Source organism: Apium graveolens, chromosome 8 (genome assembly GCF_009905375.1).
Source record: "Apium graveolens cultivar Ventura chromosome 8, ASM990537v1, whole genome shotgun sequence".
Classification (NCBI taxonomy): domain Eukaryota; kingdom Viridiplantae; phylum Streptophyta; class Magnoliopsida; order Apiales; family Apiaceae; genus Apium; species Apium graveolens.
The window spans coordinates 73,963,316-74,035,404 of record NC_133654.1 but is presented as its reverse complement, the minus strand read 5'-3'; the positions used below and the strand labels follow the sequence as shown (position 1 = coordinate 74,035,404).

Here is a 72,089-nt window from a genome sequence, read left to right as displayed (position 1 = left end):
CTGAGGCATATAATCTTATCGAGACGATGGCTGCAAATGAGCATCAAAACCCAACTCAGAGGATGACGTCAGGCAAGGTAGCAAGTATTCTGGAAGTTGATGCAGCCACCGCTATTGCAGCCCAGCTCCAAGCGCTATCAATGAAGGTTGATTCTTTGGCTACGTATGGAGTTAATCAAATAGCTATGGTTTGTGAGCTTTGTGCAGGTTCTCATGCTACGGATCAGTGTTCTCTTGTCAATGAATCTGTTCAGTATGTGAATAATTATCAGCGACAATAGCAGCCTGTGCCAGCAACCTATCATCCTAACAACAGAAATCATCCAAATTTCAGCTGGGGGAATAATCAGAATGCTATTCAGCCACCATATCAGCAAGGAGTGAGTAAATAGTTTAACCCACCTGGATTCCAGCAACCACAGCAGTATGCTACAAGGCAATCATATCCTCAACAGGGAAGTGCAGCTGCACCTACTAGTGCTGATTTTGAGGAACTTAAGCTGTTGTGCAAGAGTCAAGCGGTTTCTATCAAGACCTTGGAAAATCAAATCGGTCAATTAGCCAATGCAGTGCTCAATCGTCAACCTGGCACTCTTCCCAGTGACACGGAAGTACCAGGTAGGAAGGAAGCTAAAGAGCAAGTCAAGGCTATTACTTTAAGGTCTGGAAAAGTAGCTGATGCTGAAAAGGCAAAAGAAGTCGAAGCTGAAGTTAGAGATGAAGAATCTAAGCAAAGGGAGAAAGCGGCAGAACCAAGGAAGACTACTGTTAAACACACTCTGCCTGAGGCTAATACAGGGGAGAAACAGCTCTATCATCCACCACATTTTCCTAAGAGATTGCAGCAACAAAAGCTGGATAGACAGTTCGGGAAGTTTCTGGAGGTGTTCAAGAAACTTCACATCAATATACCTTTCGCTGAGGCTCTGGAACAAATGCCTAGTTATGCGAAGTTTATGAAGACTATTCTTTCAAGGAAGGTGAAACTGGATGACCTTGAAACCGTTGCTCTCACGGAAGAATGCAGCGCGGTTCTGCAATAAAAGTTACCACCAAAACTGAAAGATCCAGGAAGCTTCACCATTCCTTGCACCATTGGCAATCTAACTTTTGACAAGTGCCTTTGTGATTTGGGAGCAAGCATTAATCTGATGCCCTTGTCGATCTTTAAAAAACTGGATCTGCCTGATCCAAAACCCACATACATGTCGCTACAATTGGCGGACCGTTCCATTACTTACCCAAGGGGCATAGTTGAGGATGTGCTCGTCAAGGTGGATAAGCTCTTCTTTCCTGCAGATTTTGTTATTCTGGATTTTGAGGAAGATAAGAAGATTCCCATAATCTTGGGGAGGCCTTTCTTGGCTACTGGCTGTACCTTGATAGATGTGCAAAAAGGGGAACTTACTATGCGGGTTCAAGATCAGGATGTGACCTTCAACGTATTCAAGGCAATAAAATTCCCTACAGAAGATGAGGAGTGTTTAAAAGTGGATGTGATTGACTCCGCAGTTACGTCGGAACTCGATCTCATGCTAATGTCTGATGCATTGGAAAAGGCCTTAGTGGGGGAATTTGACAGTGATGATGAAGATAGCAACGAGCAATTACAATATCTGAACGCTTCTCCATGAAAGCGAAAGCTCGACATACCATTTGAATCTCTTGGTACTTCTGACCTTAAGAATGCTGAAGGGAAGCTCAAACCATCAATAGAGGAAGCACCTACCTTGGAGCTCAAACCATTACCTGAACACTTGAGGTATGCTTTTTTAGGTGATTCATCTACGCTACCTGTTATTATTTCAGCTGACCTTTCAGGTAGTGAGGAAGACAAGCTCTTAAGGATTTTGAGAGAATTCAAATCGGCTATAGGATGGACCATAGCAGACATCAAGGGGATAAGTCATTCATATTGTATGCATAAAATTCTGTTAGAGGAAGGTAGTAAGCCAATTGTGGAACAGCAGCGAAGACTGAACCCGATCATGAAGGAGGTGGTGAAGAAAGAAATTCTGAAATGGCTAGATGCAGGCATCATTTATCCTATTTCTGACAGCTCGTGGGTGAGCCCCGTGCAATGTGTACCTAAGAAAGGAGGTATCACTGTGGTCGCAAATGAAAAGAATGAGCTCATCCCTACTCGAACAGTTACAGGATGGAGAGTATGCATGGATTATAGAAAATTGAACAAAGCCACAAGGAAGGATCACTTCCCTCTCCCATTCATTGATCAAATGCTTGACAGATTGGCGGGACATGAGTATTTTTGTCTTCTGGATGGGTATTCCGGGTATAATCAGATTTGTATTACACCAGAGGATCAGGAAAAGACTACCTTCACTTGTCCATTTGGTACATTTGCTTTTCGAAGAGTTTCGTTTGGGTTATGTGGCGCCCCGGCCACCTTTCAGAGATGTATGATGGCTATATTCTCTGACATGATTGGAAATAACGTAGAAGTGTTCATGGATGACTTCTCCGTCTTTGGACACTCATATGATGAATGTTTGAATAATCTGCGCGCCGTACTCAAAAGATGCGTGGAAACTAATTTGGTGCTTAATTGGGAGAAATGTCATTTTATGGTGTGTGAAGGCATTATCCTTGGGCATAAGGTCTCTAGCAAGGGTCTGGAGGTGGACAAGGCCAAGGTGGGAGTCATTGAAAATCTTCCCCCACCTAATTCGGTGAAAGGAATCCGTAGTTTTCTCGGTCATGCGGGTTTTTATCGGCGATTCATCAAGGACTTTTCAAAGATATCTAAGCCGTTGTGCAATTTACTTGAGAAAGATGTGCCTTTCAAATTTGATGATGAATGTTTGGCAGCATTCGAGACTCTCAAGGAGAGTTTGATCACGGCACCAGTTATTACAGCACCAGATTGGACAGAACCGTTTGAGATGATGTGTGATGCGAGTGACTATACGGTAGGTGCAGTTCTCGGACAGCGCAAGAAAAATCTCTTCCATGTGGTCTACTATGCGAGTAAGACTTTAAATGGGGCCCAATTGAACTACACCACTACTGAGAAGGAGCTGTTGGCTATAGTCTTTGGCTTTGAGAAATTTCGATCTTATCTGCTTGGTACGAAAGTGACAGTATTCACTGATCATGCAGCTATTCGCTATCTGGTTTCTAAGAAGGATTCGAAGCCGAGACTCATTCGTTGGGTGCTTTTGCTTCAAGAATTTGAGTTAGAGATCAAAGATAGAAAAGGTACCGAGAATCAAGTAGCTGACCATCTCTCTAGGTTGGAGAATCCCGATTCTACTTCACAAGATAGGACGTTAATCAATGAATCTTTTCCGGATGAGCAGTTATTTGCAATTCAGGAGGAAGAACCATGCTTTGTAGATATTGTAAACTATCTTGTCAGCAATATAATGCCTCCTAATTTGACATCCGCGCAAAAGAAGAAGTTTCTGCATGAGGTGAAGTGGTATATGTGGGATGAACGATATTTGTTTAGACAGGGAGCTGACCAGATCATCAGGAGATGTATCCCGTTCTGTGAGACGGAAGGGATATTACGAGACTGCCATTCCACGGTTTATGGTGGACACTATGGAGGTGAGAAGACGGCAGCTCGTATTCTGCAAGCATGTTTTTTCTGGCCCACCTTGTTCAAGGATGCTCATCAGTTTGTTTTAAGGTGTGATCGTTGCCAAAGAGTGGAAAATTTGTCAAGGAAGGATGAGATGCCATTAAATGTGATGCTTGAAGTCGAGGTCTTTGATGTATGGGGAATCGATTTCATGGGGCCTTTTATCTCGTCTTGCAATAATCAGTACATCTTGCTGGCAGTCGATTATGTCTCAAAATGGGTCGAAGTTAAAGCTTTACCGACAAATGATGCAAAGGCAGTGCTAAATTTTCTTCATAAACAAATTTTCACAAGGTTTGGAACACCTCGGGTAATCATAAGTGATAAAGGATCGCATTTTTGCAACCGTAAGTTCACTTCTATGATGCAGCGTTATAATGTGAATCATCGAGTAGCTACTGCCCATCACCCGCAAACAAATGGTCAAGCGGAAGTGTCTAAAAAGTGCATTCTAGAGAAGGTTGTTTGTCCGTCAAGGAAGGATTGGTCTTTAAAGCTCGATGAAGCTGTTTGGGCTTACAGAACAGCATACAAAACTCCACTTGGGATGTCACCGTTTCAGTTGGTGTACGGTAAGGGATGTCATCTACCGGCGGAGCTTGAGCATAAGGCCTACTGGGCATTGAAGAAATTGAACCTGGATTTAGATGCAGCTGGTAAGAAAAGAATGCTTCAGCTTAATGAACTTGATGAATTTCGACTTCAAGCGTACGAGAATAACAAAATGTATAAGGAAAAGGTGAAGAGGTGGCACGATAGGAAGCTACATCCTAAGTTATTTATGCCAGGGCAACAAGTTCTGTTATTCAACTCTCGGCTCCGACTTTTTCCTGGGAAGTTGAAATCAAGGTGGTCTGGACCTTTTATTGTCAAAACTGTGTTTCCACATGGAGCGGTGGAAATTTTTGAGAATGATTCGGACCAAGCATTCAAGGTTAACGGTCAGCGGTTGAAGCACTACTATGGGGACATGGCAAACCGAGAGGTGGTTAGTGCCATTTTGTTGACTACGTGAGAAAGGTACGGAACGTCAAGCTAATGACGAAAAAGAAGCACTGCGTGGGAGGCAACCCATGAATTGTTGTTACAGGAACCCTTAGAAGTTAATAACCTATCCAAAAACACAAAAAAAATCAGAAAACAGGGGCTGAAAAAAAAAATTCCAGAGACCCTCTGCGCGCCCGCGCAGCTATGCTGAGCGGCCGCGCAGCTTTCTGCGCGCCCGCGCAGAAATGCTGAGCGGCCGCGCAGGGGTCGAGTTCCAGAAATTTTTTTACAGTTCAGGAAAAAAAAACAAAAACAAAAAACAAAAAAAAACAAAAACACAAAAACCCATTACAGCCCATAAACCCACGAATTCTTTTCCCATTACCCCATGATTTTATCCCTCAACCCCACTCCTAATCTAATTTAACCTACTCCACACCCTATATATACATACACCTATCCTACATATCTCCCACAACTTCATACACTTGAACCCTCTCATAAACATCAAAAAAATCAGTTCTTACACACTTTTATTCACAAATCAATGGCACCCAAGAGAGCACGCACTATTGACAGTAGCAGCACAGTTCCTACTGCTGATTCATCAAGGGGTACTGCTGCAAGGCCTCGGTTAACTGACAGAGCCGCGGAGGAGGAGTACACTAGGCTGTTGGGGAAGCCGATTCTGAAGGAGAGGGGGTTTTTACCATCAGGGAGGGATGGTGAGTTGTTGCCCATGATTGCAGAGAAGGGGTGGATAGCTTTTTGTGAGTCACCCGAAGCAGTACCGATGAGTGTTGTTCGCGAGTTCTACGCGAACGCGAAGGCTGAAAAGAATGGGTTTTCTGTAGTTCGTGGGCTGACGGTTGATTATCATCCTACGGCGATTCGCCGTGTGATTGGACAGCGAGAGAGGAAGCCCGAGGAGGAGAACTGGAATGAAAAGACTGCTGAGGACTTTGACTTGGATTTGATTTGTGCGACTCTCTGTCGACCGGGCACAGTTTGGAACCGCAGTCCAGCCAATAATGAGTATCGTCACTTTCCGGCGATCGCCATGAACAGGTATGCCCGTGCATGGAATGCATTTATATGTGCTAATATTTTGCCTTCTTCACATACACACGAGGTCACAGTTGAGAGAGCACAGTTGTTGTGGGGAATTCTGAATGAAGAATACTATGTGGACCTTGGTGAGTTTATCTACCAAGGAATTCTGAAGTTTTTGAGGGGAGCAAAGCATATGAACATCCCTTATGCATCCACGGTTACAAAGCTATGCCGTACAGTAGGAGTGAACTGGCCGACTCATGAGCAGTTGCAGTTGCCAGCAGCTCCTATAGATTCTGGCACTCTGAATGGGATGCAAGAGTGGACCGGTGGTGAGCCTGAGGAGCATGGGCTGGGTTATCGTCTTCCAGGAGGGCGTCCAGCACGAGGTGCTACTATGGCCAGGCCAGGGCGTGGTGAGGCTAGTTCTTCGAGAGCTCAGGAGGGTGCTGGGATGGGTGATGCCCAGTATAGGAGGCTTTCACGGCGGATGGATGCCATGTATGAGACACAGAGCAGGTTTGCTCAGGAGCTCACCCTTGCGTTAGGGACTGCTTTTCGAGGCCTTGGAGCTGATATCCAGTGGCCAGTTTTTGGTGAGGACTCTGCATACCTGCCGCCTGATACTCCACCCACTGAGGGTGCTGATGATGATGACTCCGAGTAGGTATACCCTGTGTTCCTTTCTACTACCTTCACTGGGGACAGTGAAGATTTTAAGTTTGGGGGTGGTAGTTAAGGAATATTTTGTGTGTGTCATATAGTTGCATATTCATGATAGTTAGTTCATATAGTTGCATAATTTTTGCCATATAGTTTTTTTTTATATATAGCTTTATTTGTTTGTCATATCATATAGCTCATGCATATACCATGATCCCTTTTGCAATGATTTATCGACTGAATTGTGATATTGAGGCGAGTGTAGTGATAGCATTAAAGTGATATTAAGTTGTGTAGGTTGATATGCATGCTAGAAGCACTTGTATTTTCACTAAGTCTTAGAGAATGCTTAAGGACTAGATTGTTGTTATGATCTGATTATTTTCGAGGATAATCTATTTATTATGCTTAGAATTTGATAATAGGTTCTTAGTGGTAAAGGCATGAAAAAGAAAAAAAAATGGAGTAAAAATGGAATTTGTTGCTAGTTGTGGCTAGGCGTCAAATGGCTAGTAGCCGGCTCGCATGTTATGCGAGTAGTCTAGGGTTGAGCAAGATGGAGCGAAATGCACTTGCTCAGAGTTATTAAAAAAAAATAATAATAATATAAAAAAATTTTTTTGCATAATTGATCAAGAGTGGGCTTTTTGGTATTCGAGTTATTAAGTTCTTAGGGGACTTTGTGCCTAGTGACCTAAGGCTTTTAGAGTCTGGGATCCGCTAACCTAACGCTCGTTACATGGATACCATTGTATAAGTCTTTTGTGGACCTCACTCATTGCACGGTCAAATAAGCATTTGAGTTGTAAATAAAAAGCACGATTCCGTAGTAAGCTCCAAAGTTCTTGTAGTGTTGTATATCACTTTGTGCCTAGAATTTTTATTCTTTGTATAATCGTAGGATTGTCTTGAGGATAGTCTAGTCATAGTAATTGGTCTAGTTCCAAAGCATATCTGTTAAGCATTTGCACACACCACGTTTCTGGCGGTATGTCCGTTTGCATGAGTTTATTGATCTTTAGTGTCTAACTGCATTCGTTGAGACGTGGCAATTTGGTTGGTTAATTGTAGTAAGGGGGATCGTTGCATTGTCATATAGATTGCATTCATGCATATTTTTATTTGTTTTTGAGTCTGTGACGCTTGAGGACAAGCATCGATTTAAGTTTGGGGGTGTGATAAGTGGCATTTTATACCACTTAGAACGTCTTAAAATGGCTTAAATTGGTGTCTTGAAATCAAGTATTTTGTGTATTTGATGCGTTTTTCTAGTGTTTATGCATTTCAGGGTATTAGTTGCATTTCGGAGGAGGAATCATCAAGAATAAGCCTTGGCATGTGTTCACCATTGCGAGAGGAAAAGAACGGGCAGATTACGGCGAAGGAACGGAGCAAACCTGGAAATTTTCCAGTAGAGTCCTGCGCGCCCGCGCAGCAATGCTGAGCGGCCGCGCAGCAGCCTTGCGCGCCCGCCCAGAAATGCTGAGCGGCCGCGCAGGGTCGGGGAAAAAGATATATTATTTTAGACTTCTACTTCTGTTTGGCTTCCAACTTCTATGTAATCTGAGTTTTATGGGACTATTATATAAGTAGATTTGAGACGTTTTTCACAGAGTATTAAGAGGAGATTATGTTTTAGATTGTGTTTTGCAAGAAGCGAAGGAGATAAGGAAGAAGACCGATTTAGCACACCGCAACGAAGAGGAAGCATATATTCTTGTGATCCTTGTTTCGTTGTAACGTTGGATGCTAGTTTTCTTGCTTTGACTTATTTACTCTTGTGACGTACTCTGTTTTAATATAATTAGTTTAGTTATTATTTTCTTGTGTCGTTTATCATGATTTCATATGAACCCATAATGGCGATAAGTTCTATTATGGGCTAATCGTGATCATGGGGTTGCAGCGAATTTATTATAGAATTCTTTAGTTAATTGTTTAAGACTTTAGTATGTGATGATTGCATGATATCTAGTATTGGTTGTGCGTATTCGTCTTATGTGCGTCACGAACATATAAGATAGGGTGTTAATCTCTTGTGAAGCGACGGTGGATCTTGAGATTTAGAACTTGCCATGCTAGCATAGGTTCATGTACGTTGTGCATGATTAGTGGGTAACTCTAACAGTTTTATTTGCCCTATGTAATCAAAAGGAATAACTTGTGCTTAAATCGTTGTGTTGTCAATTTCTGTAGACATATAGGAACTCAACATAATTGATGACTATTCAACTTCTATCTTAATTGTGGATGTTTGGTAGAATGGTATTAGTACAACGAAAGTTGGCTTTTATCAGTTTCGTGTTATTCGATTAATATCATCACTGTCACATGCTAAAGGTAATAACAATGGCTATAGAAGGAAGTAATAATGAAGTTGTGATCTCATGAATGTTTTATTATTGATAAATTGAAGTGTTAGTTAAGTGGTTAACTAAGTATAGTTAATATTTAATCAACAATTTTAAGTATTATCTTAATATTGAGAAGTAATCATACATTGGTGAGTGAGTTTAATTAGACAATAACTTAGTCTGAGTCTCTGAGGGAACGAACTAGAAAGTATTCTATATTACTTGCGAACGCGTATACTTGCGTGAATATTAGTGCGTGATTTCGCCCTAACAGTGGACCAACTCACATACACCTGACTTAATTATTGGAGATCCTGGAGCAGGTGTCAGAACTAGAACTGTAACATCAAATAAATGTCTCTATCATTCTTTTCTATCTCAGACTGAATCAAAGAAAGTGAAAGAAGCTCTTCAAGATGTTGATTGGGTGCAAGAAATGCAGGAAGAGTTAAATGAATTTGAAAGAAATAAAGTCTGGACCCTAGTGCCAAGACCAAAGAACAGATCAGTTGGTGGCACAAAGTGGGTGTTCAGAAACAAAAATGACAGTGATGGAATAATTACAAGAAACAAAGCAAGGTTGGTTGCTAAGGGCTACTCTCAACAGGAGGTTATTGATTATGATGAAACATTTGCACCAGTTGCTAGATTGGAAGCCATAAGAATCTTTTTGGCTTATTCTACTCATAAAAAGTTTAAAGTCTTTCAAATGGATGTGAAAAGTGTTTTACTCAATGGAGAATTGGAAGAAGAGGTTTATGTGGAACAACCTCCAGGCTTTGTAGATTCAAAATTTCCAAATCATGTCTATAGGCTTGACAAAGCACTTTAACCATGGAAAGGACTTACTTTTGGTACAGATATATGTTGATGATATCATATTTGGTTCAACAAATGTCAGGCTCTATGAGAGGTTTACAAAGCTAGTACAACCAAGATATCAAATGAGTATGATGGGAGAACTCAGCTATTTTTCTGGGCCTTCAAGTCAAACAGAATGAAGAAGGTACTTTTATCTATCAATCCAAGTACACCAGAAACTTACTGAAGAAGTTTGGAATGCAAGATTGTTCAACTGCATCCACTCTCATGTCCATTGCAACCAAGTTAGATAAAGATACTGGTTCAACAGTAGATATTACTAACTACAGAGGTATGATTGGTTCATTACTCTATTTAACTGCAAGTAGACCTGATATCATGTATGCTACCTGTCTTTGTACAAGATTTCAGGCTGATCCAAGAGAACCTCATTTAATAGCTGTGAAAAGAATTTTCAAGTACCTTAAGGGTACAACTGATCTGGGATTGTGGTATCCTAGAGAATCAGATTTTAAGCTAATAGGTTACTCAGATTCAGATTTTGCAGGATGCAAAATAGACAGGAAAAGCACTAGTAGAAGCTGCCAATTTCTTGGAGGCAGATTGGTTTCTTGGTTTAGCAAGAAATAGAAGCCAATTTCCACATCAACTGCAGAAGGAGAATATACTGATGTAGGAAGTTGTTGTGCATAGATTCTTTGGATGATGAATCAGTTACTGGATTATGGGTTAGAATTTTCTAAGATCCCTATTTACTGTGATAATCAAAGTGCTATTGCTATGACAGGTAATCTAGTTCAACACTCAATGACAAAGCACATCAGTATTAGGTACCATTTCATAAGGGAACATGTGATGGAAGGTACAGTGGAATTGTATTTTGTTCCAACCGATCAACAACTAGCAGATATTTTCACAAAACCACTATGTGAAGCTACTTTTACAAGACTAGTAAATGAACTTGGAATGGTTTCAGGTTCTTTCTCTAAATCTGCTTAGTTTTTTGTTCTCATGCATCAGACTTTATGATCAGTGTTTACAGATTGTCTTATTTTCATGAAATCTGTTCTTTAATTAAAATCATTAAATACTGATTGTTATCTGATGTGGGTCTTTAAACTCTGATAGTGTTTTGAATGTTCTGTGACTATTCAATCCAATGAGGATAACTGTGCTAGATGCTGACCTAGTAGTCTTTAACATACTAGAAATCCCATGTTTGAAGTAGTTGTTTATGTGGAAACTCATTAACACAAGCAAATTCTGATTTTGAGCTTAGTCAAGTTTGCTTTGTGTATCTTAAACTAGATTCTTGCTTCTTATCTGTTATATTCTGATGTCAGTAAATCTTAAGAATGGACTAAATGCTGATAAGCCTCACTTATCAAAAGAAAAGAAAAGAAAAGAAAAGAAAAGTCAGGTACTCCTTCGAGATCTAGAGTACATATGTGGAAGGGAAGATCCAAGTGCATTGCTGGTATTAAGTAATATACATTAGAAAAGCAAATAAATTTTCTTGGTGACTTTTCACATTCTCTGATTACTGGAGGAATACTATGACAACAGCATAAATTCTGATAAGCAGTCGTGACTCACTTACACTAAGAAGCCACTGTAAAAAGGAATTTCAAAAGATGCATAAAATGAGCACAAACAGTTGAGGTGGACTCTTGCATAAATTTGTTTTATAGTAGACTTCATGATTGATGACAAATTTTAAGCACTTTTCTGAGTTATGCCTTATTTCTAAGATGTACTGAAGTTTATCAGACTTTAATCTTTATCTGATATTCTGCTGAATGCACACACTTTCACTCCATATGAATGATGAAAATTACTGTGGTGATTAAGTTGTTTTTTGACAAACAGTTAAGTGTCATTTGCATAATTTCTGAGGACAAGTTCTGATGGAAGTTCTGATGATTAAACTCTGAAGAAAACAAGTCAGTATTTGTATGAAGAATCACAGAAAAAATATTCACTTTTTGAGTTCAGAAGCCATATTCTGATGACTGCTAAAATCTGATATAAGTTAAGTTCTGATATTAAATCCTGATGGAATCCTTGATGTTTACGTGGCATTATTCTTTATGTGACTTATTTGTGGTGAAAACTGAAACAGTCGTATTTAAATCAGAATATATTTGGGTAAGATAAAAATAGTCATAATCATTATGGGTTAGTGGTAAACGTGTTTATCCTGAAAAACTGCATGTGCACGGTAATTATTGCTTATTTTACGTGCCCATTAACTCCTGCTTTACTTGTTTACTGACTGATTCACACGTTGCCAGGTGTAAAGTGTATCCCATATTTCAAAATTATAATTGTTGAGTGGAGAGAGTATATATAGGGGTTAAAAGATTTTCTAATCTTGTACTTACTTTTCTATTCTTAATCTCTTTTATTCTCTCTCTCTAATATTCTCTGAAGAGTTCTCTTATAGGCATTTTCATAAACACCTTTCGCGCAACATATTTTCTTACTTAATTTCTTACAGAGATGGCACCAAAAGACGTGATTTTAAATGGAGCTAAGTTTGTTCCCAACAACTACTCGTCTATTCTTAGCAAGGCTGAAGCTCCATCGGAACTTCACTTTATTCAGGACTTTCTTGCTAATTCTGATATTGGGTACGCTCTGACTCAACCTGACGCAGTCTCTGAAATCCAAGTTCTGGAGTTTTGGAGAAGTGGAATATATGATGATGGAGGTGCTCAAGGGTCCCCAAGTATAATCTTTACAACAGGGGAGGATGAGCATGTAGTGACTCTGGCTATAGTTCGTCAAGCACTGCAGCTGCCTGAGAACTGTGTTTATATAACTGTTGAGGAGCCAGTTCTTCAAAATATGATGGCCAGTCTGGGGTATGAAAAGACATTGGCAAAGCTGGGTCAAATGAAGAGATCCAACATAAGGAGGGAATGGAGTTTCTTCTTTGACTGCATTACAAAGACCTTCGCCAACAAATGTTCTAATTTTGATGCAATCCCCATACTCAGTCAACAAATCGGGTATGCTCTCATTAATCAAACTGATTTTGATTATGCAAGTGATGTTTTAGGCTTTATTGGGGACAGTATGACAGAAGATAGGAATACTGTTTATTTTTCTAGATTCTGTCAGCTTATTTATAGTTTTTGTTGTGATGATAAGCCCCAATCCGTTAGTGAATTAATTCCATTATTTAGACTAGTAAAAAGAGCTTTTAATGACTCATTATCTACTGATAATAAGAAGGCTGTGTTAAGACCCCTCTGAATTCCTTTATCTGTCAAACAGGCCTTAATAACCTATGATCCAGTTACATACACTGCACTATATCCTGATGTCCAACCATCTGAACCTCAGTCATCAGTACCTACCACCACTACCCAAAAACCTCAAACTTCTCAACCACAACCAAAATATACCATTAGGCCATCTATCAAACCATCAACTCAATCATCTCATCCTGAATCATCAGCACATACCATCAGATCTTCATCTTCCAGGCCAAAGAGGACAAAGTCTGTTCCTCAACCTCCAAAAAAGAGAAGGAAGATGATTCTCAGAGATGAATCTGATAGTGATGACGAAATAATTGAAGCACGGGTTCATGCATCAGAACATGTGACAGTTGGAGCTGAGAATGTTACTGCTCAGAAAGAAACTGCAGCTCAAAGTTCTGATACTTTGAAGAAGAAATTTGTAAGTTCTGAAGCTGTTAAAGCAACTCCTTCATTGGCAAGGAGATTGAAGAAAATGAAGGCTAGGAGGTATTTGGATAAGGATCCATCAGAAGATACTGAAGAAGCTGAGGAAGGGGATCAGGAATCTCTGATCTCACAAGAACCAATTGTTATTGAAGCCCTTCCATCTCAAGCCTAAGAAACTGCTACTGATAGAGTAGTAACCCATCATGTCTCACCTATCAAAGCTACAGATGATGCTAAAGAACAAGCTGAAAATTCTGAAATAGATATTCATAATTTGAATAATACCAAATGTTCTTTATTTGGAAGCTCCATCTACAGAAGCTCGGTAATTTTCAACTCATTTTCCAATTTTAAATGTTGAGATACCATCTACATCAACCACACCAGCTCTGGAGATAAATTCTGATGTTCAGAATTTAAATGAAGTTGTTCCTGAATCTCTAGTTACTTCACACACTGTTGTGTTGTCAGAACATAATGAGTCTTCCTCAAGTTCTAAAGATAGTGATTCTGCTGAGACTCCAGTTCCTATACTAGGAAAGGAAGAATTGGTAAAGAAATTTGTTGAAAAGGAAGCACCTATTCCTTGGGAGGATACTCACAGAGGTTTGGAGTGGACCAAGAAGTGGAATGACACTGATTTTATTCCAAGTTCTAACATTCTGACAGAGCATATTGCTAAAGCTAATGAGTTGCTCACAAATGCTGATTTAAAGACACAACTCAAGATCACTGCTCTATCTACCAAACATCTTCAAGGTCTACATTCTTCTACTCTTGAGAAGGTTGATACACTAAAGGAACATGTTGATAAGCTAGAACTACAGTTAAGCTTGACAAGAATAGAAATATCAGACCTACTCTTGAGAAAATTGAAGCCATTGAGAAGATTCAAGAGAAGCAACAGGCCCAAATTGATGAGGTCCTGGCTAACCAAGTTTCTCAGAAAGCTCAATTGGAAGAAATCCAATTTTTAGTTGAACTTCTTCTTTCTCTCTTACTTCCTGATGATGCCAAAAAGGAGGAGAAGGTAGTTAAGTCCAAATGCTCACCTACTGAAATATTGAAGAAAAAAGGATGATAAAGGTGATGACCAGGGAAACTCTGATAAGAGTAGAGGTCAAGGAAAAGTTCAAGGAAAATCTTCTATACAGAACAAGTCAAGTTTTGATAAACAAAGTCTGATGTCAAGTTCTGATATTCTGATTCAGTCAGGATCTAAAGACTCTCAGAAGTTTTTACAAACTCTAAAGCTAAAGGGGAAGCATACTACTGTTTATTACAAAAATCCTAAAATCCAGACACTTGATGAGGAGATAGCTAGAAGATTATTTCTGAAACAAAATCCAGGAATGGATTTGGAAACTATTAAGGAGGAAGAAGCTAGATTTGCTGCTAAGAAGACAAATATTAAGTCTAAATCTTCGGATACAAAGAAACCTTCAAGGACTAAGGAAAAAGGTATTGTGATCAGGGAAAAGTCAAATTCTGAGACTTCAAAGTCCAAGTCTAGATCACAAACTGAGATTGATCCTAAGTCAAAAAGGGAAAGAAAAGGTTGGTGAACCTTTAAAGATTGAGAAAAAGATAAGTTCTTCCATTCCGGTCTATCAAACTACAGTGCATGATGATGATTTGATAGAAGATGAAACTGTTCAAATTCTGAAGAAAAGAAAGATAATTGAAGAATCTAAAACAACTTCTGACACTGCTCAAGTTGTTCAGAATGAAGAACAACAAGCTACAGAAGAAACAACAAATTCTGATCAAGTTAATTTGGAAAAGATGACAATTGCTGATAAGAAGAAGCTGTTATGGAAGAAAGCTACTCCAGTTGAACCAAAATCCAATCTCTTGATGAATCAACTCATAACATTTAGATTGAGATCCAAGCAACCTAGAGATAAAGCTGGATTAGGTTCTGATGAAGAGAAAATACAAACAGGAGTAGAAGTTACTCTAAGAGATCCTTTCATGTTGACAGACAAACCATATGAACAAATCAAATAAAAGCACATTGACAAGGTGTTGTCTGCTCAAATCGTGATAGATGCTCATGATAAGGAAAATCTAAAGAAGAAATTGATTTTATTTCTCTATTATGGATTAACTTACAGACTAGCTGATACTGATGTGCTAAAGAAGTTTGTCAGAGAACTTCAACATATTGACTATCTTCTGGAAGTAAAATCTGATGTTACAAGAAGATGGTCAGAATACATTTTGAAGGCTACAAGAGATCTATTTAGAATCTCTGGTACAAAGACTTCTTAGTATATACCAATGATTACTGAAGATGATGGAAGAAAAATTCCTATGCTGAATAATTCTGCTAAGGTGGAAGTTATTCTGAAAGGAAGATGCTTATGTTATAATGAAAACTCTTCACATCCTAGAGTTATCAGACTTGGTGATGGACTTGAAAGAACATCAATTCAAGCTCTCAGAACTGCCATTTATTAGATTGGTGATAGTAAAGATGAAGAACTGATGCAGATCAAAGCACAGTTAGTTGAGATTCTGAGGAAAGCTGAAGACAAGCTGGTAAGAGATTTTGTTAAGAATCATTATGGATTCAGATTGATCCAGTGAAGTTGGTAAAGCTAAAAGGACTGTAAGTTGTAGTTAATAGTCTTACTAAAATTTTATTGCATTTGAACTTAAATGTTTTTGACATCATCAAATCTATTAACTTGTATATTTTGCATAATTTACAAGTTGGGGGAGATTGTTAGATATATTTGAGATGTCATGTCTAATATATTTCATGTTTAGTTTTCAGATCTTAACAAATAGGAAATATCAGTACTTACTGGAATCAGTACTTACTGGAAGTCAGAACTTAAGGATATCAGGACTTAGATTATCAGAAGATAATATCAGAAGATGGATATCAGAACTTTAGTACTGAAGGACTAACAGTTAAGAAAGGAAGCTGATTTACAGGAAAGAAGATCGAGACTAATACAAAAAGAAGATATGCATGGAAAGAGTTAGAGGACTTAAAAACTTGTATAAGATATCTGATTGATATATTTTAGGAGACAGAATTATATTCCATATCAATTAGAAGTTATCTTGTAACTGTGTACTATATAAACACAGACATAGGTTTACACTATATGTGTTATCATTATCGAGAAGATCAAACATTGTAACCTAGCAGCTCTCGTGATATTTGTTCATCACTGAGAGAGAACAGTTCCATTGTAACAGAGTTTATTATATCAAATATATATGTTTACTATTACTTGTGTTCGAAATCGATTTGATTGTATTCTACACTGTATTCAACCCCCTTCTACAGTGTTGTGTGACCTAACAAGTTGATCGAATAGGAAGAAAATAACATCTTGACTTGTTTATCGTCGACTTCCTACTAAAATGATAGTAATTTTCATAATCTTCATGCCCGTCTTCTTCAAAACTAAATTGTACCATAACTTTGGCTTTTATATTGTTCATTGTCATCATTCACTTTCTGTACTCCCATATTTTTATAAATTTGGACTCTCAGTGTCGATGATAAGAGTTTTCTCATTATGGCTCTGTTTTTCATCATCGTAGACGTCATCCATGTTTATTCGTCGTACCATATTACATATGGTCTTTATATCCATTTCTGATGATCTAATAGAGCCTAACTTCGTCTTGAGTGTCTTATTTATGAAAGTAGAGCATCCATGTCATATTGAAGCTTCTTAATAGTTGAACCCGTGTACTCATTTATATCCACATTAACGCCTTGATTTATCGCATTTTTCTGTTAAAAATTGTCACCAATGTTAAAAATCGTATCGAGTGATTAAAATCAATAAAATAATAATAAAACATGGCATAAAGCTTTTTCTTCGAGTATGCATTCTGGACGTGCCGAATGTGTGGTTTGGATGTGTCGAGTGTGTAGTTTGTACTCGTTGGCTGTGCAGACCTACTCATCGGCTAAGAAAAAATATGATATATATGGTGTTGTAAGTGATTAGGAAAAGTAGTGTAAAACTTCTCATTTGAGTGTGCAAATTGGATGTGAATAGAGAAAATTTTCTGGAGGTAGTAATATATAGTCTGGGGGTATTATTGTGTTATACATATAAGTTGAGTAGTTGTAGTATTATAGTTTGTATAGATGATATTGGATTGTGTGTTGTTGCGGATAATGTATGAATTATACTAATAATATATATAATGCAATGGATATGTGAGTAATGAAGTGAATGAGTATAGATGATGAACTGTGTATTCTTGAGTGCGAATGTACATTGGCAGAGGGATGATGATCGAGAGATATGAAATTATACTTAATATGAGTTAATAAGTCGAAGTTAGGAAGTCACGAGAGTAGTAGAGTTTTCGTTTAAGTAGAATTGTGTAAGTTATGTGTATATGTAGATAATGATTATGTACGTATTTTATCTTGTTTAAACTCCTTCATATAGCTCTCACAGTTTCTATAATTCAGCCACATCCTTGCTGCATGTTGCTAGTGTAAAACCCGGGTCAGAAGTTTGGGGTTCACAACACACATAAAATATATAAACCTGTATATAAAATATTATAAGCAATGACCCTTCTTTACACAACCACGGATCGCAACAGGTTAAAGTATGAAAAGAAGCCACAACCTTAACTTTTATTACATCGTACCAAATCCCAAATAGTTTAACTTACAACTGATAGTGAAATTATTCTTATAATCTTGCATAACTTAACTAGAATATAAAGATCATGCTAGCTCGATCCAATTCAACCTGGAATCCTAGCTCACACACTGGACTGAGAATCCTCGCTACCAACAACTTTATTTTTAAGTGTAAAATCATATAAAAGATTCGCAAGAGCGAGCTAACTAGCTCAGCAAGTCATAATAGCAATAACTGAGGTTAAACAATGATCAATTGAAATGATTCAGAGCAATCAAGTTTCTTGTCAAATAATAATTAGAATTGGATATTAATTTTAAATTTTAAAACCAAGATTAGGCTGCTGATCAGTCACGCACTAACCCGAGCAAGGCACATAGCTCTGCATTTTTAATCTTGTCAAATACACTAAACTTTTTATTACTAACGTGCAGTGTACAATTATTTTAAATCTTGTTTTAAATTTAAATAATTGTCAAATACACTGCACTTTCGAACACATATTTAACTACATATGAAGTACCTGACACTTTTAATTACCTATTTTATCCATTCCCCCTTTACTTTTGGATGATTGGTAATTGTAACTCCATCTATAGTTTATGTTAAATATAACACAAATTATTGTATAGCATCGTGTAATTTTAGCACAAAGTTTTTTGTACTGTAATATCTGTAGCACAAGATATAGCACACCAATGAACATGCTCTAATATAGTACCTAATCTACATTATACTAAGAGTATCTCCAACCGAGCATAACTGTTAGCTAAAAAACAGAGTTGGCATATTAACGGTAGCTATTATAGCCAAATTCTCCAAATTACCTCTCCAATCGTAAGTGCCCTTTAACTATAATAATAGCCATTAGCATTTGCTTGGCCATATTTGTTGAAGGCCTACAGATCTGTAAGGACTTCCATCTCATTCCCGCCATTTTTTCCTCCTTTCTATATTGCTCGTCTCCTATCATTTTGATGCATTTTCTATATACTTTGTCCTAATTATTTTGTGTTGGTGCATATAAACATGAAGAAAGAATGGGTATAAACATGTGTTCAGAAGTGACGCAAAAACCATTCATTTAAAATTAGTTTTAATATTAATATATTCAAATTTAATATATTCAATTTAAAATTCTTTTAATATAGGACAACTTTTTAATATCGATTGGTGTTGTTTTATTTTTTCGGAAGTTAATGGTTATTGAAAAAGTATTGTTTAAAATAATGAAATATTATTTTCAAAAAGTAGTCAACCAATATATCCAATACCATTGAAGAAAAATATCTTATAAATTTAACAAAATTTAGCCAACCATTATTTTATATTATTATAGCCAATCATTTTAACTATCCACTTGGAGATGCTTTTAAAAAGAGTACAAACTTGACATGTGTCACTCTCTCATTAAATCGGGAACTTGTCATTTTCTCATTAATATAGTTTCTTAGAGCATCTCCAACATACTCCCCGTTCACTCTCTATAAATACTATAAAGTATTGGCTCTTAGTGATTTAATATGTCCCCATCTCCAACAATACTCTTTAAATTGACTCCTTAATTTATTTTTTATTAGAAAAAACATCTTGAATTCATAAAGAAACAAAAGTAAGTGGAAAGAGAAAGATATTATTGTTAAAAAATATATAATAAAATAATAGTTAAGTGTGAAATATGACTCTTAAAATTGAGGAGATGAGACTCTTAAAGTTAAGGACGAGTTTAAAGAGTCTCTTGCAGCAATATTTTAATACTCCCTCCTCAATTTTTGAGTTAAGAGCTTGAATAGAGAGTGTGTTAGAGCATCTCCAAGAGGCTCTCTAAAAAAAATCTTAAATCTAAATATAAAGGTGTGACAAAAAATAGAGTTCCAACAAGGATTCTAGTGGCTCTTAAATTCTAATAGCCACATTATTTATATTATGGAGTTCGACATGAAAATTATGCACTAACTTTCTAATAGCCACATTATTTATATTATATTAAGAGCGAACTAGGAGACTATTGTAGATGCTCTTATGTGGCAAGCACCACTGACTCTTTAAGAAAAAAATTAAATTCATTCTCCACTAAATTTCTCTCCTTCTTAATTATCTTTTATTTAATCATTAATTCTCTCCCTTCTTCATTTCCATACCTCCTTACAGCATCTCCAATGGTGTTGGCTTTAATTGGTTGGCTAAATTGGACCTCTAGAACAATATATAAAATTTGTTGAACCTGTAAGACATTATAGTTCGATGGTATTGGCTATATTGGTTAGTTATATTTTAAAAATAGTATGCTATTAAAATTTTATATTGTTATAAATAGAATATATTACTTAAATATGATAATAAAATATTAGATTTTTTTTACAGAATTTTTACAGGTCTGTAGTGGTTCAATAAATATAGCCAACATCAAGAGGCTGGCTATATTTATAAATAAGGGGAATGTACCATTAGAGATGGATTTGTTTTACATAATCTCTATATTTTTTTATTTATAGTATGTATTAATGATTTTTAGCTAAGGGTTTTATATGGTTGGAGATGCTCTTAATTTCTTTATTTATCTCATTTTTTCTTCGTTATCATTGCAAATCTACTTTTTATTTACAAATATATATTATAGGTATATGTTCTAAAAAATTCTTGGAGTCAGTCAGAGTCAAACCCAAGATTTGGGATCCCGCGAATGACACATGATAAACTGATAAGTACTTAAGTTATTCAATTGTGTTCATCGTTGTAAATATTCGCTTAACATATTTAAATAAAATTTATTAATATTTATATTAAGACATATAAATTCCTTATTTCAAATTAAAAATTATATAATTTAGCACATAATATATATTTTGTTTCGTAAATATATAATATACCATCATTAATATATTATTAAAACTATATTAACTTTTAGACATTAATTTAATTAAAATAAATATTATATAACGAGGCACAAGAGGTGTAACAATTAATTTTGGGTCTCTAAAAGTTTGATCTTGCATATCTACATCTAGATTTATATGGGCCAGGGATATCAAAGTTACAAATATAGCCTTGAAAGGCTGTCTGAACATGCCAGACCTGATAACTAGCAGAGGCCTTTAAGAGTTTTTTAGGTCAAGCCTAATAAAAGTGATGTATGAGGATTTTCAAAGCTTAATGAAGGTGTAATGAGACTTGAGAAGAGCACCTACACGATCAGACTGAGAACTACATGATCATGCTACTAAGGTTGTATGATGACATGATCACGCTGCTGGCTTGCATGATCATGCCAAAACACAATACTAGTTTCACGTGGGGAACTAGAGATTTTTGTATGAGCATGCTAAATATTGTATGATCATGCCGCTTTATAAGTAATATTTTATTTTTAATTAGGATTTGTTTTTATTTCATTTTAAGATTTTCTCTTCCAATATAAACAATCTTATGATGTAACATATGAATAATCTTTTACTGAAATAAAAACTCTAAGAGTTTTTCTCTTATTCTTTTCTTGTGGATTTAATAAAACCCTTTTGGATTCAAGGATAGACTTGTGAATTGAAGGTTTTAAAGGATTTCTCGTGTAAGAGTCCTTGTTAGGATTAGCGTTTGGTTCTCCTATGCTTCCATGATTCATCACTTGACATTAGAGCAGGCTTTTTCCTGTCCTTTACGTTGATTAATTCATTATGGGAAAACTGGTAAAAAAGAAAGATCTTACAGAGGTCATGTCGGCTCTTACCGTGACTCTTAAGATTTTGATAGACAAGAAGACTACGTTGGCGACAACATGAATAACCTTAACCAACAAAGTAGTGGGGAAACAGAAGATCAAAATCGAGTCCCTCGAGGCAGAAAATACCATATTGGTGAGAATTCTGCCTTGACATTAAATAATACCATTATTTTATGGGTCTCTTGGAATTGATGAGTTTCTTAATTGGTATATTTATGTTGATAATTTTTTATGTCATGGGTGTTCTGGGAGTAAGCGGGTGAAGATGATGGCTATCAGGTTAAAGAGTGTTGCTACGATTTGGTGGGATTAGCTGGTTATGCAGAAAAAAAGGCAAAGAAATGAACTGATAAAAACATGGTGACGAACGAAATATTTGATGATAGAGAAGTTTTTACCATAGAATTATGAGTATATGATTCATAAAGAGCATCAACAGATGAATGATATAGTTCAACATTATGAATCCAATAATCCTTATAATGTGTTTGATATTTGTACTCAACTAACACAAGATAGCATGTTGGATTACAAACAAGAAGAGGATATGGTAGAATATTATAGACTTGAAGATAATATGTTTGATGAATGTCCTCAACCAAAAGAGGATAATCTATTGAATACAGAGGAGGTTGAAGAAGGAGGTGACATAACAAGTGGAAAAATTTTGTATCTTCTCAAGTGGGCGTAGATGATACAATGATAAAAGAAGATAAGAAGGAAGATGTAGAAGAACACATTAAAGAAGGCCTTGAGATTGCTTATGAATAAAATAAGCAGGGTGATGATAAACGTCTTGCTAAAGGTGTGCAAATATTATCCTTGGACACTTATAAATTGGTGGATGATTTGCGACATCAAAACTCAATTTGGTCATTATGTAAGGTGAGTCCCCAAACTTTTGAGATTGTGGTAGATTGTCAGTGATAACTCCGGTGAGTGGGCGGCTCCGTTTGACGGCGTCCCTGGACCTTCTGTGCGTGGGAGAGGTGTAGCTGCAGGTTGGGCGCCTGCAAAACAACACCGGAAGGGGGTTTTGCTCCCGCGGCGCCTCCGGTGTAAGAATAAGAACAGGCTTTGGAGAAGATGAAGGTATATATATATTTATATCATTTAGAGGCTGTTGTGCGTTTGTGCGTGGATGTGTATATGTGGTGGCTGCTGTGTATTTTTAGTGTATGAGAGTGTGTGAGTGCAAGAGAAATTATTTTCCGACCCCTAAACCCTTCAGTCTTGGGGGTATATATAGCCCCAAGGTAGGGTTTAGGGGTAGTTACCTCTAAATCTGGGCCGTTGGATCTTGGGAGCGGAGGACACCTGGCTTGGGCAGATTGCTTACACGCGTCCAGGGGAGGACCACCTCCAGAGTGTCCTAACGGCCTCTGACACGCGCCGTGCTTGTCTGGGGTGTTGGTTGTTGATAGCTGTCATAGTCATATGCCCACGTACCCCTCCTTGGCGGGTTGTGGGATGTGATGTATCTGCTGAGACCTCCCTCACTGTGGTTTTGGCCCCGATCTGGATCCAGGTATGCAGGCGGATCCGGATCCGGGAAGTAGGATAGACCCGGGCCTGGGCTCCTATGTTTGATTGGCCTGGGAGAGGGGGGTCTTAGCGGGTCGGTTGAGCCTGACCCCTTTAGTCCAGGTTGACTCCTGCCCGGGTCTCTTATGCCCTATCATTTGCCCCTCACTCCCTTATGCAGATTTTCTGGATGTGGGAGTAGAGTAGGGTTGCGTATTTGGCTTAGTAAAGAAAAATTCCTGCTCCTGTTTGCCCCCCAATCCGGATCTGGTGTAATGGATGCCAATCCGGATTAAGGTAGAATAGTTTCTTCGGAAAAATTCCTGCTCCTGTTTGCCCCCCAATCCGGATCTGGTGTAATGGATGCCAATCCGGATTAACGTAGAATAGTTTCTTCGGAAAAATTCATGCTCCTGTTTGCCCCCCAATCCGGATCTGCTGTAATGGATGCCAATCCGGATTAAGGTAGAATAGTGTCTTCGGAAAAATTCCTGCTCCTGGTTGCCCCCCAATCCGGATCTGCTGTAATGGATGCCAATCCGGATTAAGGTAGAATAGTGTCTTCAGAAAAATTTCTGCTCCTGGTTGCCCCCCAATCCGGATCTGGTGTAATGGATGCCAATCCGGATTAAGGTAGAATGGTTGATGCCTTAGAAAAATTCCTGCTCCTGGTTGCCCCCCAATCGGGATCTGGTTTGGTAGATGCCAATCCAGATTGAGGTAGAATAGTTGCTTCAGAAAAATTGGTGCTCCTGGTTGCCCCCCAATCCGGATCTGGTGTAATGGATGCCAATCCGGATTAAGGTAGAATAGTAGAATAATCCTGGTTGGCAATGATCCGGATTTTTGCTATTGATCCGGGTATTGGGCTGTGGAATTCGAAAAGTTTGGGATTTGTAACGTCTTTCAGTTTATTCCCTCCCACGAATTTGAATTTTTGGGCAGTTATTTCCTAAAAACTCGGCCCATAATCATTATGGGTTTAATTTGCATTTATATGTGTGTAATTACATGTATATATGTATAAAAAAAAATTTGTAACTGCTTTTGGAACCAGTAGGATCCTGTCACGTGGCAGGGGTAGTTTTCCTCATTTATGCCTATAAAAGGCCGACCCCCTTTCTTCCTCTTTTCTTTTTTATTCACCATCAAAAGGAATATCAACAGTCATTTAGTTCTCTCTTCATTTTTCTCATTTTTCTACGAAGTGTCGTGCTCTTGGTTGATTCTTGCCGCCGCGTGTCGCTGGTTTCTCCGTCCATTTTCAATCGACTTGTAAGATCTCTTCTTTCTTGTTTTTTCCATTTGTTCTCCGATTTTGCTTTTCGAATTTTGATTTTACATGCTTGAGATTCGGTTATATTTCTTCGAAATGGAGATCGAGGTTTTTGGTTGTTTTTGTTGCTTGGCTTTTTGTTTATTTGTAGATCTGTATATGTCTCTGTGTTTTAGGCTCGATCTTTGTTGATTTGTATGGGTTTTTCATTTGATTTTTCAGGGTTTTTTCCACCGCTGTTCTTCGTGTTCTTGGGTGAAATATATGTGTGTATAGTTAAAATGTGCTAATTTCGCTGTTTGATTCTTGGGTTCACTGTTTGTGGGTTAGGGTTTTGATTTTGATCCGGGTTGTGTGTGGGATCCGGATTTGAGGAAGGTTTATGGCAGGATTGTATGACTTAGGTTTTTTGATCTGTTTTTTGTCGATTTTGATTCTGGCGTGGTTGTTTGTCATTGGGATCCGGGTATACGGGCTTTGCTTTAAGTTTTTTGTTGTTATGGATCCGGATCTGGGTATTTGCCATCAAGATCCGGGTCCATGGTGGTTTGCTTTTATGGATTATAGTTAACATGATCCGGATCGTTGATGTTTTTCCGGGTTGGACTTGCATTGGTGGTCCGGATCATTAGGTTATGATAAAATAACGTACCTGATCCGAACCACTTAGGAAGACAAATAAAATCTGTAGGGCCCAGACTAACTGACCTTCATTTTAATAGGTATATGGTCTGGATCAAAGAGCGGGCTAAGAAAGTATACAACTGCTATCCCAACTTTTCTGACGAGGAGAGTGATCCGGATTCGTCTGGTAGAGAACAGATCCGGGGCGAGATGGTTAGAAAGGGGTCCGGGTCCGTGGGAACAATTACGAGCTTCCGGTTCAAGAGGCTTCCAGAAAACTCTGTTATTTTCACCCCGGATGGCCGCTGGTCTGATATTAAATATCACTTTGTTAGAAAGCCACCCGGGTTTGAAGATAGCATATACTATACCCGAGTCAGATACGAGAGGCACGAGGATGGCCACCCGGGCGTTTATGATCAGGGCGCCCTGGAGGCAGCTTTTGCCTCATTTGGGATCAGCCGGGATCATTACCAGCTGAAGGATTTTTATGCTGAAGCTGAACCGGGTGATATGGACAAGGCAATTCGGGCTGCTTTTCAGTTGACTCCTGATATCGCTTGGAGGTGGCCCGAGCCATATGAGAGGATCTTTCATCATCCTGCGGATGGTTTTGTCCCGGTCTGGCTGGAGCATTTAAGGTCCGGGTGGAGCCCACGCTTCCATATTTTTCTCAAGCACCTGTGTAAGTATGTCTATAGGATATCCCCCATGCAGATAACTCCAAATGGAATAAAGTCTATGACTTGGTTCATAGCTTGCTGCAACAAGGCCGGGCTCATGCCTACCTTCAAGTTGTTCCACCAGATATTTTATCTTTCTAGGTCAAGCCAGAAACCTTTTTACGAGCTGAGATTCCGGGCAGCAGAGTGTGGATTTGGTCCAGGTAGGTCCAAACCGATTATGCACCAGACTTCTTTGAAACATTGGAATGGGGAGATATTGATGTTGAAGGGGTACGATTTGGAGTATCTTCCTTATTTCACAGTTGGGGAGGTTAAGACGAAGTTCAACCCAGAGATCTTAGAGGGGGAGGCTGTAGACCAAATTAGAAAATTTTGTGGTAGTCTCGGGTTCCAGCCAACCCGGGATACGTTTATGAACCATAAACTCCTGTTCCAACTTGGCTGTAAGTTTTTCTTTAATCTGTTCTGTCAGTGATCCGGGTTCCCGTCCATACTCGGAAATCCGGATTACGTTCCTCTTTCTTTTAGCTTGTTTTAGGGAACTGTTTGGTATTTGATCCGGGTCTCTCTGATTTCCCTTATGATCCGGATCCTCGTATATTTTGCTTTTTTACTTGTCGCTTATTTGCATAAATCATCTTCCCATGATCCGGGCATGCTGCAGTATTTTACTCCCGGATTTGGTAGTATTTGCATTTTTATCAATCCTGTGCTTATAGTTCTGCTTCTCCATTTTTCAGGTTTGTCGCATTACAACCCTGCATCCCGGGCCATAATGTCCTCTTCAGCTTATGCAGCAGCTTTTAACTCGTTGGGGTTGGCATACAAGACAACCAAGGGGGCCCCTGGTACCGGATCCGGATCTGCGGATGCAGAGGGTGGTGCCGAGTCTTCTGCCCCCCGGAATGTGGCTGATCCGGGTAATGCGCCCCTGGCTAAGGACCCAGACGTCCAGGAAATCTTTGATGAGGAGCCTTCTTCGAAGAAGAGGAAATCCGCCCCGGGAAAGCCTCCTCGCGGAAAAACTGTTGTTGCTGACCGGGTCATATGCGACTCGGAGGGGAAGGGACCGGATGGGGAGGCCGTGAAGATAGGAACCAAAACTTTAATCGACCTAGCCGGGTTTATGTCCAATATTCCCTCCGAGGAAGATTGGGAGGAGGTTGAGGGTTATAACATGACTGCTGCCTTGAAAAGGGTCACAGGTCAATGGGGGCAGGTAACTTCTGAATTTTTAATCCCGTAGTTTCGGATTACGCTCCCCAATCTACTTTTTGCTTATAATCTCTTTTTTTTTTGTTTCTCAGCTCGGGAGTGCGATATCTATCTGCTCCGATATTGCCTTCACTGAGCTCAAGGAGGCTAACAACCGGACTAAAGCTGAGAAGATGCTTTCTGATTCCCTAAGGGGTGAGCTGGAGGAGGCCCGGGAGGGGTTCCGGGTTGTGGAGGCCGGGTTGAACGAGAAACTGAAGAATTCGGAGACCCGGGCCGAGGGGCTGGCCCAGGAAGTTGAGAGGCTCCAGGCCGAGCTTGCTGCTAAAGAGAATCTGAACAAGGAGGCCATCATTGCTGAGTTCAAGGCCAGCGATGTTTATGACTTCGAGGTTGCTCAGGCCGGAGTTCCCGAGGTGCGCAGGTCCTGGGTAGTTGCCGAGCGCCATATCAAAACTGACCCATTTGCTTCCTGGGAGAGCTTTATTCAGGAGTTCCTTGCTGCAAAGGCTGCGGTTGAGCAGGGTCAAGGTGAACCGGAACCCTACGATGGTCCGAGCCCCAGCTTCCTCTAGATCCGGACCAGCTTTGCAAAGCTTTTCGGGCCCAGCCCATGTAATTTCATTTCTAGGATTTCTTAATTTCGTACTTGGATTTGAACTATATGTAATATTTGGATTTGTTCCGGATTGACGTCAATCCGGATCCTTCTTTGAAATTTTCTTTCGTCGTAGAAAATGTTTGTTTTTCTTATCAGTTGTTTTTCTTTTTTTTAGAAATCCGGATCCTTGTTATTGCCCCTAATCCGGACTGGGTTCATATCGGGTTTGGTCCGGGTATGGGACAGTGTCCGGGTTGATGCTTACTTTTTTACTTTATGTACTTGCTTTTAATTTTGCTTTCAATCCGGGTATGTTGAACCCGGATTGATGTTTGCTTTTTTGCTTTATGTACTTGGAGAATTTAAGTACATAATGTTTGTTTGCATCCCGGATTTGAATGCTAATCCGGGTTGTTTTTTGCTTTTCTGCTTTATGTACTTGGAAAATTTAAGTACATATTGGTTATTTGCAACCCGGATTTGAATGCTAATCCGGGTTGTTTTTTGCTTTGAAATTTGCTTTCAATCCGGGTATGTCTAACCCGGATTGGTGATTGCTCCATTTACTTAGAATTTTTCTAAGCGAATAGTGGTTGCTTTCATTTTTTTTTTGCTTCTAACCCGGGTATGAGAAGGTACCCGGGTTGTTTTTTTTTTCTTCCATAACTGGTAATTTAAAAGTAATAACTTTCTGAGAAAGGAAATTTCTTTTCATTGATTTGGAAATTTTTTCATACAAAATATAGGATCATAGATTGGTTGCTTGCCATAGGCTACAAGTTCTGGTTGCTTTTTCTACTGGTAAAACTTTCTGAGCCTGAGTCCATGCCATGTATTTGGTACTTCAGACTCATCCATGTTCATGAGCTTGTATGTACCTGGCCTTAGAACTTCTTTGACTTTGTATGGGCCTTCCCACTTCGGCATTAGCTTTCCGGTGTTGGTGGGGTCTGAAGCTTCCGTGTCTCGAAGTACCAGGTCTCCAACTTGAAAGTTTTTGACCCGGGACTTCTTGCTGAAGTGCTCTCTTGCTGAAGTGCTATCTCATCAAAGTTGATTGCTCGATGGGAGGGGGATCCTACTTCAATTGGTAGCATGGCTTCAGTTCCATAAGCCAGCTTGAAGGGGGTTTCTCCTGTGCTTGTTCTGGGGCTTTTCTGTATGCCCAAAGTACATTAGGCAATTCTTCTGGCCATTTGGTTTTGCTTTCCCTTAGTCTCTTCTCTATCCCCCTGAGAAGTATTCGGTTTGTTACTTCAACTTGGCCATTTCCTTGAGGGTAGGCTACTGATGACTTCTTGTGCCGGATGCCCCTTTCTTGAAGGTAGGATTCGAATTCTGAACCAACGAACTGTGGACCATTATCTGAGACCAGTACTCTCGGGATCCCGAACCTCATTAGAATGTTATCCATGAACTTGATGCAATCTTGCTGGTTTATTGTTCTCATTGCCTTTGTTTCTACCTATATCAATTGAGACTAGTAGGTACCTGAGGTCTCCTCTGGCCCTGGGAAAGGGTCCCATGATATCAATGCCCCATACAGCAAATGGGATTGGTGACAAGACTGAAGAAGGTAGGACTGGGCTCATCCGTGTCACATTGCTGAAGAGTTGGCATTCCTTGCATTTTTTCACAAAGTGTATTGAGTCCTGATGGATAGTAGGCCAATAGTACCCCTGCCTTATGATTTTGTGAGCTAGTGCTTTTGCGGATATGTGGTCCCCGCAGATTCCTTCATGAACTTCCATGAGGCAGTACTGTGCCTCTCCTGGGCCTATGCACTTGAGGATTGGGGAGGAGAAGGTCCGGCGATAGAGTATTCCCTCTTCCATGAAGAATTTTGAAGCTTTTGCCTTTAACCTTTGCGCCTTGCCTTTATCCTCCGGGAGCTCTCCCCTCTCTAAGTAGTTAATGAATGGGGTCATCCAATTTGGACTGTTGTCTATTTCCATGACTTCCTCAGAATCTGTGCTTGGTTTCTGCAATTCTTCAAAGTAGACAGAACAATCCAGGTCTGATGAATTTTGAACAAGCTTAGATAGTGTATCAGCTTCTGAATTTTTCTCTCTGCAGATTTGGATGACTTGTATTTTTGGTATCAAGGCGAGGTAGCTTTGGACCAGAGCCTGGTACTTGGCTAGAACTGGATCCTTGGCTATATACTCGCCATTTGTTTGCTTTATGACGATCTGGGAGTCGCTGTAGATTTTGAGATTCTGAATCCTGAGTGTTCTTGCTAGCTTCAATCCTGCAATCAAGGCCTCGTACTCTGCCTGGTTGTTTGTTGCTGAGAATGCAAATGAGATTGTTGTTTGGATTGTGAACCCTTCTGGGCTCTTTAGGATGAGCCCGGCTCCCGATCTTTCATTTGTTGAAGAACCATCAACTTTGAGAGCCCAGGCTTCTGTTTCTTGATCTGTGTTTCTCTCAGGGTCAATGCTCATGGGCACGGGCTCTTCTTCTGGGAAATTGCATTCTATAATGAAATCAGCTAGAGCCTGGGCTTTGATTGTTGTTCTAGGAATAAAACTTAGATTGAACTGACTTAGCTCAACTGTCCAATTTACCAACCTCCCTGAGACATCTGGCTTGTGTATTATCTTCCTTAATGGTTGATTTGTTACAACTCGTATCTCCCTTCCCTGGAAGTAGTGTCTGAGTTTCCTGGATGCTGTGACTAAGGCATAAGCAAACTTTTATAGCCTCGGGTACCGGGTCTCTGCATCTTTTAGCACTTGGCTCACATAATAAACTGGTTGCTGTTTTCCATTCTCTTCCCTGATCAAGGCTGCTCCAACTGCCAGGGCCCCTGCTGACAGGTAAAGGGATAGGGGTTCCCCGGGTTGAGCTTTTGTTAACACAGGGGGTTGAGAAAGGTACCTTTTGATTTCTTCAAATACGCTTTGGCATTCCGGGCTCCAATTAACTTCTCTCTTGTTGGTTGCTCCTTTTAATAGGTCAAAGAAGGGTAGGCATCTCTCAGCTAGCTTGGAGATGAATCTTCTGAGTGCTGCTAGTGATCCTGCTAGCTTCTGCACATCTTTTTGTGTTCTGGGAGCCTTCATCTCTTGAATTTCCTTTATCTTTTCTGGATTGGCTTCAATTCCTCGGTTGCTTATCACAAATCCAAGGAATTTTCCTGCCCCTACTCCAAATGTGCATTTTTCTGGATTGAGCCTGAGTGAGTATTTTCTCAAGTTGTCGAAGCATTCTCTCAGGTCTCCTATGTGCCCGGGGACGCTTGTGGATTTTGCAATCATATCGTCCACATAGGATTCCAGGTTCCTTCCAATCTGGTCCTTGAAGATTTTATTCATTGCCCTTTGATATGTTGTTCCCGCATTAGTCAATCTGAACGGCAGCATTACATAGGCATAGACCGCCCTGTGGGTGATGAAGGCTGTCTTTAGAATGTCTCTGGGATTCATCTTGATCTGGTTGTACCCCGAGTAGGCGTCCATGAAACTTAGCATCACATGCCCAGAGGTTGCATCGATCAATTGATCAATATTTGGTAAAGGGTAGGGGTCTTTTGGGCATGCACTGTTCAAGTCTGTGTAATCGATACACATTCTCCACTTTCCGTTTGGTTTTTTTACCATCACTACATTTGCCAGCCATTCTGGGTATTTGACTTCGCATATTATTCCAGCTGTCAGTAGTTTCTCAATTTCTTCATCAATTGCTTTCTGCCTTTCCGGGGTAAAATTTCTTCTCTTTTGCTTGACTGGCTTCCTCTCTGGGTTGACGTCCAAGCTATGCATCGCTATGGATTCATCCAACCCGGGCATTTCTTTCGGGGTCCAAGCGAATATATCAGAGTACCCTTGGAGTAGTGACACCAAGTCTTTTCTGAAATTAGCCTCGAGCCCGGATCCTATCTTTATCTTTTTTGAAGGATCGCTTGTGCTGATCAGAATTGTTTCTGTTTCAACAGCGGCCTCTATCTTGGATTGATCCGTATCTGATACCATCTTTTGGATCCGAGCCTCTGTGTTCTTTTTCATATAAATCTGAGCCTGGGCTGTCATCTCTTTATTGTTCCTTTCTTCAGTCATTTCTGGGTTAGTTGCTTGCACAGTAGGGTTGGTTTGGTCAATGCCTAGGCCCAATTCAATCCCTTCTGTGACTTGGTTGCTTTTTTGCTCTTCTGAGCCTTGTTTGGTTGCTTTTGGATCTGAGAGGGTCTCTATGACCTGAACTTCTTTTCTCCCATCATCCCTTGATTGTTGGCGATGTTTCTTAATACTTTGCTGTTTCCGGAGCACGACAGCCTTTCTCTTGTTGTCTTGATGGGTCTCAGCCATTACTAGAGCCTGGCTATAACATCTTTCAGCTACCTCATAGTCTCCCTTGATTTCTCCTACCCCGGTTGGGGTTGGCAACTTGATTTTCAAATGTGATATGGAGGTGATTGCTTGGATCCTGGTCAAGGCTGAGCGCCCGATTATTCCGTTGTAAGATGAGGGAGTATTGATCACGTAGAACTTAATCACATGGGTAACTTGGTTTGGGACCGATCCAAATATCACTGGCAAGTACAAAGTTCCTTGGATCGGGACCAAGTTGTTCCCGAACCCATACAGAGGGTCCTCTCGGCATTCATTTGAGCGCACGCTCCCTAGCTTCATCCGGTCCACAGTATGCTTGAAGAGTATGTTTACTGAAGATCCATTATCAATCAGCATTCTTCTCACTTCGTTGTCAAAGATATCAAGTGTTACCACCAAGGCTTCGTTGTGATTTGGGTTGACCCCTTCATAATCCTTGCTGCTGAATGAGATCATCATCTCCGGGTAGGATTGAATTGAGAATACCTCATCTTCTGAGCCCGGGCTCCTAGGGGGAGAGTGTGAGCCTCCCAGGACCACATTTACCACATTCTTACCTTTTCTTTGCCTTTCTTCTCTCTGATTTTTCTCCCTTGATATGTATTGATTCAGGTTGCCTTTCTTGACTGATCTTCAATAAAGTATTTTAAAGAGAGACAATTTTCAGTCTTGTGCCCATGGGTTTCATGATAGTCGCACTGCCTGTTGTAAGGCCTGCTCTCTGGGGGAGTCTGCATTGGCTTTGGAGGATAGTAGAATGGTTTTCCCTTAATCTCCTTAAGTATCTCTTCCCGGGTCCTGTTTAGTTGTGTCCACTCTGGCTCTTGCCTAGGCTCTCTTGCCTGCCTAGGTGGACCGGGATCACTTTTGGACTCTGTTTTGGGGCCCAATCTTTGGAATATTGGGGTGTTTTGTACAATATTTGTTTGCTGGGTTTGGTTGCTTTGTTTGAACTTTTTCTCCTGATGGTAACCCTCTTTCGGTCGGTCATCAGAAGATTTGTTCCTGTTTCCTCCATTCCGAGTCATTCTCATCGCCTGGAGAACATCTGTTTCTTTTATGAACCGGGCTGCCATGGAATAAGCCGCGGCCAGGCTTTGGGGCTCTTTGTTTATCAACTCCATAATATACCTCTCATTGTGTTCTGGATCCAGGTTTCTTCGAAATATGCTTAGAGCCTCCCTTTCATCGAGATTCGAGACTTTGTTGATGGCTTCCTGGAACCTCCGCATATAGGCTGAGAGTGCTTCGTTATCATATTGGCGGATTGTCTCCAGGTGGCACATGTGCATTTCATGTGTTTTATTGGCTCTGAATTATCTAAGGAAGGCTCCTCTAAATTCTTTCCAGGAGTGGATGCTTCTTGACGGGATTCTGCTGAACCATCTTTGAGCCCCCCCTTTGAGGGTCGAGGCGAAGAATCTGGATTTCGTCAAGTCATTGTAATAGTATATCTGAGCTATCTGTTCAAAGTAGTTGAGGTGCTCTTCCGGATCCCCAAGTCCGTCGAAAGAGTCAAAGTTGTAATGTTTGAGATTTTTCTATCGAGGGATGGCTTCTAGGGAGTGACTGAAGGGTGTTAGGGTCTCCCCAACTTCCACCCCGGATTCTTTCTCCATTTTTCTCTGGAGCTCGTAAATCATGTCCTTGAGATCTTTCTGACCCTCCTCTTCGTCATCAGAAATGAGTTCGGGGGTAGGGTCCCTCCGAGTTCTTTTTCCTCTTGTCTTAGCGAGGAGCCTCTCCTCCTCCATCTGCATTCTTTTCTGAATTTTTTGCTCTAGCTTTTCTTCTTCTTCTTTTCTTATCTTTTCTCTGATTTCTTCTAACTTTTTCTTTCTGGTTGCTTCTGTCTCCTTTTTACTAGGCTCTTTTTGATTCTTTTTTGCCTTAGCCCCAATTCGGTCGAAGACAGATCTCCTGGATTGCTGAGAGTCCCCGGACTCTTCTTGCTCATCATCTTGTTCAAATTCCATCTGAGCCCGGGCTTGTTCATCTCTGTAGAGCCTGATTGTTTCAGCAAGTTCATGGCTTGTTAAATTAGCCATATGCTCCTCTGCAACTGGAACATTGGTGTACTTGTACTGATTTAGCTCTATGACATTTCTAGCATCCCTGATTGGGGTATGCTATGTCAGTGGTTGCTCCTGGAAGGTCTCCCTGTCTCCCCCAGGTTCTTGAACTTGAGAGGGGTCTTAATCCTGAATATGGGTACTGGCGGAGGGCCTACCAGCTGTACTTTTTCCTGCTCTTGCCATCACCACAAATGTACAAACAATTGACCAAGATTTGAGGCTACAAATGTGGATCTGGGGTTGCTTTTTTGAATATTACAAAAATTTTCCAGAATAACAGCAAGCAAACTTTCTGGGTTTTGCTAACAATAATACCAAACAAGAACAGCAGGCTCTTGAACACAAAAGAAAATACGCAAGCTAAAACAGTTCTGGGTTTTAAATCACCAAGACTATTAAACCCCAGGCTTCGAGATTACCAAGATTATCAAACCCTAAACAACTAAAACTTAACAAACAAGAGCGGGCTCACACAAACACGGCCTAAAGCAAGAAGCTCATACAAACGTGTTTAAAATGAAAACTCATATTCAAGAAAGGGTTTGGTTGTTTATGTTCTTACAGGTTTGAAAGTGGACTCTCTCAAGAGTTTGCTGATGAAGATGAATTCAGGGGCACCGAGACCCAAGGATGGAGCCCCCTCCTTCTAGCGTCAAATGATAACTCCGGTGAATGGGCGGCTCCGTCCGACGGCGTCCCTGGACCTTCTGTGCGTGGGAGAGGTGTAGTTGCAGGTTGGGCGCCTGCAAAACAATACCGGAAGGGGGGTTTTGCTCCTGCGGTGCCTCCGGTGTAAGAATAAGAACAGGCTTTGGAGAAGATGAAGGTATATATATATATTTATATCATTTAGAGGCTGCTGTGCATTTGTGCGTGGATGTGTATATGTGGTGGCTGCTGTGTGTTTTTAGTGTATGAGAGTGTGTGAATGCAAGAGAAATTATTTTCCAACCCCTAAACCCTTCAGTCTTGGGGGTATATATAGCCCCATGGTAGGGTTTAGGGGTAGTTACCTCTAAATCTGGGCCGTTGGATCTTGGGCGGAGGACGCCTGGCTTGGACAGATTGCTTACACGCGTCCAGGGGAGGACCACCTCCAGAGTGTCCTAACGTCCTCTGACACGCGCCGTGCTTGTCTGGGGTGTTGGTTGTTGATAGCTGTCATAGTCACGTGCCCACGTACCCCTCCTTGGCGGGTTGTGGGATGTGATGTGTCTGCTGAGACCTCCCTCACTGTGGTTTTGGCCCCGATCCGGATCCAGGTATGCAGGCGGATCCGGATCTGGGAAGTAGGATAGACCCGGGCCTGGGCTCCTATGTTTGATTGGCCTGGGAGAGGGGGGTCTTAGCGGGTCGGTTGAGCCTGACCCCTTTAGTCCAGGTTGACTCCTGCCTGGGTCTCTTATGCCCTATCAGTCAGTATCAAGATAAATTTAATTTGAGGGATATGGTTAATGAAATCAAATTACATCCGTAAATTTATGTCGCACCAAATAATATTGTTTGGAGTAACCAATTGGTTTTTCTTCCTTAAGTGAAAAACAAATGACTGATATTGCCAGTTTGAAGTACAAGGATGATACGGTTTTTGATAATTTTCACATGGATTCAAATGAGTTGGTAATGGGTAGGCCATATCAGTTTGATTTAAACTTGTATCCAAAAAGTAGGGAGAATAAAATTGACAATGATGGAGGGTATGTTTTGTATCTATTGGACAATAGGATTGCCTGACATCCCTCTTTCAAATATGTTATGATTGTTTCTATAAGTAATAGGTTAAAAGAAGTTGAAGTTGGTTTAAGCTCTAAGTCGATAGTGGTTAGCAAAGATGTGGTTGGATTACAAGCGTTGTTTTCATAATATGTTAATCTTGGAGCGGAGTTCAGGTACAAAGTTCCAATAAGACTCTTGCCTTTAAAAGTACCACCATGGTGAGATAAACGGCAAGTCGACACAATTGTTATTCTAAATGAGAAGTTGAGGTCGATTTCTTTTGAAGTGGAAGAGTCTGATATGGGAGGATTTTTTATGCTTAACGAAGGTGTAATGAGACTTGAGAAAAGCATCTGTGCGATCAGGCTGAGGACTGCATGATCACGTGACTGAGGGTGCATGATGATATGATCACGCTATTGGCTTACATGATCATGCCGAAACACAATATGGCACCAATAGCTTCACGTGGGAAATTAGAAATTTTTGCATAAGCATGCTAAATATTGCATGATTATGCCGCTTTATAAGTAATATTTTATTTTTAATTAGGATTTGTTTTATTTCATTTTAGAATTTTATATTTATGTATAAATAATGTTATGCTGTAATATATGAATAATATTTTATTGAAATTAAAACCCTAAGAGTTTTCCTATTATTCTTTTCTTGTGGATTCAAGAAAATCCTTGTGGATTCAAGGTTGGCCTTGTGGAATCAAGGTTTTAAAGGATTTCTCATACAAGAGTCCTTGTGAGGATTAGCGCTTACTTCTCCTACACTTCCGTGGTGCATCAAAAAGATTTTTATTTATGTCATAATATTTTTTTGACAGTACATTTATGTCATAATAATGGTATATAATTGTATAACATATGCACCATTACATAAAAACATGCTCTTTCCATTTCTCTTATCCATTGTTTTACACTTTTAATTAATCCTTCATATTATTCCCCGATTTTATATTAATTCTAAATTGATAACTCAACCAACTAGGTCTGATTCTCAATTTTACAACAGTGACCCCGAAAAATAATAATAGAGCAGAAATGCACGAAAAGCCCATCGGACCGCAGGCTGGGCCGAACCAGACTTTATTCAGGCTTTTTTTATTTATATATTTTATTTATTTTATGTTTAGTACCTCGATTTATAAGTAGTTTAGATACCGAAAAAAATAATATTTTAAAACTCTAACCATTATTGTTTTTCTTTTGTGATAAACCAATAAATACATATTTCCAAATATTCATTACATCAGGACAACCCCTCATGTTATGTCTTTTAAGTTTGGAGCTACAGTAATTCACTATTACTCTTGTTGCCTTGTTTTCTTATTAAAAATGAAGGATAACAGAAAATTGCAAATATTGTTATGGGTCTTACGATCGAGCAACATTACTAATGGGTCCGAGAAACTGTAGACTTACAAACTAGTAATAAAAAAATATCGGATTTTTATCTAGGCTTTTTTGAAAGCCCAAGCTTTAATCCGGGACAAATCGGGCTTTTATCCGAGATTTTTTAAAATCAGACTTTTATCCAGGCTTTTTCTAAATCCGGGTTTTTATCCGGATTATTCGGGTTTCGGGTCGGGTCAGATCAAGAAAAATGAGTCTCGTTTAATAGGGCCGAGTAGAAAATCGAAATGAAACCGATAAAAAATGATAAACACTGAACCGATAAAAACCGAACCAAATTGAAACCAAGAAACCAAAAAACCAAATCATTACTAAAAGTACGGTTTCGGATTTAAACCGAACCGAAAAAACCGAAACTAAACTGATTATTATAATATATTTTTAAATAAATATCGATATTTACATATATATTATAAAATATATATATCATAAAAATATAAATATTTAATTTAAGAAATTAAAATTTTGGCCAGTAATTTTTATCATTTGGCCCTGTATAAATTCATAACAGAGTCCATATTCCACAGTCCACACTCCAGAGCCACACACACAGTCCACACTCCATAATTTAGGTCCATTCATGACTCAGAATTCAGATTAGGTCTAACAGTTAGCCGCTCAAAATATTAAACAATCGAGCGGAAGCCTGAAGTTGTTGTTGCTCCCCGAGTTGCTGCGAGTTGCAAGCCATGTTCGACCAAGAAACTTCTCACCAAGAAACACTACTTCCGGCTCCAGTGGTATGATATTACAATTCTATGCAACTCTTTTTTTTTAATTTTATGTAATATTATGAATTGATATGTTGTTTATACGAATTAAAAGTTTCATTTGTGTAATATTAGAAGAAACAAGTTAATTTGTTGGATAATTTGCTATTACATTTAGTCATTTACAGTTTTACCTACTTTGTATTTAGATTTAAATTTATTCATTTATAGATAAATGTTGACTTGGTAGATGATAAATGGAAAGAAGATGATAATCAGGGGGAATGTGATACAATTGGGAAAAAAAGTTCATAAGGGCGGGACTACTTTGATATTGTAACAGGTAGTCCAAAAGGTTTTGATAAAGCTAAGGGTGTGTTTGGTATTGTTGTTGCAGACAGCAACAGCAGCTTTTCGATGAAAAATAGTTAAAAACTGTTTGGTAAAATTTAAAAGCTGCTTTTCTGAAAAGTGCTTTTGGCTTAAAAGCTGCTGTTAGAGAAAGCAAGTCCCCCCATGCTTTTAGAAAAAGCTGCTTTTCAGCTGTTGCGGGAAGCAGATGCTGATTTCACCATCAAACCTTACCAAAAGCATCATTATTTTTAATTTTTTGCATCAAAACATATACGTATCAAAAAAAGTACCAAAAAGTCATCTGATTTTTAGAACAGCACTTTTTCCGGCAGCACTTTTTTTAACAGCACAACAATTTTTAACAGCAATCTCAAACAGAGCCTAAATGTCAATTTTGTGGTGTGATAACTGCGTGCAATTCTTTCCGAAACGGTACATCGCTATGATGAGTCACTTGAAATTAGTGTGTCCTAAATCGTCGTTGCGTAATTATCTAGATAAATTACAAAAAACATTACAATTTGAGAAATTATCGAAGGATGATAAATTTCATACACTTAGGGCTCATACTTAAATCAAGAGAGACTAAGGAAGAAGGTTGTCTTGATATGTATTAAAGACAATCAACCTTTTTGAATTGTGGAGCATGAGGGGTTTAGAGAATTGTTGAATGAAGCGGAGCCGGGGTTTAAGATGCCAAGTAGATGGACGGTTGCAAGATAATGTCTAAAAATATATGGCGAGAAGTTGGTGAAATTGAAAATTTTTTGACCGAAAGAGTATCTTTCACAACGGATACTTGGACTTCAATCCAAAACATAAAATTATGTGCCTTACGGCTCATTGGATCAATAAAGATTGGAAGATTTGCAAAAAGGTTCTAAACTTTTGCCAAATTGGAAGCCATAAAGGTGATGCAATTGGTAAGATATTGGTTAAATTATTTGCAAGATGGGGTTTAGATCGTATATTCACTATTACACTAGATAATGCAAGTTCAAATGACACCGCAAACTCATATTTCAAAAAGTTTCTTAGAGGATCGGAGGCTGTTTTGGATAACAAGTTTCTACATATGTGATGTTGTGCTCACATCTTGAATTTGGTGGTGAAGGATGGTTTGAAAGAACAACACGAATCAATTGCTAGAGTCCAGAGTGTCGTTAGATATGTTAGGTCTTCACCTTCAAGGCTTGAAAATTTTAAAAAATGTGTTGGGAGAAAATATAATGTGATAGGATGGTGTGCCTCGATGTGGACACTAGATGGAATTCAACATATACCATGTTAGATGTTGCCATGAAGTATAAAGGAGCCTTTATTAGAATGATAATCAAAGATCCTAAATATGAAGCACATTTTAAGGTGGATAATCTTGGAGTTGCGAGTGATAATGCGAACAAAAAGAAAAAGAAAATTTTCGAAGGTGCTCCTTTCTTTGTTGATTTTGATAATGTTATTCGTTTCATTCCGTTTTTAAAAAAAAAATATATGAAGTTACACTTAAATTATCGGATTCCAAGTATTGCACTTTAAATGTGTTTTTTGTTGAGTTTGTTAAGGTTCAAGCAGCTATTATTAAGTTGTGTTCAAGTGATGATATGTTAATGAGGGACATGACTAATAGGATGAGGATAAATACAATAAGTATTGGGATAACATGGAAAATACAATTTTTTTGTTATATGTGGCGATTGTGTTAGATCCTAGGTATAAAATGCCTTGCATAGAATTTTTCTTCGACAAGATACATGGGAGGGGGTCTACCAAAAGTTTTATGATGTGTTACATGGTAAAGAAAACATTGCAAGAACTTTTTGACCACTATAAGAACCGTAAAGGGAATGGTGATTCTTCTTCTAGTTCACAACCAAAGCAGTCGGACAATAGATGGGATGATGATTTTGAGAAGTATGTGGAAGATTGTGGACATGGGGAATGGAAAAATCAGAAATTGATATATACTTGGCTGACGAAAAAGAAAGAAAAAGCGAAGGTTTTGACATATTAATGTGGTGGAAGACAAATTCAACTAGGCTTCCAATACTCTCTTTTAGCACGGGTGGAAGAACAATTGACGCATATCGGAGTTCACTTTCACCGAAAACAGTAGAAGCCCTAATTTGCAGCCAAGACTGGTTAAGCGTTTCTGGAAATTTGATTGATCTCAGGGGTGAACCAGAAGAATATCTGCAATATGAGAAAATGGAAGATGGTAAAGAATTCTGCTCTATGTTGTTTATGTTCTATTCTGCTTCTTTTCTATTTTTGCGATCAATGTTATGTTCTGCTTCTTTTCTGTTTAATGTTATTTCTGATTTTACCGTAAATGTATCATGTTACAGCAGAGCTCAAAGTTGGAACTTTGATGGAATAGTTGGACATCGATAAATAAACGTAATGCATCAGGAAACTTGTTCCCTGCCCATAAGGGAATATACTAAGTATGTTGAATATTTTAATCACCATGTCGTTGTGCTATACTTCTGTGATCCTTCCCAAGCTTACATAGCATGAAAGGAAGATCCTGATAAGATGTATCGAGAATCTAGAATTTTATGTTTATCCAGAATTTTATTGAATTTTGGTACTGAACAGAGCTCTTAACTTATTTAATTTGCATCTCTATTTCTGCTGGTTATAGGCAGTTTAAGTTGTATTTCTCGCATTGGATCTGATAAAGACTTTCTCTGTTATATGTGTATGGTGTACCATGTAGATAGAATAGAAATTGGGTATAATTGAGATGCTTGATTATCAGGATACAGTCTTGAAGTTTTCGTATAATGCGGTTGGTATATTTAAGGAAAATCTCCGACAACTCTCACATTATTAATAGGTTTCCCTGTAGTACTTAAATTTCTTTGATGTACTACAATGTTTGATGTTCCAACAAGCCAGCCAAACTAATAGAGGACTATATATTTCTGATGCAATTTGATAGGGATAAATAAATTATGATTGTATAATTAAATACTGCATTAATTGTACAAGCTGTGGGCTGCTAGGCCCAATAAAAAGATATATGAAACTCAGACCAGAAAGGTTAAGCCTGATGGACCAGATCAGGCCTGATGGAATAAAAAAGGCCCAAAAGCCCTAATTATTAATTAATTTCGTAATTAATTAATAAGGGAAAAATCAGCTATTGAGAAGAGTCCCGATAAGGATATAAATCCTTATAGATTAGCCTCAAGGGGACCTAAAAGGATAAGGAATCAGCTTCCTACTTCCTAGGACTCCTAAGTCTATCCTAATTCAGAGGCTTGTCCACCAAGTCTCCTATACCAAGTCCAATTCAAGGACTCCCACATCTATATAAGGGGCCTCACCCCACAAATCAGAACTACATTTTTTGGCTTGATTCTCTAATTCACAGAGATACGTAGGCATCTCGTAAAGGCAGATTGAGTCACGAAACACGAGAGCAGCCATTAAAGGCCTTGAGCTCCCGAATCTTAGTATTAAATACAGCAAGTAATAACCTTGATTTCTTATCCATAATATTTGGCGCCGTCTGTGGGAACGCAATAACAACCATGGCGAGAACACGGAGAACAATTGGAGCTCTAGAGAAAGGAACACCATCAGAGACAACTCAGGTGATTTCATCAACCGTGGAGGTTCCTCCCCATTCAACTTATGCATCTACTCAGGGGGAAGCCCAGACAGGGGCAACTCAACCTCAGCCACCAGGGACAACTCCCCCGACTATTCAAGGTACGAATCCTCAAGTTCAGCAAGTACATATACCTGTGAATTCTCGACCCGTCGGGTATGAATATTCAACTGTTGTTACTACTAACCCCCCTTATGGGATGCCCCTTCACCCTGAGGTTGGAGGAAGCGGATATGCTGGGCGAAGCGAAGCACGAGGGCGGTCGCCCCCTATATACGAGGTTTGGATCCTATCCCTGAGGATCGGGAATTTTCTGGTTCATACACTGAGAGAGACTCCGAATCTTCGGATGATGAAGTGGCCCCGAGAAGGAGGCGCCCTGGAAAAGAGCCAATAGCCGATGGAAGGCAACGCCCCCAAAGCACCCCAGGGGCGAATCCCCAAGAAGTGCAGGAAAAGATCAGGGCTCATGAGGCTGAAATCCAAAGGCTGAGGCGTGATTTGGAGGCTCACCAAGCCACCAGACCCCACATACCTCCTAGGGGGAGAAATCCTCCCCCTATCATAGACCTGGATGGTCCGGTAAGAAGAAGGGCTGCTGTCCCAAGAACTGATCCGAGCAATCTCCTTCCCCTTGGAGATCCTGATGATCCAACTCCACCCTTCACAGAAGAGATAATGAATGCCCATGTCTCAAGGAAATTCAAGATGCCCACTATCAAAGCCTATGATGGCACGGGAGACCCCGCTAATCATGTTAGGACATTCTCTAATGCACTGCTGCTGCAACCCGTGAATGATGCTATAAAATGTCGGGCCTTCCCTCAAACCCTGTCGGGTATGGCTCAAAGATGGTACAGTCGCCTACCCCCAAATTCTATTGGATCATTCAGAGAACTAAGTCAGGCTTTTATTAAGCAATTCATCAGTGGAAGAGTCCATGAGAAAAGTTCAGCATCTCTTATGAGTCTTGTGCAAGGAGCTAAGGAATCCTTAAGAGATTACCTGAATCGTTTTACAAAGGAGGCTTTAAAAGTCCCAGATCTTGATGATAAGGTAGCCATGATAGCATTGCAACAAGGAACTAGGGATGAGTTTTTTAAGATGTCTTTGGCCAAACGACCCCCTGAGAGCATGTTGCAGCTCCAAGAGAGGGCAGGGAAGTATATCAAGGTTGAAGAAAGTATGAGGAAGACCGTAGTAAGTAATGAGCCCACTGGAGGCAAGAAACGAAAAACTGATTTGGAGTATATCGCTAAGGACAAATATCCTAGAACCGAACAAAACCCTGATTCAACCCCCAAGAAGGGAGGACCTGGGCAAAAGTTCACTGAATACGCTAAGCTGAATGCTCCCAGAAGTCAGATTTTGATGGAGATTGAGAAAGACAGAGATATTCGCTGGCCTAAGCCCTTGAAGGCTGATCCCGCCAAGCTAGATAGGGGCAAGTATTGCAGGTTTCACAAAGATGTTGGCCATGACACCGATGAGTGTAGGCAATTGAAAGATGAAATTGAGTTTTTGATTCGAAAAGGAAGATTGAATAAGTATACTGGAGATGGAGGGGACAGAAATAATAATGGAAGGAAGAACTTTGAAGATCGTAGGAGGGACCAAGATGATCAGGGGCGGAATCCCCAACCTAGAGGACCAGTTATAAACACCATTTATGGAGGGCCGAGACCTCAAGGGCCTGTGATAAACACGATCTTTGGAGGTCCAACTGCTGCTGGATTGTCCAAAAATTCCAGAAAGGCATATACTAGAGAGGTTATGCATATTGTTGGAGAAGCCCCGAAGAGGGCCAGGACAGAAGTAACATTGGCTTTTGATGATTCCGACCTAGAGGGTGTGAAGTTTCCCCATGACGACCCGTTGGTCATAACACCAATAATAGGAAATAGCCCGGTTAAGAGGGTCCTTGTGGATAATGGTGCTTCTGTGGATATCTTGCTCCACGACACCTTTCTAAGGATGGGGTATAACGACTCCCAGTTAACACCAACCGACATGCCGATATATGGATTTGCTGGAGTAGAATATCCTGTGGAAGGGATAATCAAGTTGCCAACCACCATAGGTACGGAGCCAAGGCAAGCAACGCAGATGCTGGATTTCGTAGTGGTAAAGGCTAGTTCAACTTATAATGCTATCATGGGGAGAACAGGGATACATGCCTTCAAGGCAGTCCCCTCTTCCTACCATTCAGTCATGAAGTTTCCCACCCGAAACGGGATTGGAGAAGAGAGAGGAGATCAAAAAATGGCTAGAAGCTGTTATGTGGCCTCTTTGAGGGCAGATGGAGTCGGGGAGCAGGTTCTTCCTATTGAAGATATGGATGTTCGAGAAAATGATGAGAATAGAGGAAGGCCAGCAGAAGAATTGGTTTCGGTTCCTTTAGATCCCAAGAATCCTGAGAGGATGACTTTCATTGGAGCCACATTAGAGGAGCCCCTTAGAGGGAAGTTAGTGAAATTTTTGCAAGAAAATAGTGATGTGTTTGCATGGTCAGCAGCTGATATGCCAGGCATAGACCCGGAGTTAATTACTCACAAGCTAAACGTGGATCCAAGTCGGAAGACAGTGAAACAAAAGAAAAGAAATTTTGCCCCGGAAAGACAAGAGGCTATAAAGCAGGAAGTGGAAAAGCTCTTAGAGGCTGGTTTCATTGAGGAGATTCAATTTCCGGAGTGGTTAGCAAACCCTGTAATGGTGAAGAAGGCTAATGGAAAGTGGAGGATGTGTATAGACTTCACCGATCTGAATGATGCATGCCCCAAAGACTGTTTTCCGCTGCCTAGAATTGATACTTTGATTGATGCCACCGCTGGACATGAGATGTTGAGTTTCATGGATGGGTTTAGCGGATACAACCAGATCAAAATGCATAAGGATGACATTCCAAAGGTATCATTTATCACTGACTTTGGTGTTTATTGTTATCTTGTTATGGCGTTTGGTCTCAAGAATGCAGGAGCCACCTATCAAAGGTTGGTGAATAAAATTTTTAAGGATCTTATTGGGAAGACTATGGAAGTCTATGTTGATGACATGCTAGTCAAGAGTCTAGTAAAGACTGATCATATAACCCATTTGAGGGAAGCTTTTGAGGTCCTGAGGTACCACAAGATGATGTTGAATCCCACGAAGTGTGCTTTCGGAGTAGGATCTGGAAAATTCTTGGGATTGATGGTCTCAAAGAGGGGAATTGAGGCTAACCCCGATAAAATAAAGGCAATCCTGGACATGGAACCCCCAAAAACTGTCAAGGATGTTTAGAAACTCACAGGAAGGGTTGCTGCGCTAGGACGATTCATCTCCAAGTCAGGAGACAAGTGCTTGTCATTCTTCAAGTCATTAAAGAACATTAAAGACTTTGTATGGAGTGAGGAAAATCAGAAGGCATTTGAAGAGTTAAAGAAGTATATGGGCCAGGCCCCGTTGTTGGCCAAGCCAGTTCTGAGTGAAGTTTTATTCTTGTACTTGGCTGTTTCAGAAAGCGCCTTGAGCGCGGTGTTGGTTAAGGAGGAACTGAAAGTTCAGAAACCTGTATACTATGTCAGCAAAATTTTGCATGGTGCTGAGTTGAATTATTCAGCCATTGAGAAATTCGCTTTAGCCTTGGTAATGGCTTCAAGAAAGCTGCGTCCTTATTTTCAAGCTCACCAAATTGAAGTGCTAACAAATCAGCCACTGAGAAATATCATTCACAGTCCCAAGGCAAGTGGGAGACTGATTAAGTGGGCAATAGAGTTGGGAGAGTTCGATCTCAAGTATAAGCCACGTACGGCCATAAAAGCCCAGACACTAGCTGACTTCGTGGTGGAATGTACCATACCCAACCAAGAAGTCGGGGGGCAGGAAGATACCATACCTCAAGACAAGGGAGTCGACAATGGGGACAAGGAGAAAGAATATTGGGTTCTCTATTTTGATGGAGCATCAAAAACAAATTCCAGTGGAGCAGGGTTGGTTTTGCAAAGCCCTGATGGATTCTTAATTGAGTATGCCATGAAGCTAGACTTCCCAACCACAAACAATGAGGCAGAGTATGAAGCCCTGATTGCTGGCCTTGGTCTAGCTGGGACACTTAGAGTCAAAAACTTAAAGGTCCGTGGAGACTCGAAGCTGATCATATCCCAGGTAAAGGGAGAATTTGAGGCAAGAGATGATACGATGGCTAAGTATGTTCGCCTAGTAAGGGCTGTGATGACCCAATTTAATGAATGCCATGTTGAACACATTCCAAGGGAAGAAAATGCTAAAGCAGATGCGCTATCAAAGTTTGCTTCATCTGAGATTGAAGAAAGTTCAGGGAGTGTGTACTTCCGTGTTTTGAAGACACGAAGCATAGATGTTAAGCTTGTGGCTCCCGTAGGCTTGGGGACGTCATGGATTGATCCCATCAAGGCTCACATTCAGACCGGTTGGTTGCCAAATGATGCAACTGAAGCACGGAAGTTAACTGTTTGGGCACTAAGGTACTCTTTGATAGATGGGATTCTTTACAAAAGATCTTTCGTGGTTCCCTACTTGAGGTGTCTCAGGCCCGATGAGGCACGCTTGGCTCTTGAAGAAGTGCATGAAGGTATTTGTGGACAACACTTGGGGGGCAGGGCCTTGGCTCATAAGATAACCCGTTTAGGCTTCTATTGGCCAGAAATGATGGCTGATGCCAAAGAATATGTAAAGAAGTGTGATCGCTGTCAGAAACATGCACCAGTGGCCAGACAACCCCCCGAGATGCTGACCTCTATCAACTCACCTATTCCCTTTGCTATGTGGGGGATGGATATTCTAGGGCCTTTTCCTATGGCCACAGCACAAAGGAAGTTTCTGATTGTAGCCATTGATTATTTCACTAAGTGGATTGAAGCCAAGCCCTTGGCCAAAATCACAACTAAACAGGTTGCACAATTCCTGTGGGAAAACATTATGTGCCGATATGGAATTCCCCGTATCCTCGTCACTGACAATGGAACACAATTCAACAACGAGGAATTCAAGAAGTATTGCGAAGAAAATGAAATTGAGTTACGGTTCACCTCTGTGGCTCACCCGCAAGCCAATGGGCAAGCGGAGGTAGCAAATCGGATAATCCTGGATGGACTAAAGAAGAGAATCGAAAAGTCAAGAAATAATTGGGTGGATGAGATACTTCCCATATTATGGGCCTATAGGACTACCTGTAGAGTCACGACAAATGTAACTCCTTTCATGTTGGCATATGGGGCAGAAGCAGTAGTTCCCGTGGAGATATCACATTCCTCTCCAAGGATTCAGGCTTTTGATGAAAAAGAAAATGAGGAAGGGCAGAAGTTAGCCCTGGATTTAATCGATGAAGTGCGAGATAAAGCACACGCAAAGATAGTAGAATATCAGAAAAAGGCTTCATTCTACTACAACCTAAGGGTTAAAGAGAGGTTTTTCAAACAAGGTGACCTAGTCTTGAGAAAAATAGAGGCTTCTGGTGTCGGACAGAAAGGAAAGCTTGTCCCAAATTGGGAAGGGCCGTATAGAATCAAGAGCGTTCAGGGTAGAGGAACCTACAAGCTGGAGACTATGGATGGTTTTGAAGTCCCGAGAACCTGGCACGCACAAAACCTGAAGGTTTACTACGTGTAAGATGGTCGAGGTACGATTCTCACTTGTCATTATGACAAGTAGGTTTAAAAGCACCTTGAAGCTTTGTTTGCATAGTATTTTTCTTTTTTAGCTATTATAAATCAGGGTCGAACCCATATTATGTAAGGTTTTGGAAAACCAGACTTGAAATTGAAGAGTTCGAAATTATTTCAACCTATGGATGTTTGAGTTGTGATAATATTTGTGTGGCCCATAAGCCAAGTTTGAATATTAAAGTATCGGAAAAATGAAGGAGAGAATGCAAATAAGGAAAGTAGCATAGCCCCGCAGGGTAATAAGTTTTAATACAAACAAAAGTCCAGACATAAATTAAGGATAAAATTACAAAATAGAAAAACTACTCCTCCATGCGGGAGCCTTCATTCTCTTTCTCCTTATCAGCGCCTTCAGCGTCCTTCGCAGGAGAAGCGGGAGGAGAAGCAGTGTTAGGATCCAAGATGCGATCATCTGGCTGAGGAGAGTCGAAGAGGGCGTCTATGCTGTCCTCTGACTCAGCCTGCTCAGGACTTATAAAGTCCTTAGGGTCGACTAAGCCCGGGTACTTCTCAGAAACAGCCTTCACGGCCGCATCCCATCCCTGAGTGAACTGTAGGGAGTAAAGACCCTCATCATGAATCTCCATGAGATTCTTAAACTTGTCAGAATCCATGTAGTCATCAATGAGCTTATCCTTATCGCTCCTAAGTTTCACCAGCTCGGAATGAGCCTTAGCCAGCTCCTCTTTCTTCGTGTCTAGCTTCTTCTCTAGGACCTTGGCTCTCTCCTCCCACTTCTTCATCTCCTTTTCAAAAACATCAGAGTTACCCTTCCAAGATCTAGCCTGATGTAGGGCCGCCTGGAAATAGGTATTACTCTGCAAAGAAATATGTATGAGTTGGCGCAAATTTATTGGGATACAAGAAAAGTTGAAATTCACAAAAGGAAGAGAAGAAAAAAGAAAATTACCGCAGCTTGGGCTTGAGAGCCCAGAAGCTCAATAGTCTCGACATCACTCCCCGTAACAATGTCAGTGAAATCATGGGGAGTGATGGAGTGGTACGACCAATCCTTGGCATGTTTGGTGGATCCAACCACCGTATCGCTCCTCCTGAAGCCCCAGTTAGGCCTGAAGGAATGTGCCTTAAGTGGAGGATCCACATCGTCCCCCAGCTCGACCACCGGGACGTGGGGCTTAAGGAAAGTAGGACCGTCAGGTTTGCTCCTGGGATCCCTGTTTAACTTGGCCCTCTTCTGGCGGCCAGATTCCCCCTCCTTGGGCCTATTGACGTTGTTAATAGCCTCACAAGCTGAAAGGAAAAGCAGAAGGAATATTAAAATCCAGAAAAAAGAAAAAGTACGGTTAAAGAGAAGGAAAAATAATTTCGCAGGTATAAGTTTACCCTTATCACTGGCCTGGGAGAGACCAACTTTCTTCAAGGAAAACTCCTCTAAAAGGGTCCAGGTGTCTGTTTTCCCATCGTCTGAAATTAAGGCTTGGTAGGCCACCTCCTCCTCATCAGTTAATCTGATGCTACCAGGACTACCATCTGATACTTTGCAAAATGGCCTACGGAAGAGTGTGGCCCAATCACCCCCAGCCCATGTCAGCCTAACAAACTCATCCCTCCATTTAGGGTTGTTCTCGACTATAGAGTTACTATCAAAGATATGGGGAATTTTGGGCCGTTGGCGAATTAAAACCCAGCCCGGCTGACTCATGGAACTATTATAGAATTGGAAAACTTTCCTAAAGACTGCTACGGAAAGAGGAAAGCTATTCCTGAGACAAAGGACCATAAAACAGATAATGTTCCTCCAGGCGTTAGGAGGGAGTTGACAAGGGTTGATTCGTACATCGGCTAGTAAACGAGGAATAAATTCGTGAAATGGGAACCTAAGACCTGCGGTCAGGGCTCCTCGATAAATGAACAGGGTATCCCCCTCCCAATTACAAGTCCTATCCCCAGGGGCGGCTGGAGTGATCCTAAGGTGGGGTGGAAGTCTGTACAGGGTATTCATAGACTCTATCCTACCATCTAACTCATGAAAAGTGTTACCATGATTATACGAATCTAACTCAGACAGAGAAGGATATTCATCACCTCTCGAGTTAATCATATCAATGAGGGAAGTATATGGAGATTGAATTTGGATGTTTGTACCTCTCTTAGAGACATTCATCTTCTGCAAACGAGCTAGGTCACGGTCCGCCATTAATATGCTTCGGTTGAAGGCTTGAAACCCAGAAATACTTGAGAATGGAGGAGCTGCGGTGGCTTTGGTCGCCGGAAATCGCCTTCAAAAGGGAGAACTTTAGAGAAAAATGTGAGATGAAATGAGAAGTGGGAAGTGAAGTGAGGATTCTCACTCCACACTACACTTATATAGGCGAAAAGCTCGGAATACGAGGCGTTTTTAGGCCCATTTAGCCAGGCCCAACCTAAAGGCCCATCTACAAGAAGTATCAGGAACAATCTAGAAGCTCCTGTGGAATTTAAAAAGTCAAAAATCGACCAGAACCTTAATATGGATCGATCAGAGTCCTGATCGACAGAGAAGAGAGTCCTGATCGATATCTTATTCGAACAGGAGGGAAGAAATCTCCTAAGATCGATCAGAGTCCTGATCGACAGAGAAGAGAGTCCTGATTGATATGCTATTCGAACAGGAGGGAAGAAATCCCCTAAGATCGATCAGAGTCCTGATCGACACAGAAGAGAGTCTTGATCGGTATCTTATTCGAACAGGAGGGAAGAAATCCCCTAAGATCGATCAGAGTCCTGATCGACGGAGAACAGAGTCCTGATCGATATTCCATTCGATCAGAATGGTCGAGAGCCATTTAATTCGTTCAGAGTCCTGATCGAAATCGATCAGGAATCCTGGTCGATTAAGACCGTGTAGCAATCGACTAGGGTGTCACTTTGAAGGCCAATTCAGTCAGAATCCTGATCGAAATCGATCAGGAATCCTGTCGACCAGAGTGTAAGATCCTGAGCTAATTCGATCAGGATCCTGATCGATTTTGGCTGCATCCTGATCGATTTTGTCTGCATCCTGATCGATTTCGAATGCATTCTGATCGATTTTAAGCCAGAAAATTAAGGATAAGTCCCGGGAAATTAGGGAAAAATCCAGAAAATTAAGGATAAGTCCCGGGAAATTAGGGAAAAATCCAGAAAATTAAGGATAAGTCCCGGGAAATTAGGGAAAAATCCAGAAAATTAAGGATAAGTCCCGGGAAATTAGGGAAAAATCCAGAAAATTAAGGATAAGTCCCGGGAAATTAGGGAAAATCCAGAAAATTAAGGATAAGACCCGGGAAACAAGGAAAAAAAATCCAGAAAATTAGGGAAAAATCCCAGAAAATAAGGAAAAAATCCCGGAAATAAGGGAAAAATTCCTGGAAATTAAGATAATTCCTGAATAAAAGGAAAAATTCATTGTAAATGTGTAGGTCGCTCCACACTTTACGGAAAAACGAAACCCTGTAAGGGAATAAATAGACTTAACTTCTGCGAAACCTAATCAATGTTTCCCAAAAGTTGGGGGGCAAATGATAGGGATAAATAAATTATGATTGTATAATTAAATACTGCATTAATTGTACAAGCTGTGGGCTGCTAGGCCCAATAAAAAGATATATGAAACTTAGACCAGAAAGGTTAAGCCTGATGGACCAGATCAGGCCTGATGGAATAAAAAAGGCCCAAAAGCCCTAATTATTAATTAATTTCGTAATTAATTAATAAGGGAAAAATCAGCTATTGAGAAGAGTCCCGATAAGGATATAAATCCTTATAGATTAGCCTCAAGGGGACCTAAAAGGATAAGGAATCAGCTTCCTACTTCCTAGGACTCCTAAGTCTATCCTAATTCAGAGGCTTGTCCACCAAGTCTCCTATACCAAGTCCAATTCAAGGACTCCCACATCTATATAAGGGGCCTCACCCCACAAATCAGAACTACGTTTTTTGGCTTGATTCTCTAATTCACAGAGATACGTAGGCATCTCGTAAAGGCAGATTGAGTCACGAAACACGAGAGCAGCCATTAAAGGCCTTGAGCTCCCGAATCTTAGTATTAAATACAGTAAGTAATAACCTTGATTTCTTATCCATAACACAATTAAATACAATGTACTAGTGTATTGCAGAATCATTCTTAAATTTTTGCTACAAGAAAAAAAAAGTGATTGTAGCCCCGTAGGTGGACTAGGACAACTTAAATTTTTTACTTATTATTCTTATTGTGTTCATTCACTTATAATTGTACAGTTTGCTAACGGATATAATTACAATTGCAGAAATTTTTGCATACCAGGCAGGCTTGTATACTAGACGGGCTTAAACTTACGAATTTCCCGGTGATAGTCTTGACTCAGTTAACATGCTTGAAACTGGTGATGAGCCAATATTACTTGAACTCTAATTGCTCATTGTTTATTTCACTTTAACCTTATACTTCTAATTGTTTTATTGCCAGCTAGTTCATGTGGTGAATGCAAAGGACAGAGAGGGAGGGGTAAATTGAAAAGTGCAGAAAATAGAAGATGGCTGATGAATTTAATTGCACTTTTTTGCTTTCAGCTAATATTATTTTTTAATATCACTTTTTATTTCGATTCAACTAAAAGCTCATATCTTTAATTAAATTAACTCCTTTTATTCAAGTTGTAAAAAAAAAAAAATTGTTACTTTAAAACTGAAATCGAAAAATTACAACCGAACCGGGGCTTTTGAAACCGAAATCGGTGATTCGATTGCGGTTACAGTTTTTTATATTTAAAACCAAGGATCTTTGATTTCGGTTCCGGTTTATCATAAAATCGAACAAATCGAACCGTGCTCTCCCCTATCGTTTAAGGCCCGCATACCAAGTCAAATCGAGCTGGATTTTTTTCCGAATCAGACTTTTTTCTGGATCAAATTTCTGGCTTCGGATTTTTTAACATCTCCAAATGCAGTAAACAACTAACTATGCACCATAACAACTATGCAGTATTGTATGCAGTATTGGTGAACGTTTGTAAAACATGACACTAGTATAAAGGTGAATCTGCTGAAGAGCCGACCGTTATAACCACTTCAATATTTTCTTAAAATAAATTTGATTAATCTTTACTCTTTTTTATTTTCCCACCAAATTCCTATTTTTGAACAATTTTAACTTTAAATATTAAGCTTTTCTATGACTAAATTTAGCTTACAACGCAATAATAGACTCGTAGCTCAAAAATGCATAATTACAGAATAAAGAGACAATTCCTCAAAAATCTGAATATATTATGGGTGACTCTCTAATTCATCTTTCACTTTTTACTCGTTTCATTTGCTCTTAATAAGACTGTATATTTAATCCGCTCAACTGCATCAACAGAAAAAATTACTCACAATCAATTCATATATTATGGATAACTGCAAAATACGGATGATCATGGATACAATTTTAGATAATCGCTAATTTACAATTTGATTACGGTTTATTTTTTTAAAATCGAAAAAATCTAACCACAACCGTCAACTGCTCGCCATATAAATTTATATATTTTTATTATGTATATACATGTATATTAAATATACACATATAAAGAACGTACTTAATTATTAAAATTTGACTTATCACATTTATTCTATTAACCTTTGACACGGTTTTTAAGTGATAAATGATAGATTTTGAGTTAAAAATCGTATAATTAATTTCGCACTTGTAAAATGTATTGAAATTAGCTTCTTCTTTTTTTTAATAATTATTTGAGTGCTTGAACGGTAAACCACAACCGCAATTATATGGGTAAATTTAATTAATTTTTATTTACCAACTGTTTGATTTCAGATGAAAATATTTAAAAATTGTTAATTACAGTTTGATTTGATTCTTTAACCGAACAAAATTGCACCGCGTACACCCTAACTATACTGTCCCCTACTAGGTTCATGTAGTCGTGCTCGGTTGATATTTATGTTACATTAATCCGAAAACTCAAAAAATTGTCGAAATCACAAAAATCTGCGTAACTAGTCCACTTCAAGTTTATACACATAGTTAATGTTGTGATAAGTGGTCACAATGGTTGCGGGTAAAGTAAAAGCAGCAATGGGCTTACAAAAATCTCATGCAAATACTAAACCTGAGCCATTACCATCATCATCGCCATCGCCTAGCTCAGGCAAAGCACCGCAAAAGGGCACGTCATTCTCGCGCTCACTCAGCAATTACTTTCCGCGGGCTTCAGCTCAAGTACTACCCAAACCACCTGACGTGACGGCTCTGCTGCGCGTAATTGAACAATTACGCGAAAGAGAGTCGAGACTGAAAACAGAGCTTCTCGAGTATAAAATACTAAAAGAATCAGTCGCTATTTTACCGTTTTTAGAAGAGGAAATTGCAAGAAGAGATAATGAGCTTGGACAGTACAGTGAAAAGATTGATAGTTTGGAATCAGAAAATGAGAGGCTGCGACGAGAAATGGACATGCTGCATTGTAAATTTTTCGAACATGAGGCAGAAAATGAAGAAAATAAAAAAATTATTGAGCAACTGGAAGGCGAAATTTCTGAGTTGAGGAAAGCACAGGCGGAGAAAGAAAGCGAAGAGATGATGAAATCACAAAGATTTCAACATCAAGGCGCAGTAGATGCTTCGTGTAAGTCGAATGTTGGGAAAAAATTGAAGAAAAGTGTATCACTATTGGAGCATTACAATGCAAATAGAAACGAAATTGAGGTTCAAAAGGTGAAAAAAAGAGCCGCACAAAACTCCGAAGAGATTACAGGACTAGTATCTATAACAACAAGATCACCAGTACCTAGAGTCCCCAAACCACCGCCTAGGCCTTCACTTTCAGTTTCGGTTTCTCCATCTGCTAATTTTTCGGCTAGTACATTATCGCCTTCGTCGTCTTCATCTTCGTCTTCTAGTTCTTTTTCGGGGGCTGCAGATAGAGTATTGACGAAGATGTCAGTGATTCCAGTGCCTCCACCGCCACCACCAAGACCGCTTTTTAAGGTGCCAACTAAGTCTGCGCGGCCTCCTCCACCGCCATTGCCACTGAAGGTATCAAAGAATGGTGTCCAGAAGGTAAGGAGAGCACCAGAAGTTGTGGAGTTTTATCATTCACTAATGCGGAGAGACTCACGTCGAGATTGCGGTAAAGGTGCAGCCGCAACGGCCAATGCAAGGGATATGATCGGAGAAATTGAGAACCGGTCCACTCATTTGCTTGCAGTAAGTTTTGTTTCTAGTGTTGTTCTTTCTTTTCTTGATTCGTCACTAAAATTGACTAGACTTGCCTTGTTGTGTCTTTATTGTTACCCTCATACGTAGGGTGTCTTGATAGATATAACATTATTAAGATTCCACAATCTTGATGGTTAATGCAAAAAGTTGTGTGGATTTGTCTGAAGAGAAAGAGCTTGTGATTTTGCTTTGTCTCGTTGTTATAATACTGATTACTCAGAAGTTGAACTGATTCAAGAACCAGAATTTTGTGTGCTGTAGAAATGTTTCTTTGTGGTAATCTTTGTAATTTTATATTTGTATTTATCGGACAGAGCCATTTACATAGAATATTTTCTTTTTACGGCTGTGGACTTGTGGTACTAGTATGTTTTCCGTGCATCTTATCCTCCACGTACCTACATCCAAGAAGAGACGCGATATTTTAATTTGGTTCTAATTTTTTTGTTTAGGCGTTTAAATTACAAATTAAAAGTGATGTAGAAACATTAGGTGACTTTGAACTTTTGTATTTATTTGTGTTTTTTAATACAGATTAAAACAGATGTAGAAACACAAGGTGATTTCATAAGGTTCTTGATCAAAGAAGTTGAGAATGCTGCATTTATAGATATTCAAGATGTTGTGGTTTTCGTGAAATGGCTTGATGATGAGCTTTCTTACCTGGTAAGATATTTGGCTCAAGCCGATATTCTTTTACAAATTTCAATGGAGAGAAATGAGATAATTCCTGTTTGTAGGTTGACGAAAGAGCAGTGCTTAAGCATTTTCAATGGCCCGAACAAAAAGCTGATACACTCAGAGAAGCAGCATTTGGTTTTTCTGATCTCAAGAAGCTGGAATCTGAGGCGTCTTCTTTTAGAGATGATCCTCGACAACTTTTTGCCCCAGCCCTCAAGAAAATACAAGCCTTATTTGAAAAGTATGGTTAACTGTTACTGTTGCTTGATATTTGACTTGGTGTGCAATTATTGCATATATTGGTACAAAATTAGCTGATTAAGTGTGGTGGTAGCAGATTAGAACATGGAGTCTACAACCTCTCGAGAATGAGAGAATCAGCAGCAATTAGGTACAAAGGATTTGGAATACCAATGGATTGGATGCTTGATACTGGTTATGTAACACAGGTACATACATCTGCTCTTTAGCATTGTAAATTCAAATAGAATTTAATATAATAATCGATACTTTTATGCAGAGTATCCTCCCCTGGTTTCATACATTCTAGTGGTCTGTCCATATTCCTGTTGTTGTTTTTGTATATTTGAGTTTTGATACATGATCAGCTACTGAGCAACTTGAAATGTTCCAACACTTTTGGTCTTATCGATGCTCCATGCAAATTTAAAACGAGACTAAAATCATAATCTTAAGGAGAGGAAAGTTAATCATTCCACATAAAACACCTCTATCTAAACAAATAAATATAGGGAAATAGTCAAACAATTACAATTACTTGAAACCCCACCAGCCTGGCCACACCATAGCAGTCACGGCTCACGGGGAGCCCTGTCTCATGTTCTTATACAGTGTGGTGGTTTCTAAGGTGGTCCTATGAGAAGAGCCATAATTGAAATGAGTTTACTATATAGTTGATCTCCAAAATTGACTACTAGATGCCAAAAAGATGTGAACAAATTTCTGTGCATATGCATTACTTATATTATTGGATTAGTAACCGAGTTGAGGTTCAAGTTCTTCATGCTGGCCTTTTACACATTGCAAGGATCACATTAGTGAAGTATCTAAAAAACATTCTGAATCTAATCACTTTCGATAATTATGAAGTAGGTGTAAGAAGATAACACAGAGCAGACAATATACCATAGCATTTCCAAATGTTGTCAATTCAGTAAATGTCTTTGCCTCGGTGTCTTGAAATTACGTCACTAGAAAGAATTAGAGGGTCCTAAAATTCTATTTTTCCCGATGTTGAGATCTGGACTTTCTTATACACTGCAGAAATCTATAACTGCAGTTCCTAATGAAGTGCCAACATTCTATAAAAAATCGTATAAATCGAGTTGTTATGATGCACCAGTCCATATTCAAAGTATCTCAACTGATGGACTACATAGAATAGAAGAGAGAAATTATTATTGCCTATTGGTCTCTTTATTGTGTCATCGTGTTTCTGCACCCCTTAATACTCTTGATTTCACTGTAATACACAAGCATTCTGTGCATTATTTAACAAGGTCTTATTTATCTTTGATTCCAGATGAAGCTAGCATCTGTTAAACTAGCCATGAAGTACATGAGGAGAGTGTCTGCTGAACTTGAAAATCCTGATGGTGGCACCGAAGAAGAGGAGTTGATCATTCAAGGTGTTAAATTTGCCTTCCGAGTACACCAGGTTAATGTTTTCTTCTAACATACAATTTTATTCTAGCTTTTTCACTTGCTGATTCGCGGAATTTATTCTGGGGGATAAATCTTTCTCGTTGTTATTTCATGCAGTTTGCTGGCGGTTTCGATGCAGAAACGATGAGGGCGTTTGAGGAGTTAAGGGATAAAGCAAAATTGTGCCAAAAACCATCAGTTAAAATTTATATGTAGGTCTGTCAAAGAATCTGGAGCAAACTCAGCTTCAGTTGCCAGTTGACACTCCATTTAGCTGTAAAGATAATTATTAATATAAATTTAGTACAAAAGGGCAGCTGCCATTAGCTCTATTATTTACTTATGAAATTAATTATCCTATTAAGCTTTAGGTGTAGCAACTCCAGGATAGTACAAAGTCAAATGGCTCAAACTTCAGCTCATGCCTCGTATCTTTAGTTTGGCTTTGATTTACAGAGAGAGCTTATTAAACCCCATTCTATGTGTTTTAGTTATCTACAGGATCTATTATTTCAAATTAGGTAGAAAGGTTTTTTTTTAAAAAAAATTAGGTTTCTTTGCCAGAAAATAACACCATTTTTGGAAAACTGAAAACTTTTACCAAATAAACATTTTAAGATAAAAGTCGTAATGAAAAGTTCGTTATTTTAATGTTAAGAAAAAATTTATGAAAAACGGCGAGAATATGTTCATTTTAATATATCTATATATATAAAAGTATATTTTAAAATATATATTAAGGTATATATCTTTATTATTATATATAATATTGTTTTTATTTTACAGGATATTAAAGGATGCCAAAAATTGATCCCTATCAACAAAAAGTATGTATAACTATCAACTGATCTTATATGACACAGTTTTTTTTACCCTTTTTTTTACACCTCATTTGAGATGATCATAGTGATAACTTAAATTCTAAGTGAAACAAATAAGAGTTGTTTGGAAATTTGAGTCTATTGAGAGTTAATTGAGTACTCATCGTTTGTGTGGACAAGTACCAAACACAGAATTTGGACTCTAGAAATGAGTACAAATATTATTTTATCCATTTTGCCGATGATACCAAAGATGATTGTGATACCAAAGATGATGGTGCACCATTTGTTTTTTTTCATTTATCGGATTCAGCACAACAATTTAATATAATTATTATTGAGAATTGTGGTAAGTCTTTTTCTTTCAAGTTTTTTTTTTTAAATATTTACACTGAAAAGTCACTTGACATTTTTTTTAAAAAAATAATATTAAAAATGATCCAAGATGCGAGAGTATTTTTGAGAAAATAATCCCTGAAATAATTAAGCGAAAATATAAATAAATGTAAATAAAATTAAAATCAAACACTAACAGTTCCAATAAATAGTCCAAATGAAAGATGTAGCAGTGAAGGGCGAGGAGAAGTGAAGCTTTGCAGCGGGAGACATGTTGAGTTGTAACACCTTCCTTAAACCCAACGCTGCTAATCTTCCAACTCCATTTTATTATTATTCTACATCTTCATCATCATCTCAACAACAACAACAACAACATTTCTCATCTAATCTACTCCTCCTTAAACACCAACAACAATCCCATTTTTACTTGCCTCGAACACATGGTCAAATCTCGTCAAAAGTAACAACCCCCATGACCCCACCACTTCCTGTCTCAGACATTCCTAATCCTAGCATCAAGCTCTTGTTCGTTGAGATGGGTGTCGGCTACGATCAACACGGGTAACGAATCTCCTCCTTAATTTCGGTTTCGGTTCTGTTTCAATTTTATTACGCCATATATAAATTTATTTGGTATGTTTTTTATTTGAAAATATTATAAGTAACTTATAAGTTCAAAAATGAATATATCTCCTTATAAGTAATTGCGCACAAATGATAGGCCTGGATTGAAATTCGGGTATTTTGTACAAAATTACAGGCAAGATGTTACAAAAGCAGCAATGAGGGCTTGCAGAGATGCCATTACTTCCAATTCTGTCCCCGCCTTTCGCGCAGGTCATTTCAATTTCTTTAGTATTTATTTTTATATATTTTGCGGATTCATAAATAACATCCACAACATCTCTAATGCATTGTTTTGAGTGTAAATGCTGAAGTTTGCAGCTTATGCTTTATTTTTGTGTTATTTGAGAATGTTCTTTTAGCATTTGTATACTAAATTTTGGTATTTTGTAATTTCTGACTGAGTTATGAATCTTTGACTAGGATGTTAGTCGTTAGATGAATTATATCTATACCGTTGAATGACTCTGACTAGATTTTAGATTTTTTTTTGTTAGACATATTAAACGGTGTGTTATTACTTTATTTTAGACTGTATGCCAACAGAGTAGATCATGTCCGTAAGGGGTTGCTATGATGTAGCTGGTCATGTGTTTGGTAGTCAGGACATACCTGCCGGTGTTCGAACTGTAATCTTGGATGAATTTGAGTTTTAATGAAAGTTTGCATAATTTCAAAAAAGATGAACTACTAAGGTTTAGTTGCTTTGGGGAAAATTTCTGCCGAGTGCTAAAAACTGACAAATGAAATTGTTTATCTCAAAAACTACGAACTGATCTGCCGGAATGCTGTATATGTTCACTCAGTTTTTTGATAAGTTGATTCCTAACACTAACTAGTGTGGGAGTTTTTTAATTGTACTCCAGATGTACTTGATGCTAACTACTAGAGAAGTTTTCAAATTTCATTTAGAAAGACGCTAGTATGCCCGGGGCAGAAGTCAATCTTGTCCCATTTCCCAGGGACCAATTCACTCTCTGCATAGATTGTGACCTTCCACTAAAAGAGTAAATGGGATTGTGCAGCTAGAGCGAAAGATAGGAAGAGGTCTTTCCCAAGTCTTAGAGCAATATGTGGTTTTTTGTTCAGTTAAGAAACTAAAAGTTAGAATATATGGATGATACCTTTGTGTCTCTATACTTATGTTATCGACTCAAATCATGGAATGCACTAAGAAGTTTCTTGGTAAAATTATGGAGAGAATTGTTAAAATGTTGAATTTTGTTTATTTGTGACTTTGTATCCATGCTTCTAGTGCTGGAATCGAATATCATGGTCACCTGGAATGAAGTCTATAACATGATTCTGTTCAAATATCTGTTATCACTACATTTAATAGTGAAACTAGCTTTCCACTATTGAAATTTTTTTCTTCAACATATCTGCATTGTTGACAAACAGAGCCTTTTTTCTTTTTAAGTTTGCACATCTAATATGTTTTATGGGTTCAGGGTCTATACCCGGCGTTTCGTTTGAAGAGATGAAGCTACAAATCAAGCTTGGAGTTCCTAAACCTCTACAAAATTCCCTAGATGTTGAAAAAGTGAAATCTGTTTTTCCTTAGTAAGTATATCAGTCCTTGAAAGAATCTATGCTTGATGCTTTTTAAAGTGTTCTCTCAGCTGATTGCCTTCCGCCTGAATGATTTTGATCTTTGTTAAGATACCAAATGTGATGTTCTTCTCAGATAAGACTGAGTTTTCGGCGCACTCTCTCTTAAAGTTATACTTGAATTTCCACCGTAAAAGAAAAACATCACTGGCAACCAAATTTATAAAAGATGTTTACTTTGACAGGGAATAACTTCTTATTCCCACAACGTCGAGCAATCTAAATAAGAGATTAATAATATAATTGTATATTTGTATCAATATACAGAACTGAATGTGCATAAAGATCTGTCTCTTTAATTGCCAATGTGGTAAGCATAGAGAATCTGTTTGATATAAGTCTAAGTCCCTTTCCGAATGCATTGGCTTGTTGTGGAAAAAAAAGACTAAAAGTAACTGGAGACTACGCCTCATCAGTTGAAAGCGGACGCCTCTCATCCCATGTCCCCACAATCCCCCCCCCTCCATGTCAAACTGGACCATCTTGATAAATTCACACACGCATTATCTTAATGTACAAAGTGTATTAATCCTTGAAACTTAAATGCAGTTAGTTCTATTTGTACTATGATTTCACAAAATATACCAAGCATTTACACATTGATTTGATATCATAAATTTGCAAGTGCAGCTGATGACTTCATTAATCGTTACTTATACAAGTTCTTTTCCCTGTCATTCTTCATGGGGAAACTATATATATTTATATTTGACAGTGGGGAAATCATGCATTTTGAAGTGGTGGATGGTGGACTTATATGCTCGAGTGGAGTACATGTAGAAGAAATGGGAGATAAAACTGATGAGTGCTACATAGTAAACGCAGCTGTTTATGTTGGCTACTAAGTTCCTTCTTAATGTATTGCATTGTTAAGTAATAATGCAGCTGTTTATGTTTGTTACTGAATTCCTGCTTAATGTTTTTAGTCATTTAATGTCTTTTAAAATCATTCTGAAATTTTTCACATGGTAAATCTGTTCCATATAGTTCACTTGACTCTGTTTTAGGTTTTAATAGTCAGTCTATGGTACCGGTTACAGTTTGTATACCAAATTCATACTTATAGCCATTGTCTATAATATAGACATTGTTATCACGAAGATGACTAGTCGACGACTAGTCACCGACTAGTCGACGCGAAGGTACTCAGGCGCCGAGAGTCTCGAAACCCGACTTGTCATCGACTAGTTGACATGAAGGTCGTTTAAGAGTCTCGTAGTCTGACTTGGGCCCTTCATAACCATAATCGTGGTGTACCATGCTTATTTTTAACTAAATATTCTATTAATTTTGATTTAAATATAAAACTAACGTGTTCAATTATATTATATATTAAATCTAGTAATTATATGTATAATGAACACTTTGTCGACTTTTACGACTAGTCGGGCGAATTGTCGACTAGTCTTCACGAAGGAACTCGGGCGTCGACGGTCGACTTGGCGCCATAATAACCTTGAATATAGATGACGAGTAGAATAGTTAATGGTAGTTGACGGGTAGAACAGTCAATGGGAGTTGACGGCTTTTAGCTCTCTGCAGAGAATATTCTTTAGTCTCTATTGGCATGTTTATGATATTCTGAGCTCTTTTAAAAATATCAAATCACGAAGTTCATACTTTCTCAACATGTTGGTAATTTCTGTATAATATGGATGACGAGTAAACCACTCGATGGTAGTTGACGGCTTTTAAGTATATACAGAGAATTCATTTCCTGCAGTAGTCATTGCATGTTAATTGTATTCTGATCTCTCTTACATTTGGTTGTTACATATTTTATTGGATAGGAGTCCTGATGGAGTTGTAGAAGTTCATTTGAGTTTGGCAAAGTTACTACCTTTTTCATTGTTCCGTAGACCGTACTCAGGATGACATGCGACAGGGCCTCATATAGAATAGAAAAGGAATATGAGATAATATCATTGAGAATGTATGCTAATTGACTGCAGAACTATAGCAAAACTTAATCATGTCAAGGATGTCAAGTCAAACTTGTAGAAACAAACTTACAATCATACTTTGTTCTTATTTCATCCACAGCAATTGGCCTTGCTTGATCAGTTACTTTACAGTTGATTTTTCTTCCCTAATCTGCCCCAGAAGACATACACAATTACCTATCTTCAAGACATATAATACACAGTTGATAGTGGTGAGATGATACAAGTAAAAATAATACTACAATGAAGCTGAAGCTGAATATCTATACTTTTGTTCCATATATCTATATGTTCACGTTAGGAAGCTGCATAAAGAAGTTGATTCCATGTATCAGGCAATCCAGGAAGGCACCAGTGGCTGCAATCCATACCAGAACGATCGTTATTATAAGCTGATGGGTGACCGTCTTTTCTTAGCTGGGACAGTGTCGTGATGTCGAGCAGGTAAACTTGTTTCTTCATTGAACTCAGTACTTTCTTCAAAATTTGAGCAGCTGCGGGTTCTCCTGCTGGATATCTTGACCCTGTTAGTGGCCCTAGCTCTCCGTAGCATGTTTTTGATTTTGAGCTCCATTCCCTTCCCCTGTGTTTCATGATTTTCATGATGTTACTCATACTATGACTATTTAAAACTGCCTTCAAAGTTTGTAGGATATCAGTGTAGATCTAAGCAAATTATATTATATGATGTATTGCAATAGTGTCAGAAATGTCAGAAATCACTAACTGATAATGTGTAGGAGAAATCCCTTGAAAGAAGACTTTGGTTTTAGAGGTGTCAATGTTTGAATCAACCCATCTAGCCCAGGTGCTCAGTCCTCTATAAAATGCTGTCAAACGATCCATGTCTTTTCTCACGGTAGTTCCATCTTGCACATAATCCCATCTGAAATGAAGAAACTGACTGATCGTTATTTGTGAAAAAACTTACAGTGATATACACATCTATTTGAGAGAATGAATATTAGTATATTACGGTTGAGATTTTCCTTTGTGAGTCCACCAGTGCCAGGTGTTGAATATTAGCATGTCTGCACTCCTCCATGCATTTCCTCCCTTAATTGAATCCAGTTTTAGTACTCTCCCAATCTTTTCTCGCACTATGTCTACTAAGTAAACTGTATGGTATAGCATTATTGTTACTCCATACTCCTGCATGTTGTACGTTGTAAGTTTTCAGGAAAAAAATATTTTGTTTTCAAATAAGGTTCTGCGTTAATCTCATGCATATTGCTGGAACAAAAGTTGTCTAAGTGCAAAACCGATTATTATGCAATTAGATTATTGCACATACTCGAGTCCAATAGAGCACTGCCTAAAGAAGCTGCCATAATTGTGAAATTCAACTTGCAGACACCTAACTAATGCCCCGTTCATATTGTTGATGGGATAGTGAGCCTTAAATTTTCATATGGCAAAATGTTATAAATGCAATAGCTGGACAATAACATTCCCAGACACATGAATGTTGAGTATGAAACATCTTTTGCCCGAACTGTTGTGAAGTTGTCTCTCAACATGCATTTTGGTGGTCATCGCATTACACAAGGCTCCCGCATCTATATTTTTAGGAACCGGGGCTGAAGGAGGCCCCCTGCGTTACCTTATTATATTAAGAGATTGTTGGTCACAACATGCTTTTTTCTATTATATGAAAAAGATTTGAAACTAGTAAATTCCCGATTATGTTCACTTCTAAAAATCAGTTTTGTAAGACAGTAGGTGAAACTGAAGGAGTAACTTATGATTCTCGTTCCTGGTAAAAATAAAAACTTTATGATTATCGTTCTTCGACAAGAACATATGTTTGCTCAGCGGTGGAACTAGGATTCTAAGATATTCGGACCAAAAAATAAAACAATATTTTGGAAGGCTAGCAGGAACCAGAGCCTAGGATAGGCTTCACCTAATTTTGCTGTGTCTGAGCAGCCTCTAGTTAAATTGTAATGGTGGGGGGAGGAAGATGAGGTAAGCCATTAATTATTTGAGTCCTCTTGATGTTATAGTCAAGTTTAAGGGTGTCCACTGAAAGACACTCGTGCTTTACATCCAGATAGATAAGCATAAGAACTTGCCATAATAAATGATAAAAATAAAGTAGGTATTAATGTATTATTAAAAAAGTAAACAGGAAAACAATTTATTCTTTTTAATGTTCTTTACAAACGATTTAAATTGACTTAAATAACTATGCCAACTAATATCATAACATATAGTGCTTTTAAGCTTTATGATGTCATTTTACAGACATGTGATAGTATATAGAGTCTTTGTCAAGTTCAATCATTAACATTCTGAAGTGAGGGGTACTCCTTTACAAGTATACAATTAGTGTATTTAAACTATCACAATAAGATTTTAACAGATTTGATTATCCTATATTATATCAAATTAGAATATTATGAGATGAAATGATAGTAGAATTGAATTTTAATACAGGTCTCCAGTTCCAACGACCTTGAGTCATTTTACATATCGCGAAACTATTGCATAAACCATAAACATCCCGTAAGAAGAGTGAGGTGATAGTGGCAAAGGAGCATAACTGTAGTTGTGCTTGTGACTCTAAGAGTGACATTGTAAAAAGAGTGAGGATGATACTGATAGTTTTGATAACAAAATGACAGATTCATGCAGCAAAACTTATAGGACCAAACAGAACAACCAGTAATAATAAAAAGCAATAAGCAATAAAGCAGTAGTAACTGAAAAGCAAAGCAAACACATTACCAACCTCAAAAGTAACAGATGAGAGTAGTTCTGTCCTCACAGCTTTGGTTTTAGACCTTGGCACCGACGCATGAATCATACAACACAGTGATTGCCACTCGTTCAGACTCAGTGAGTCGCCCACAAACATTATCTTCTTTCCTTTCCATCTCCTCAGAAAATCCAACCCATTAAATCTACAACAATTATTTGCTGATTTTGATGTCAACCCATTTATAACACCTTGCATTTTTAGAATCTTTACTTTATTATAACCAAATACTCCCTCCATCTCATATTATGCGTCTTCTTTGGATCTGTGTCGGTCAAATTGACTTAAGTTTGACTGAAATTTATTAATAATTTATAATTGAACAAAATAAAAAAATTACATCACTGAAAAATAGATTTAATCTACTTTAATTAATAATTTCTAGTTTTTTGAAATAATATACGAGTAATGTTTAATCGTTAGTCAAAAGTTGATAAATTTGACTTCTATAAAAGGAAAAGTGACACATAATATGGGATGGAGGGAGTATATACTACCAAAAAGCACAAACACACACACACATCCAATTGTTAACTTCCCTTTAGATTTTTACCCTAAAGTGGAAATTTCAAAAAAGAAGTCACAAATTACTATAAAAACAAGGCTAATTTAGTTTGTATTTGAACGAAAACACTTGCACAATTACGTACCTTGTAAAAATACAATTATAGAACACATGTTAGTTTGTATTTGAACGTAAACACTTACACAAGTATGTACCTTTGTAAAAATAAAACTACAGAAACACACGTTAGTTTGTATTTGAACGAAAAAATTTACACAATTATGTACCTTGTAAAAACAGAAGTACAGAAACACACGTACCTGGGCAGATTACAAGAGTCGGGTCGCCAAGAATATTTGAGATACTGTTTATCAGGGCGACCATTTTTAATGCAATCAAATTCAGAGTCTATAAAAGGGCAGCTTGAAGATTGATAAAGAGGGTAAGAAGCATCAACAACCCATTTTCCTTGAAAGTAATTGCATTTGCCTCCTCCTAGTTTCTTACCTTTCAAACTAGTCTCTTTGTACACAGTTTGTTCTGTTTTAACAACCAGAGGTTGAAGAAGAATAAACAGACTCAATAATTTCAAGAAAACCAAACTGTACTTAGACCCCATTTTGCTCTAAAAGCTGCATATAAGACAGCCAGTGCACAAAGTTGTCTAAGACAGCACTTCTGCTCTTCTATTTATACATACAGCCAACTAAGCACCCCACATTATACAATGCATGTATGTATAGGATTCACATGGTAAATGCGACATGGTACATGATAATTTTATGTGAGTGAGGTGAGTACACATATATGGTCACTTGTGATCGTGAATGTAGTGGGTTTTTTTTGGTTTAGGTGGGGTGGGTGTTTAGAGGGTTCATTTGTTTTGGTAGAAGAAAACAATGGGTAAAGATCACATGGAAATTTGGATTGTACTGCATTTTTTTACTAGCTATAAAGTCACGGAGAGCAAAAGTGTACATGTAACATGATAGATTGATAGTGCACATTCTTGGGTGATCGCGGTGCGGACTGTCTGGTTTTTTACTCAAACCGCACGTGCGGTTTGATCAAATTTTCAAACCGCAATCGCACCGCGTAACCTCAAAAACCGCATAAACCACACTATGAAGATGCGGTGCGGTGTGGTGCGGTTTGTGCTGTTTAGTTAATCAAAAAAATTAATATTTACATACAAATATAATAATAATTTAGCTAAGAATAAATCTAAAAAAATATGTTTTTGATTAAAAATAAAAATATGTCGGTAATTTGTAATATGTGAGCTAATATGTATAACACAAAACAATAGTAAACAAGAAATGAATCTATAATCTATAAATATATATATATGTATAATATATATATGAATAAATTTATATGTACTTAAAATTGCGGTGCAATGCGATTTGAACCGCATTGTTAAAATATCAAACTGCAAACCGCACCGCACCGCACCACGCGGTTTGTCAAAAACTTAAACCGCAACCGCACCACAAAATATTAAAAACCGTATTTTGTGGTGTGGTGCGGGCGGTTTGTGCGATTTGATGATCACCCCTAACACATTCCACTTGCTCAAATCATTCACCCCAGAAAAAGGAGAAGTTTCCAAAATAGATGAAAATAATCTAATCTCTGATAACTTATGTGGAACTTGGATTTCATTTAAAATTGTGAATTTTATTGTCTAACATGTTTGGAAATTTGGATTTGAATTGCGATTTAATTTCAAATCCAAAATATTAAAATATTAGTTTAAACATGAAAATTTGAAATGACAATTTAAATCATATCATTTGAAATTCATCATTTAAAATAAAACGTAAATTTGCAAACATTTTCTAAAGAAAAATATTATTTTCATAGATGTCGTTGAAAAGTCAAAAGTGTCTCTGAATCACATAAACAACCTTGGGAAAAATCAGCGGGGTAAATTCGGTATTTTCAGACTTTTTAGTAATATTTCCCCATATAAGGTGATTTGCAAATATAATTTGAATTTGAATTGTTTGGTTTAACAAATTTTACTGAACTATATAAACAAAAAAAAATCATGTGATCATCTATTTAGCATTCGCAAATTAAGGTGGCTTTTAATAAACGAAATCCGACTATGTTTATCAAATTGATTAGTTTTATAAACCCTAATCACAGAAGTTTCTGACAAATATTAATTAAGTACTTTATTTATTTATTTATAGAAGATCAAACTGGAACGAAACTTCACGTGAGAGGTAGAAAAGAAGAAGACAAAAAAAATAAGTTGAAAAGGTTGACGGAAACAATGAAAAGCTGGTTTTTAGTTTTGAAGTGTGCCAAAAGGACGATGTTGGATAATATAAAATACTGCATAATATAGTGTAATGATGTTTATCTTCGGAGGAAATCAAGCTTAATCTTTTTTGAGGGTGAAATAATTAACAAAGTTTACCAAAATAAAACAGAGGATTTATCAAACATATATATGTTTTTAAATTTTTTTCGTGGAAGTTAATTACTAACCACTCTGTAGACAAGCTATGTGCTCGATTTATTAGTATAACATCCTAAAATTAGGAACCACATTCAAGTTAGGTCTGCATATCTTCTTGGTCCCTTCACTTGCAAACCACACACCTCACCAATTTCATAAACTAATGTCAATTTACTAGACCACTCTAATTTTATTCCCAAACCTCTTTTCTTGAATTCTACAAAAATTTAAATTGTGTATCGTATGGTCAATTTTTGGAGATGTTTCTATTGTTTAAGGTCCTACACTTTTTTGATGGTACCCATTGTCACTTTGTTATGGGGGGAGGGGGGCAATAATAGAGCTCCTTAACAACTTGATGTCTGCTTTTTATTTATAAGTTGTTCTTAATTAGTTGATATGTTCATCTTCGTAACTTTAATTGATATGATTCTTGACCCTATTAAAGATAGTTGTAATTAGTTTAATCAATAAACTATCAACTTTTATGAAAGCTTCTTAAAAACCAAAGTGATAATACTAGCCAATAATCGCATCAATTCTTGACTTCTTAAATACTTCCGCCTTCAATTCTACTTCAAAAATGCCTAGACCATCCCTCTTGATAGCCCGAACTTCTTAATTCCCATGCAAAGTTCAAAAATGACCTTCAAATTTAAATTTGGACGAATTTCGGTCCAAATTTACCTAACAGTGACCTAAATCTCGTTCTAAATTTGAACAAATGAACGGTACATGTCCAAATTCGGACTGTCACTATTCATCGAACCAAATTTGAATCGAAATTAAAATAATTGTTTTTAGTGTATTTGCTTTAGTTTATTACATTTTTTTATTTCGGATATTTAAGAATGTAAGTAGAACATCGATAAATGAATGTTCGATAAATGAATAACCTCGTCTAATGAATAAATTTCTTCGGTTTCAACTTGGTCCAATGGGCTTAACGAATAATTTCGCTTAATGTATTAACGAATAAATACAAATGAAGTCTTTATAGGCCCTATGTAAATATAAATGAATAATCATTATATTTCAAATAATATATTTTTATTTATATAATATATCATGAATATATTTCATTCAATGACTAATTTTCAAACACATTAATAGGTCATATTTTTTCGAAAAATGCCTCCAAAGTTGATTGTTTATTTCCTCCCCAAAATGCATGTTATCCTTGATTTTGTGTAAAGCATGCACCACTTCTAGAATATTTTGATCATGTTGCAGCAGGTAGTTTTTTATAGTGACAATAGCTTGAAAAGCTTCTTTTGAGGATACTTGTGATATAGTGATGCTATCATCGGGTTCAGCATCATTTGCTTCATCATTATTATTATAAAATGATATAATTACAAAAAAAGTCTAAAAATATCATCTAAATAAATTATTATTCATTTATCGATAAATAAATATTATATTCATTAATCGATAAATAAATAATCTCGCCAAATGAATATTTTTTTTTGGTTCCCAAAGTTATTCATTTATCGAGGTTCTACTGTAGATAACATTAGGATATTATAATTAATTATTTAATTATAATATAAATTAACAGAATATTAAAACATAATTTAAAGAAATATGTTTGCATTTCTCTAATTTAAATTATAAATAAATTCAAACATTAAAATAAGGATTACAGAACAAAAAATTTAATTTGATACATAACGTAAATGAAATATAATATGAACTAAATTATCAATTTAGTCCCACAAATTAAATCATATAAGATAATATCTTATATCATATGAAAATAAAATATTTTATTATTATAAAGACTTAAAATATTAAAAAGAAATATTTTAACATTTGAACGGAAATTTATACCGAACTGTTAGAGTTGAAAAGGGGTTCGGTCTAAAATTAGATCAAAAGTTTGATCCAAATTTGCACCAAACTCTTGTTATTGGTCTTAGATCATTATTTGAATGGCCCGGATTCAATCATTTTTCTCCTTTTCGCGGATCGGAGTTTATGTTTTCGCCAGAAAGAAAAAAGTCCGATCCGCTGAAGGAAAGAAGAACTCCGATTCGCGGTAAATATATATGAAAAATAAATAAAAAATTGAATTTAGGTACTTGAAATAGTGATATTTCTTTTAAAAGGTCCCGGATGACCCTTTTTTATTACTGTATATAGTATAATATATTTAGTTTAGTTTCGGTTGATATAAAAACAAAATGTGGATAAGACCTTTTGTAAATTCATCAAACACTACTGTTTGGAGAACTTTAGGGGTAACCTGGCTAGGCTGGATCCAACTAAAACAACTGCAGAATTTATAAACTTGGCAGAAACATTGTAAAGATATGAATCACGTATAAAGGTCATCCTCAGTGTCGTAGTAATCACATGAATGGTACTAACAATGTGACAATTTAACAATTAAAGGTTTTACATCATATGTCTGTCCCAATATCATGCCAGTAATGCACCCAGTGCATTCCAGTGTCATCACATAAACTGTTAAACATATCCGCAAAAATTAGTCTAGAAGATGTTTTCGATAACGAGAGATCGAGAGTTTGAATCTAAACCGTATCTCAAAGTTTCACAAAAGGAGTCACCGACGACTCCAAACAAGTTGCTGGTCCATTTAGTAGTTCCCACCCTCAACAGAAAATTTGTAAAAGTGAGGCGAACGTTCAACATGGCCACGAAAATGATTTTACAAAATTTAATTATTGTATCGAAAAACATCGACCACGTACGGGAGACAGGGATATCAAGTTGACCGGATGTGCACTCAATTTATTGTTACTTTGAAGCTTTCTTTGCTCTCTCAATCATATCAACATACATACAAAGCTTCCGTGGTTATTATAATTGGCTTTATTCTGGGTTTGCGTTTGTCCCACGTCTTGTTATCATAAGGGTTCTCCAATATATATCACATAATTTTTATTGCTCGACAAATTATGAATTATAGAGTAGTTAGATCTCTGTCTGTTGATGTTAGTGACATTTATAACAAAAATTACTATTTTTTATGTATTGTATTATCCAAAAATTATTTGAAATTTATGGTTTATATACGTTTTAATAACTTTGTTTGGATGAGAGGTATTATTCGATTTCAAATTACGTTCAAATTGGTAAACATATTAATTTTAGTTAAAAGTTAAAATTATCCAAAATAAAAAAATTGAATATTTAAGTACAAACAGGTCATTATTCGAATTAGATAAAAGTTTTCTTCAATCAGATATCGGGTGATCTATTTGACGCCCCTGCTTGGACTGCTCTTGCCGTGAAATCATTCAACTTTTTGTATGATGACTCCTAAGTGCAGTAAAATTTTATTCCGTGCAGTGATAAGAGATTACAAATTTAACCTCATCCAGTTTTGTTTTCTGTGCAACCACCAACGTTCATTTGTCTTCTGTGCAATTGAGTATATTTAATCCAGATATCACTTCCTAGATATCACTGTCATTCACTTTTGTATATTGAATAATTTTATTTTTATGAACTTCAATCTAAAACGAAAACAATTGGTTAGTCCCTTTCTTTTTTAAAATTTTTAAACTTTATAAAAAAATTATCATTTGACTTTTCTAACACATTCTAAATATTTCGAACGGATAGTAAAATTGATTATTTTAAAAAATAAAATTATATATATATTTTAGTATAAATTATACACTTTTATTCAGAAAAATAAAATTTAAAAAATATTATTTTTGTTAACTGGTCAAAACACTTCGAGATTTGTTCATAAAAATTAAATGTTAAACATAAAACAGAGGGGGTAGAAATTTCATTTTAAATTTATATTATATATCTATAAATTGATCGAGTTTTAACTTTGAATTTATTTATAAATAGAATTTTAATTTAAAAAAAAAGAAGTTAAACTTTTTATCTATATCATAGTTCACTACGATAATTTAATGTATTTACAAATTTCGCTTTCCCCTATTAAATTTTTTGCAAATTAGTCTAGGCAATGATTTTTATTTATTGATTGTATATTTTATTTACTTGTTTGTCTACTCTGAGCGATACACATAACCAAATTCTCAACCCAGCTCTAAATGTGTAATTTTACACTATTTTGGTGTAAGACCTTTCTCCAACCCAACTTTAAAAACTA

General features: G+C 38.1%; 3 protein-coding genes and 1 long non-coding RNA gene across 5 annotated transcripts; 3 read left to right on the top strand and 1 right to left on the bottom strand.

The window, feature by feature from the left end:
* Positions 1-40,137: 40,137 nt before the first annotated feature.
* LOC141678882 (uncharacterized) lies at positions 40,138-51,955 on the top strand. The gene is made up of 4 exons (XR_012557945.1): positions 40,138-40,296; positions 40,427-40,525; positions 51,632-51,727; positions 51,811-51,955. It is a non-coding gene; the product is annotated as an uncharacterized LOC141678882 (long non-coding RNA).
* A 1,339-nt stretch (positions 51,956-53,294) lies between these two features.
* On the top strand, positions 53,295-57,386 carry LOC141676743 (protein INCREASED PETAL GROWTH ANISOTROPY 1-like). Of its 2 annotated transcripts, XM_074482450.1 has the most exons (6): positions 53,297-54,552; positions 55,099-55,230; positions 55,305-55,486; positions 55,583-55,694; positions 56,789-56,923; positions 57,028-57,386. In XM_074482450.1, the coding sequence occupies exons 1-6, from the start codon at positions 53,395-53,397 to the stop codon at positions 57,124-57,126; spliced, it is 1,818 nt and encodes a 605-aa protein (XP_074338551.1). In that variant the 5' UTR covers positions 53,297-53,394; the 3' UTR covers positions 57,127-57,386. The 2 variants fall into 2 exon arrangements, with proteins under 2 accessions (XP_074338552.1, XP_074338551.1); XM_074482451.1 differs by lacking the exon at positions 55,099-55,230 and having other exon boundaries at positions 53,295-54,552.
* Positions 57,387-58,281: 895 nt separating this feature from the next.
* Positions 58,282-61,211, top strand: LOC141678720 (uncharacterized). Its single transcript, XM_074485086.1, has 4 exons — positions 58,282-58,631; positions 58,831-58,907; positions 60,146-60,257; positions 61,021-61,211. The coding sequence occupies exons 1-4, from the start codon at positions 58,339-58,341 to the stop codon at positions 61,148-61,150; spliced, it is 612 nt and encodes a 203-aa protein (XP_074341187.1). The 5' UTR covers positions 58,282-58,338; the 3' UTR covers positions 61,151-61,211.
* A 1,089-nt stretch (positions 61,212-62,300) lies between these two features.
* On the bottom strand, positions 62,301-66,190 carry LOC141678719 (protein trichome birefringence-like 38). The gene is made up of 5 exons (XM_074485084.1): positions 65,835-66,190; positions 64,983-65,154; positions 63,225-63,400; positions 62,976-63,134; positions 62,301-62,831 (listed from the first exon to the last, which is right to left on the bottom strand). Exons 1-5 carry the CDS (start codon positions 66,131-66,133, stop codon positions 62,546-62,548), a joined length of 1,092 nt encoding a protein of 363 aa, XP_074341185.1. The 5' UTR covers positions 66,134-66,190; the 3' UTR covers positions 62,301-62,545.
* Positions 66,191-72,089: the final 5,899 nt, after the last annotated feature.

Excerpts from the sequence above, each read along its gene's own strand:
- LOC141676743 (XM_074482450.1), top strand. The coding sequence starts at position 53,395 with ATGGTTGCGGGTAAAGTAAAAGCAGCAATGGGCTTACAAAAATCTCAT. Across the intron at positions 55,487-55,582 it reads ATACAAGCCTTATTTGAAAA|ATTAGAACATGGAGTCTACA; the intron begins GTATGGTTAACT and ends TGGTGGTAGCAG. Across the intron at positions 56,924-57,027 it reads TTGCCTTCCGAGTACACCAG|TTTGCTGGCGGTTTCGATGC; the intron begins GTTAATGTTTTC and ends TATTTCATGCAG.
- LOC141678720 (XM_074485086.1), top strand. The coding sequence starts at position 58,339 with ATGTTGAGTTGTAACACCTTCCTTAAACCCAACGCTGCTAATCTTCCA. Across the intron at positions 58,908-60,145 it reads TGTCCCCGCCTTTCGCGCAG|GGTCTATACCCGGCGTTTCG; the intron begins GTCATTTCAATT and ends TTATGGGTTCAG. Across the intron at positions 60,258-61,020 it reads GTGAAATCTGTTTTTCCTTA|TGGGGAAATCATGCATTTTG; the intron begins GTAAGTATATCA and ends TATATTTGACAG.
- LOC141678719 (XM_074485084.1), bottom strand. The coding sequence starts at position 66,133 with ATGGGGTCTAAGTACAGTTTGGTTTTCTTGAAATTATTGAGTCTGTTT. Across the intron at positions 65,155-65,834 it reads GACTCTTGTAATCTGCCCAG|ATTTAATGGGTTGGATTTTC; the intron begins GTACGTGTGTTT and ends TAATTGTTGTAG. Across the intron at positions 62,832-62,975 it reads ATTTCTCCTACACATTATCA|GGGAAGGGAATGGAGCTCAA; the intron begins GTTAGTGATTTC and ends CATGAAACACAG.